The following is a 72089-nucleotide window of genomic DNA, read 5'->3' on the forward strand; positions in this document are numbered from 1 at the left end:
CATTAATGCGAGTCCAGTAATCACCTTTCTGGCAATACATACAGGTATAAGATAAACCTATGGCAGATTTTGGATCTCTCAGTTGTATTAATAGGGTGAGTATGCATGCACCTAATAATTATAAAAAACCTATTATAATTAAGTTACAGAAACGAAAATAGAATATACTTTCTTACCATAACACCTTGAACCCACAATCCATCAGCTGACTCCTGGTGAAATGCAGAATAGAGGTCGTCTCTCAATATGCAGCAAAAAAAACAAAAACAAAAACAAAAGGACAGCAGGTGAGGGTAGGAGGGGTAGGGATGTAAGCTAGCATAATGCCGCTGATGATATTAGCTAAAGCTGTTCAATGTCCAAAATCTCACTAACACCACGGTGCAGTAAATACACAATGTAACTGAAGAGTCAGTTGACAAATCTATTCACACAGAAAACCAAATTATGTTATGAGTGCCTCGTAATTAGGTTTAATGTGATATTACGGCTCTTGTGCCAAAGACAAATTCAAATGAAAAAGCGCCAATTCTTTGACAACAGATAAAACAGCAAATAAGCTAACGGCTCTTTTTTAGCATGTTACATGGCGACACTCTAGACGTTTAACTACATTTGGCTGAAATATGGTAAAAATTAATTCAAAAAATCAAGACATACCAAAAACGTAGAGTTGGCTGCTCGACTTGACTGAGATGGATGCCTTTTTTAAACCACGATCCAAAGCCCGCGAGATGAAATCACGCGTGGTTTCACGAGATTTAACGTTGCTATCTTATTAACTTACTTCACCTGAACATGATATGAACAATTTAATACACCCTTTCTGCATATCATGTAGTTTTTACACTATATAGTTACATTTAACTTTAAAACATGAGGCAATTGTGTTAAATACATGCAAGATGCTTACATAAATCCAAGAGATGGCCAGTCCCTTTTTTTCAGTGTACTTTCACAACAGAAGAGAAAGTGTTGCTGCGTTTCATATAAATGGTGTGAAGGGTGGTGAAGAACTATTCAGAACTGATACATGAATGTGTTCTTTATTTTAATGGTGATGTTGAATATTTACTGCTTTAATATACGTTTTATATTTCTTCTTCTAGTCTGTAGAGTTTGCGTAGGGCATACATTTTTGTTTTCGTTTTAAATGACATCACAGTGTATCTGCTGAATATATTTTGTATTCTAAAAAAAGTTTTCAAATAAACATAAAGGGTCTGAGCAATATACTGTAGATGATATTGGTGGAGGTTAACAATATAGATCTCACTTCATGAAGGAGAGCATCTCTCTCTCATTAGCGCAGAGCAACAAAACAGATTTTCTGCCTTATAATGAAACATTTTCTCTGAATATTTATCCTGTTATTTCAGAAAAAACAAACAAGATAAATCATTCTGTAAGTCTGAAATGAATGATGAAGCTGTCGGTGTACGGTCGTATGTTAATTCTGTTATGATGCACGTTGTTGTTTGTAGTCGCTCAGTGCTGAAAAGGTTTGACTCTGTTTTCTTATCTAGTTGATGCAGAGATCGTATCAATCGATGCTTTCATCAAGTCTCCACCCAAGAGAGGTCTGGTGGTGGGCATCACCTTCATTAAGGTATTGTAACTTTAAAATCAGAGTATGAACTGTGCCATGGTAGAAGCATACTGATTCATGGCTGATCTCCTCGCAGGACTCTGGGGACAAAGCCACTCCATTCCTAAATATCTACTGTGACTATGAACCTGGCTCAGAGTTCAACCTGGACTCTATTGCACGTGAGCGATGCATTGTCTGCGTATGTGTTGTGCTCTCGCTGACATGTCCTGATCATGTCGTGTTTCTCTGAACAGAGAGCTGCCTGAATCTGGAGCTGCAGTTCACGCCCTTCCAGCTTTACCACACAGAGTAAGTTTGCTGCTGTACAAAGATAGTTCTTGCTGACTATAGTCACCATGGTAACTAACCTTGCAGAATTAAAAGAGAAAACCGAGCTCTTCCTGATCTCCTGCTGCAGGTTATGACGATCTCCTTTGGGCTGTAGCGTCAATCAGAAATTACTAAGAAACAAACAGGCACAATACAGGTGGTGGCTGTAAGGGCTTCACACTGAAGCTGGATATGCAAAATGTGATTTTTGGCAGTTTAACGTGAAAGATGACTCATGTAAAAGATATTCGTGACGTCTTTGCTCATGCTGTTTTTGCTTACATAGTGAAAGAGTTCAGAGTTCTAATGGCCAAAACTCTGACAGTGTCTGAGTGTACGCGCTGCTGCAGCGTACTCCTACTAATCAAGCAGCATGAAATGACACGCTGATCAATATGATGCTGGCACCTGTGTTTGGGATTCCAGCAAGGAAGAAAATCCACTTCAGTTGAGGGAGCAGAAGCTTGTTTGTGTGCTTCCCCTGCTGTTATCATAGAAACAGACAGCAGAGGAATAACACACATACATCCTGGCTCACATTCAGGAGGTGAGCTGATGTCCTGCCCAAGTCTATTAGATTCATGTTGGACAGTTTAGCTTAAAAATAGCTCAGAAAATTGCTAAAAAATCACACATTTTGTAGACATTTTAAAACAAGAATACATGGAAAACAATTAAAAGTAAATAAAAAATACATGCACAATAATCATTCTGCAGAACTGTGGACCGTTTATATGATTATCAATCATTACAAAATACAGAAACACAACTCCAGGCTGGTAGCATTACAACTTTAGCTACTTGACAACTGAGATTTCAGTGCTGTTAAATATTTAATGTTTTTCTCAAGTACTGATAAATCTATTGTTACCACATTTTATATCCTATTGCTGTGCTGAATCATCGTGTTTCTGCAGGCTGACTCAGTTTCTCAGCTGGAGTCCATCATTTTTCATGAGCTGGTACAGGAATATTCATGAATGGGCTTTAGTGTCTTTATGGCTGTGCTCAGTCACTGAGCAGTTTAAGTACAGACTGTGTGTGTGTGTGTCTGGATAGTAAATGTAATGTTTTTCTCAGGTAGAGCAGGTCGTCTACCAGTCAGGGTGTCGGTAGCTTGACTCCTGGCTCCTTCTGTCTGTGTTAAAGTACCAGTACAAATAAAATGCTTAGGTATAGATAGAAGCTGTATGAATGTGTGATTGGGTGAGTGAGACTCGAAGTAGAAAGCATTTAGTGCTCAAATTAAGTAGAAATATATCGAAGTAGCAGTATAATGTATATAAGTACCAGTCCATTTACCATTTATCATGTGAGTGAGCTTGTCTCCCTCTGTCTGTCAGAGTGCAGTGTGCTGAAGGAGGGAGTGAGACGGTGTTTCTGCTAAGCGGTCATGACCAGAGGATCCACCTTTACAAGGAGGTCAGAGACAATACCAGATCAGTGCATTCTAATGACAACTTAAAATATTTGTCTCCTCATCTGTGTATCAATGTATTCTCTAGTAAGTCCCTTTATCCATTATGTGGAGTCACGGTAGCAGCAGACTAAGTAGGGGATTGCAGACATTAGAGTTGGGAATCACCTCTCATGTCTAACCATCAGAAAGTAAACGGTTGGATGGCTTCTCTTTGTGTTCCCAGTGGAAACTGTGGGGAAAAAATCTTCAAACATCTTTCTTTAAAAATATTGTTGAACATAAAGTAAAATCTGGCTTCAGCCTTTCAGAAGAGCCAAAAATAAAAATGTCTTCCACAGTGAGAGCCTGTTTACTGTGAAACCCACTCTATGTGTTGTCTAAGCTCCACTGCAGCTCAGCAGGGACACCATCCCTGGAAATTCCAGAGGGAGTGTTGGACCAAACAGCCATTGGATTTGTCTCAGTCATACTTCTGAAGCCTCATACTAGCAGAAAACAAGAACTGTGCTTTGTTCTTCCTCGTCACCTCCACTGGAAGCACATAATAAAGGGATTTTGTTATGGCTAGCATGAACAGGAGGAAAGATCACAGCAAGTAAACCCTGCTTTAGTGTTCACTTAGGAACCTGAATATAATCAGACAGGAAAAATCATTAAAAAAATTCTTTTTAAAAGAATTTTATGAAAAAAAGTCAGAATTCTGATTTTTGTTCCAAAACTGTGGAAAAAAAAAATCCTAATCGTCTTCCAAAATTTAAAATGAAACCATATAGATGCATGCAACAGAACTAATACTACAGGAAGCATTGGAGATAAAATATGATTGTAATCTGTTGTAACTTTGTATATCTGAAGATGTTTACTTTGATCATGCAAACATCAGCGTTGCATTCAGCCTGACTCTCTTGTGTCTAACAGAACGCCTCCTTGCATCAGTTTGAAGAGCAGCCAGTGGAGAGACTCTTCCCCGAGCTGCAGCAGCTTCCCAGCAAGTGAGTCCCTTCAGCTCTCATCTCTCTGGATGTGGCCGCTGGGCTGATTGGGTTTGATGAGGGATGAGCATTATGTGTTTCTCTGTTAATCAGATTCATGATTTCCCACATTATCCAGCTTACTGTTCTGATCACTGTTTGTACAGTTTGTTTGTACTCAGTTAGCAGGTCTATTACTATACACAAGAACGATAATGTCATTATAGTGTCATTTACTGAAGTTTGAGTAACGAAGGAAGCATGGAAATGTGGAAAGAATGTTTTAAGATACGAAGTTACGAAGAGGATGGTGCATATAATAACAGTCAGCAACACTGAGAGTTGAACAATGAGACCGAGACAAGTCCCACATGTTTCAGATCTATCATCCATTCTTTTTCCACTTATCCGATTAAGGGTCACGACGAGGCTTGAGGCAGCTCCCATAGGGCAAGATGCGGCTACACGCTAGACTGGTTGCCAACCTGCAGCAGGGCTAACACAGAGAGACAGACAAGCATTCACACCCTCAGTGTGGGGAAAGTCTTCAGTTTTTTGTCTTGTTCTTTGCTCAGTGCCTTTAAAAAATGTTGGATTTGTTGTGTAATACCTGCCGACACCTCCCAAACAATAATGATTTAACGAGAAACAAATAAATACAGATAATACTAAAACTCATAAAGTGATCATTGTTATACACCAGGCAACAAAATGAAATGAATAGATTTACTGTGAAAAAGAGCTCTAAAAGAAAAAGCAGCACATCATGTCAGGACCTAAAGAAACTCAGCAAGAGATGAAAAACAAAGTCACTGATATCTGTCAGTCTGGGAAGTGTAAAAAAGAAATTTCCAAAGATGTGGGACTTCAGCAAATCACAGTGAGAGCCATTATTAACAAATAGAAAAAACCTGCAATAGCAGGAACCTTCCTACCCAGCCAGCCTACCCAAATTACTCCGAGAGTGCCAGACGCTTTCCTTTCTTTCTCCGACAGGTCAGGTAGGCTTGAATAGTTTTTTTTCTTCATAAAATAAATTAAATTCATAATTTAAAAACTGAGTTTTGCATTTCCTCGGGTTATCTTTGAATATAAAAATTCCTTTGATGATTTGAAACATTTAAGTATGATAGATTTACGCAAAGCTAAGTAATCAGGAAGAGGCCAAATAATTATTCCCAGTACTGTAGCTCTTTGGGAATCACCTCGTTGGCACAAAAATATAATTTTATGCCCATCAAACTGTCAGGCACATCTCTGGAAATTTTCCAAAGATTAAACTAATGAACTGGGAGCAATTTGTATTTTTTGTGATGGGCCGCTAGTAACGAACTGTCTAATGATACAAGTTAAAATTAGTTTTTTACTAAGTTGTCTATTATGTGTAGAAAGCAAAGATTCGTCCCTTGAGTTAGGTGCCTTTTTTAATCAAGCTGTTGTTTATTTAGCATCATAATAATAACGGCTTAACAAACAAAAAGCATTTCTCTGAAAAAAGGGAAAAAGTAGCCAGTGTCCAAAGAAAAAGTTTGAATGACTTCCAGAAAGCCTGAACAAGTGTGTCTACTTTAACAATGACAAGAACGTTTGGCTTCTTGGAAGCAAACTATGATAGTTGGGTAAATACTTTCATTGTTATCGATACGAGAAAAAAACACACGTATCATCTGTAAACACGTTTTTGTTTCCTTCTCTCTGTGCAGTGTGTTATGGATGGATATACAGAGCATAGCTGGAGGCCGGCGGCTCTCGGTGTTTGGCTGTCAGAATGGCTGTGTTGGGCTAGCTGTGGTCAGCCAGACTGAGCTAGGTGAGGCGAGTGGAACGTACTTGAACGTTCCTCTTAGAGTCGCTCCATCACACGACTGTCTCATGATTCCTTAACCACCACTGACTTAGTCAAACTGAACTCCCGGCTTCTCTGCAGGAATGCTGAACATACAGTGCATCCGAAAAGTATTCACAACTTCACTTGTTACACATTTTGTTACATTACAGCCTTATTCCAAAAATAAATGAAATTCATTTTTCACCTCAAAATTGTGCACACAATGCTCCATAATCACAAGGTGAAAAACCAAAAATATGACATGGATGTACATGTAAGTATTCACAGCCTTTGTTCAGTACTTTGTTGAAGCACCTTTGGCAGCAATTGCAGTCTCAAGTCTTTTTCAGTATGAAGCTACAAGCTAGCACACCTATTTTTGAGAAGTTTCTCCCATTCTTCTTACAGAATCGCTCAAGCTCCAACAGGTTGGAGTGTCGGTTCACTTTCAAATCTCTCCATTCTCTTTCAATCGGATTAAAGTCTGGGCTCTGGCTGGGCCACTCACCCAAAGCTACTCCTTTGTTATGTAGGCTGTGTTTAGGGTTGTTGTCCTGCTGGAAGATGAATCTACTCCCACCCTGAGGTCCAGACCACTCTGGCTATCATCAGGAATGGCTCTGTATATTGATACATTCATCTTTCCCTCGACTGGTCTCCCAGTTCCTGCTGCATAGCGTGATGCAGCCACCACCATGCTTCACTGTAGCGATGGTATTGGCAAGGTGGTGAGAGGTGTCTGGTTTTCCCCAGACATGACACTTGGCATCAAGACCAGAGTGAGAGTTCTTGACTATAAATCTTTAAAATGTTAAATGAGATTCTTTCCCACACGTAGCATAACATAGGTTACATTCCACCATACAATGCTCTCTACAATAAAAAGTTGTCTAGTTCGATTAAAGATTTGTTGAAGTATGTTAAAAGAAGCCAAAGCCTAATTACGTCCATGCAATATTAAGTTTATAGGTGTGTCTATCCATCATTTTGGCTTTATCATTGATGTCCCCAAGTGTGTTTTCAGTATTGTGTCTGTGTGTGTTTATGTCAGAGGTTTTGCAGAGCTGGCGGGTCCAGTTTGACAGTCCAATCTCTACCGTGCTGCTGTTCCCTCTGAGCTTCCACACAGAGGCCGGTACGATACTCCTCTGTTACATCTGATCTCTGCTTCACTTTGTGAATCTGCAGCGCACTTCAAGATTGTCCATTTCTTCTTCTTTTCCAGGTGTGGAAATGGAAAGCTATAACCTACTAGTGGCCAGTACCATAGAGATGGCAGTTGTGTACAGGTCAGAGACAAATGAATGGTTTTGTGCAGTTTTGCTTTCTCTCTGAAGACGAAGAAATTGTAGGTTTTTTTGTTGCATGTCTTTTATTGCAGAGATGTCCAGAAGGACGGTTTGTCCCAGGCCACATGCCTCTTGGAAAGTGACCAATGGGACGCAGTAGTTTGTGCTCTGGTCATCGATCTGGATTTTGATGGGCAGAAGGAGGTGCTGTTGGGCACATATGGACAGGTAAGACCTTTACTAATGGATAGGCTGTATTTTATTTATTTATTTTACTTTACTTTAATAAAAGTCAATGTATTTATCCATCTCTTAATACTTAAACCCTTGGCCTGAAGCCCTTAGCTCCATGATTGATGGTTGCCATTGAACACAAATCTTTTTCACTGCTTGCCACTTAAGATAAAGGCTCAGTCATTTCATGGAAATGCTACTTATTGTAGGTCTTAACTGGGAAAAAAGGAGTGCATTTATTACTACTTGTAGCTGTAGAAAAATAATTTCTACTCTGGTGATTAGTTTCACCAGCAGGATGCTGTGGATGTGTGGGATTGACTCAAAACAAACTGCACTGTTTGTTCACAGCAAAGACGGAAGATATGAGCCGGTGCATTGTTGTGACTTCTTGATCTGTTTTTAATAGTTTTTGAATATAAATGGACCTCGCTGGCTCAGAGGAATAAATGAAACATAGGCACTGTATCGTTAGCAGGATACACTAACAGCTTTCTGTCTTCATGGGATTTTCTGATTGTAAGAATATAGAAGATCTGCTCATGAATAAAGTGGCAAAGTAGGTACGGAGGAAGTGAGTATGATTGAAAGGGAAAGATTATAGGTTTTGTTTTTTGATTTAAAATGATAGATTTATATATAAATCCTCTTTTTCTATAATGCAGGAATTGCTGTGTTATAAATTCCAGCCCATGGGAAGTGGACAAAATGGACAGTTTCAGCTGCAGTGGAGACGGAGCTTCAAAAGTCCTTTGCTGTCCCTCATATACTTGGATTTAACTGCAGATGGTTTGAGAGAGCTGGCTGTTCTCACACTGAAGGGACTGCACATCTTACAGGTTTGTAGCTGAAACCTGTGTGACAGTCATGGTACTGTGTAGCGTCCTCATGGTCACTGCCTGCTGAACTCAAGCTAAGAAGAAGTATTTGAGCTGACATCGAGTTGCCAGCTGCAAAACTTTAAACGGAAAATGATTTCATGTGGTTTTTAGCCCACGTTTATGACTTCATTAATGATTTTAGTTGGATTTCGCCTTCAGAATGAGCTTTTGTGATTCAAGTGCTATTCTTCATCACTGAGCAGCTGGAATGAGAAAGCATCCATATTAAGCTCCAAAGAAAAAGAATCACCATGATCTGCTTGTGGAAAAATAAATATCTTAATCCACACGTTAGCGTTGTCACCCCTGCAGACACTCATTATTTCACTCCCCTTTGTCTTTGCAGCACAGTCTCTCCAGCACCGCTGATTTGGTCCTTGAGCGGCTCACACAGAGGGAGTCAGCGCTAATGGCCAGCTCGGAGGTGGAGTCAGCGAGAGCACAACACACTGAAGACAATGAGGCTCCAGCTCAGAAACTGGAGTGTATAATGCAGACACCCTCAGATTAACAAATGTATTGCATTTTTCTCCCCACGTGTAAATCCTGGTGGTTCAGAATGAAATCTCTTAAAGGTGCAACGTGAAGATTTTTCTCAGGGGTTCATCTTCCTGGAGGCTGATGAGAGACACTGGTTTCAGAAGTCATATGTAACTGCTCAGGTCTGCTTCATGGTATAGTTGTAAAAAAGGCTGAATTGTGACATGATGACAGTGTACAGTTATTTGCAGGTAATAAAGGACATCATATTTATATCCTGTTTTTGTCTGATTTGATCTTTCCCTGTGTCAAGGAGGTTAGCTGATTGGTTTGTTTGTTTGTATGGCTTAGCAGATTCAGTAGAGTGATAAAGTTAAATATTTTCTGACATTTTATTTATAATAAAACACATTGTTACTTCTGTAACATGCCACAGGTTGCCATCTTAAGTATGCTGCTTACACTTAAAGCCTAGCTCAGTGCAGAACAGTCACCAAGCGTTCGCTCCTCCAGAAGGTGATTATTTTGATTAATAATGCTACAGCTTTACTGCTCATGACACTGGTTACTGTGGCTCCTCAAGATGAAAACAACAAATCACATCATTCAAAAATGCAGAAAATGTGCAAAGCTGGACAAAAAATGCTTTTCTACCAATATAGATGACCTGATCTGGCTTTCATTTGTTAAGCTTTGTATTCTTTTAGGCATAAGTAGTAATGGCTTCACTCTGACAAGATACCACTCTTTCAAAATTATTCTTTAACAATATAAACATTGCAAACTTATACCCCAGCAAACATGCTCCTTTGCAGCCCAAATGAGGACAAGGTGGGCAGACCCAGCCCACACAAACCAGAGCAGAATGTGGGCGGCAATACCAGTGTCCAAGGTGGAGCTCGAGGCCCAGATTAAGTGGCCAACCAGACCCCGTGGTTTGGGGCCCAGATATGCCCCAAATTTCACACTCATGGGACTGAGACCACCATGATGAATTACTGCCCGTGTGGAAACTGGACCAGAATGTTATAAGATACTTGCAGCCACTTTTTTATTCACAAAGGATTTTTACAGTTTTTATTCATTTATTGTTTTTTTAAACACACTGGATGCATTTGCTGACACAACCGAGAAGGCATTTATGTCACCTCCATAGCGCAAACCAGGGAGATTTTGCTTGAAAGTCACACGTAAAAAAAAAAAAAATCAAACTACAAAACTCTAGCACCACTTGGCCTCAAAGAGAAAATAAGAACTCAAATCCTATCAACAGCTTAGTCTCTTAGAAAATGGAATATGGCTACTTAGTTCAATTTTATTTATATAGCGCAACAACATCACAACAGTTGCCTCAAGGTACTTTATAATGCAAGGTAGAGACTCTTCAATAATACAGAGAAAACCCCAGAAATCAGATGAGCCCCTATGAGCAAGCGCCTTGGGAGAGTGGGAAGGAAAAACCCATTTTCAACAGGAAGAACCGGACAAGATGCTGAGAGTAAATAATGATTAAATGCAGAGTGGTGAAAAAGCTGAGTAAAGAACAAACAGTGCATCATGGGAATCCCTAGACCTATTGCAGTGTAACTAAGGGAGGATTCTGGATAACCTGATCCAACCTTTATACTTTTTAAAAAAGGAAAGTTTGAAGCCTAATCTTAAAAGTAGAGATAGTGTCTGTCACCTGAATCCAAACTGGAGCTGGTTCTACAGAAGTGGGGCCTGGAAGCTGAAGGCTCTGCCTCCCATTCTGCTTTTAAATACTCCAGGAACCACATTATTTATTTAAAAGCACCTTTCAAGACACCCAAGGACACTTAATATAGAATAAGACACATAATAGAACAATGATAATGAAGAACAATAAAAAAACAAAAAGCACAAGATAAAATAATTAGTTTACAGTGAATATGCAGATTTGAACAGATGGGTTTTGAGTTGGGATTTAAACTGAGGGAGAGAACCAATGTTTCTTATATCTGGGGGTAGAGAGCTCCACAGGCTGGGAGCAGAGCAGCTGAAGGCTCTGCTTCCCATGGTGAGGCCGAAAGAAGGCAGAGCAAGTTGGATAGAAGAAGATCGAAGTGAGCCGGCAGAAGAAGTAATGCTTAACAGATCAGAAAGGTAAGGAGGTGCTCCTCCTATTATGAAGACTAGAGGGCCTAAGACCGAGCCTTGGGGAACACCAGAAGTGACTGGGAATAGACGAGCGCACACATGTAAGTCAGCAGTCCTGCATATTCATTTAATATGCACACTGAAGGACATATTCTGGTCAAAAACGACTCCTAGATTCTTCAGTGTTACTGGAGGCCAATGTAATGCCATCCAGGTTAAAGAATCTGGTCAGAATTAGACAGTGTAATAAAACAATGGTTTCATCTTCTCCACAGTAGTCACCTGTTGTTATTCTCCATGGGCAGGGGAGTATGTATGAGCGTGGTTGTGGTGCTGGTCTCTTGATACTCTACAATGAGGGGAAAGTAGAAAAATATCTAAAACTATGCCTCATTTGAGTCCAGTGTTTTACAATAGACTCCCACTATACTTGATAAGTCTACCAAAGTTGAACAAGAACTTCTTAAGTGAATTTTCTGAGTTTGCTAATTCAGTCTGTTCCATGTCCTGAAATGTTTTTCTGCTGGGTGATTTTAATGTACGTATGGACTATCACTAATAATCTTACAGGGGATTTCACATCATCTCGATAGTTTTGGCCTGGAGCAATTAGATTTTTCCCATCCACTCTTAAGTTCATATTTTTAGCCTTATCTGCTGTTCTGTTATTCCTCAGAACTGAGTAACATCTGACCTCTATATCAGTCCATAAGCTGTTTTTTAATGTTATTATCTAAACAAACTCTTTTCACTCTATTTCATATTGCAACATTAAAAACATTGATACCACTGCCTTTTCCAATGGAATTGACAGCATGCATAATAGACCCAGTTTATCTATTTCTGATGAACAGGTATCCTTTAACAATAGACTACACAGTCTTCTGCTCCTTTGAAATTTTGAACTGTTTTTTACATCCAGTCCACTCCCTGCTTCACCCCGAAATTGCCTCAGCTTAAAGTTAAAGGCTGCCACTTGGAACACCTCCACACAAAGACCTGTCTCGTTGTTCTTAAGAATATGCTCTTTAAGGATGCTCTGTCTACAGCTAAATCTGAATATTATGCAACACTAATCAGGTGTGCTGAATACTAGGGCTCTTTCTGCTGCTGTAAAAACACCACTCTTTAACCACTTGAGCCCCTCTTTTCTTTCTAGCACCGAACTCCTGACTTTAGAGGAAATATCTGGATTTGTTAAGAAAATTAAACCTACCTCTCATTTTTACCCACTTCAATTCATGTGGTTAAATTCCATTTATCCTGTTCTTCTACTTTAATAATTGTCATTATATTGTCTTTCCTAATCCACATCTCAAAACAGCTGGGATAATTCCACTTCTTAAGAAACCCATTGCAAACCAAAATAGTTATTGTCCAGTTACAAATATACTTTTTTTTTTACGCTCACCTCACTAACAATCGTCTGAACAATTTCAGTCTGATAAAAACAAAAGCTATAAATCCAAGCAGGAATCATATAAGCAACATGCAGGATGGGAAACAACAGTATGACACAACAAAGACCTGAGGAAAACTGTGCTTAAATATACATAAGAGGCGGTCAGGGAGAGACAACAGAGCTGGGGAAAACAAGGAGCAGGTGAACTGAATAAAACTAATGAGACATGGTAAGTAACACTAAATACAAGGTACAAGGCTGACACTGGGCTTTTAACCATATTCTTGCAATAATTCTGTCTCTATATGCTGACAATTCTCTAATCTCTTGAGTAGCCCTCATCTTTGAAACTCACTCCTGCACTGTTCATGGGATTTATTTCTCCCTTCCTTTCTTGTATATTTGTCACACTTATTTGTTTCAGATCATCAGATAAATTTTAATGTTAGACAAAAATTAACCTAAGTGAATATAAAATGCAGTTTTTTAAATTGTTACATTTATTACAGGAAAAAAGCTATCCAAACATGGATGTACGTGGAAATGATGTAATAATAAATTAACTGTGATTAACCACATTTAGTGGCCAAGCCAAGCTGACTAGCATCACCAAAGCCTGATTACTGTCAAACCTGTTGAAATGAGAAAACACATAAATAAAATCTTGTCTGACAAAGTGAAATAGGCCAAAACATCCCAAAAAGCAACACATGATGTGTCATGTATGTCCTAAACCACAGGTGTCGAACTCCAGGCCTCGAGGGCTGGTGTCCTGCAGGTTTTAGATGTGTCCTTGATCCAACACAGCTGATTTAAATCGCTAAATGACCTCCTCAACATGTCTTGAAGTTCTCCAGAGGCCTGGTAACGAACTAATCATTTGTTTCAGGTGTGTTGACCCAGGGTTAGATTTAAAACCTGCAGGACACCGGCCCTCGAGGCCTGGAGTTTGACACCCCTGTTCTAAACAAACTCATGAACAGCTGAGAAACAACATCATTGACGTCCTTTAGTGTAAGAATGGTTACAAAGCCATTTCTAAGACTGTGACACTCTTTAACCACAATGAAAAAAAAGACTATAATACTTATTCAGGAACATTGTACATATATTGAAGCTGATATGTTTTAAATGGATATCGCTGTAATGTTTCAGTATTGTACAAAACAAAGTAAAATAATGAAATAATAAATAGTAAAATAATGTGATATTTAGAACTGCCACATATTATTGACCATATGCCAATAGATTGTCAGTAGAAACAATGGTAGTAGTTTTAAATAGCTTTATGTGGTGTGGATATGTTGAAAATACACACCACACACAAGAATCCTAGTTTCTATGTTATAAAGTCAATTTTCAACCAACAAATCATTAGGTTGACCTGGAAGACCTTGGTGTGTGTGTGTCTGTGTGCATGCGTGTTCCAGTTCTTGCTATCTTGGTGGGGACCAAAATCTGAAATTTACTATACTGGTGGGGACCAAAATCCAGGTCCCCACGGGGTTGAAGGCATTTTTCACACTCAAAATGTGGTTTTAGTTTCAGGATTACAGTTGGGTTATGGTTAGGTTTAGGGTAAGGGTTAGGCATTCATTTTTGATGGTTAGGGTTAGGGGAAAAGGCTAGGAAAAGCATTATGTCAATGAGATGTCCCCACTAGGATAGCAACACCTGATGTGTGTGTGTGTGTGTGTGTGTGTGTGTGTAAAGCTGTAGTATAGTAACAGGGGTATATGAGTTTCTTGATTTTTGTAGAACTTAAATGTTTTCTGTTCCACGGGAACACATCTTTCCCAATGATGTATCCATTATAAACTTTTTTTGAAATGTCCAATTTAAAGGACCTTCTTAGCAATTGTGCCGTGAAGAGAATACTAGAAGTGAGTGGAGCTCACAAACTGAGTGAGGAAAGATTTGCTGCAGCTTTCCTTGTGGTAGTGGAGATGAATCAGTCTCTTAGAGGAAGTTTTCTGCTGCTTGTCCAGTAAGTGACACAGAGGGTGGTTAGAAGTACCCAATATCCACAACAGTTTGTTCAGTCACTTCTGTCTAACATAGCTTTAAAAGTCTCCAGTTTGTCACAGAGCCTGTCGTCCTCATCAGTTTAGTTAGTCTGTTGGTGTCACCAGCTCTGATGCTGCACATGTTTGCCACAGCAGACTAGAATAGTGTTTTGAAGAATTAGAACCTGCTCACTCTCTTTTTGTATACAGCGTCTGTGTTGGTCTTCCACTTTAGTCTGCTGTCAGCGTAGACGCTGAAGTACTTCCTTCACCACATTAAACATCCTGTCCCAGAACACACAGGGAAGAGCCCTTTATCTATAATAAAGTGCTCAGAAATGAAACCCACTAACGTTCTCTGCACCAAGAGGTTGGGCAAAATTCTGTACTGATAAAGAGTAGTGATACATATCATATTTAAATAGGATAGAGATCAATTAAATCAATTAAATCTTGATCCAGCAGCAAGAATATTTGTAATGTAGCCACAAAGAACTAATTAAATAAAGATATTCAAATTTGTATTTCTAAAACTAACATTTTCAGTCTTGTTTCATCTGCTTTGATTATCTTTATCTGACACTAAAAGCCAAAATTGATGGATACAATATTCTGCCAACAATGATGTAAAACAGAGCAAAGCAGTATTTAAAAATGGGATTTTAAATTTATGACAAAAGCTGCCAATCAATTTGTCTGGGGGCTAAATATTAAGCCCAAAACGGTCCTTCCCTCTATAACCACTTAACAGTGGCTCCAACAGTCAGTCAAAATGACAGAGTCCTGTGTTAAAGAGCCAATTCTAGAGCGGAAAAGAAAAAGTGCCATATATTCAGCCTAGTACAATTTGGTCTTTATGAGTTTCTCTTTACATGATTTTGGGGATTATTTATTTCTAAATGAAGCTTATACATAAGTTCAATAAGGAATATCTGTAATCATTCATCTGCCGGCTTTTCTGGGTTTTTGCTTCCTGTTCTTTACATGACTACCACTTTCCCGCACTGTAAATATCAATAGTGTCATTACTGCTTTAGTCCAATCATCTTCTTACCCGTCTCCTGTGAGCCAATCAGCCTCCACGTTGTATGGTTTAAATCTGTGCTCTCCTGCCTTTCAGACTCTCATTTGTGGAACCCACCTCCTCCTCATCTCCACCTCAAAGACACCTCAGTCAGAGCTCCAGCCGTGCCTCAGTTTTCATCTTCACCACCCCCAGCATCTGGACTCCGGGGGTCCTGTCCTAAATCCTATCACCGATGGGATTCCATTTTGCCGTGATGGATCATCACAGTCTAATTGCCAAATACATTAAATCCTATATCTCAATAAACAATGATCACCTTTTCCAAGTGACCTCCCCTTATTGAACTGGACACTGGAGTCAGAGGTGTCACTGTTTTGAGTGACAGATGTCCTAAACATAGTTTGTTAGCCAGGCCTCAACTCAGCCAGCTGGAGTCAGTGTTGGTTCCTTTTGGAGCATTTCTGATGGAATTTCTTCCACATGTCGTTTATTTCGTCTTTCTCCCTTCACAGCAGATGGCCGTCCCTCCCTGAGCTGGTTTGAAACCTGAGAGGTTTCTTCCTGTTAAAAGGAAGTTTTTCCTTCCCACTGTCGCCAAAGTGCTTGCTCATATGGGGTCATATAATTGTTGGGGTTTTCTCTGTATGTGTTATTGTAGGGTCTACCTTTTATATGAAGAGCCTTGAGGCGACTGCTGTTGTAATTTGGCGCTGTATAAAAAACACTGAATTGAATTGGAATTACCTTTAGAGTGATACTATGTGATAGAGAGGTTTTTGATCAGATTAGTAGGAAAAAGATTTTATAAGTCAGCTTATTATGCAAATATTTGGGTTTTATGGTCGTAGCTTGTTAACTAAACTTTAGTTAAGCATTAGGCTTAACTTAGCATATCCACCCTCTCACCCAAATATGGCCACTTTTGGCTACAGAACTGAGGAAGTCTGTCCTCAGTGAAAATCATTATAACTTGTTTAATTTAAAAAGAATGAACAAAATCAAACAAAAATGGTTTAGCGTATTTCATTCTGATATGTTTACCTTTTTTTCCCCCATGAACTCTTTCATTTAAAACATCCTGGAAACAATTCTTTCAAAAGTTACCTTCATTTCCATGTTTTTTTCCCCCCCCCCTTTTTTTTTTCTTTTTTTTTAAATGTTTCACTTTGTATGAATGTCTTATTGCAAAGATAGATTTCCAAATCGGCTTAAGCTTCACTCAAAAGAAAACCAACCAACCAAACAAACCAAAAACAAAACCGGCAAACTGACCATAAGAAACCTGGACTAAATAAATAACTTCAGTGTTCACACAGATGGTGAAAGAAAAAAAAAAAGGAATGCAGCAAATTCACATCAGTCTTAGCTGATCTGGTCCCGTGTCTTTTGGCCGGTCTGTGGCACTGTAGTCCTCTCTGGAGCCCTCAAACTATATTTCTCCCCTCTTGCACTACAAAGGCAACAATAACAACAGCTGCACTCATCGCACTGGACTTAAAACAGAAGTATGGCGTTAAGAGAAGTTAAGAAAGACGTTTTCCACCTCTGCGAAGCTGTTGCACTTGTCTTCTCTCGGAGTGTGGGGTTGCTTTTTTTATTTTAAGGCGCGGGTTGTTTTGCGCGTCAACAATAAGGAGCATGCTGTTGGAGCGACGGAGAGCGCATTAAAAGAGCGCATTTCACTCAATGGAATTCTTATATTTAGCTCCGTGAGGGACCAGCCAGACGAGCAGAGGAAAGAGGAAACCCTGATCCTGGTGTTTATCGTTTTGAGACCGCTTCGAGCCCTCCAAACTTGTCGTTCATATCACGGTGCACGGCTATGTGGTGATGAGGGCGCTGTGAGTGTGTGAGAAAGACGGGGGAATAGCGCAATTTTATCTACAGCTCCGGAGAGGAAAGATGATGATGGCCGGTGGTGGTGGTGGCGGAGCAGCCGTTGACCACAACGGGATATTCACAAATCCAAATCTCCACAGCCTGCAGCAGACCCATATGGACGCCGATAACCCAGACTCCCGCAAACGGCCGCTGGAAACTCCGGCTGAGGAGGCCGGCTGTACCAAACGCACCAACACTGGAGGTAAGAGAAAAGCAATAACCAGCAGCCCATCCACCTCTTCTTCTCCACATTAACTCTGAGCCTTTGTTGTGCGCAACGGCAAAGCACAGCCTTCAGTGTGATACCGAAGCCCCATATGAGCAGTTCTGGGCGGCATGTTGGCTTTAACATGCAGCACCTGTGCACTTGGCACTTTGAGATACTGAGTGTGTTTATGGCTGTTACTTCATACGCTGCATGCTCGAGCAGCCCGACTGAGTGAGCGGCCTCCTCATCTTAGGTCAGCTCAGAATTTGAACTCGGCAACCTTTCTACTCCACATCTGGAGCTTTTGCTGGCAAGTTGTCATTCAGTAGACAGCTGATGATTTGTGTGCACCTTATTTAACATAAAAGTTCTCCGAAGTCTCTGTTCATCAGAGTTTGTGTCTGTTGGAACATTAGGCACGGGTTTCCTGCAGAGGCTATAGACAAATCTGAGGAGGAGTGACAGAAATGTCATCACAGTCTTCAAACGTTACCCTGAATGTGAATCAGTACTGATGCCTGGGCCCTGAGTCATAGGATCTGCAAAGCACTCACCTTTACCTTTGACCAGTACAAATATGACAAGTATGTGAGCCAAACTTTTAGCAGCGCACTGGAAAGGAAGCTGCTCTTTGATCTTGGACACTTTAGTGTTGATTTGTGAGCCTTTTAAAACAAGTGGAGAAACAACAGAGCCTATTATTGTGTTGGTGATTTGTGAGATTGGAGCATCATAATCCTGATTTATGCTGAGTTGGAGTTTTCTGATTTTTTTATTTTCTTTTTTGTGCTTTTAAGGTGAAATGAGCAAAAAAGCCAACAGATGAAACTCATACCACCCTGTAGGGTTTGTGCTCATCAGCACTTGCAGGCCCAATTCCTAGTAAACCCAGGTTATTTATAGGGTGTGCGCTGAGCCAGAACTCAGCATCTGTTTGGAATTGTTTTAGCCTCATGATGTCTGACATACCACCTTCTAGCTTGCCTCTGTATAATGATAAAAGAACAACTGTAAAACACTAGAACACTAATTGAAAGCATGTAAGTGCTTGAGAAGCAGAGCTGGGTGCTGTAGTCCAGAATCGTGCATGAGAATCTATGCATTAAATTGAAGGCAAACGTCATTTTAAATGGGGGAATGGTGAGGTGCAGGAGAAGGGTACTACAGAAATACTGCAGTGCTATTTGAACAAATTGATCCTGATTTGTTTTTGTGGAGGAGTGTGGAGCGCTCATGCTTTATTATTTGTCAGTAAGATGCTGGAGTGCAGCAGTGAGGATGGTTGATTCCAGCTCCTGTACATCTTATTCCAGCTCGTGATTGTTCTGGTCTGCAACTCACAGGGACCACTTATTCGAGAACTTGTTGTTAATTAGACGTCTGCAGAGAACGAGCAGTTTCTTCGCCATATGTCACTGAAATTCTTTTTGTCTTTGTGTCCCTGACAGCCCAGCACTCAGTGATGGCAGCATTATATCCCATTTCCAACAGTACAAGTGCATCTTTGCTGCACTTCACTGAACCCCAGAAATGTAATTTCAGCAAGATACGCAAGGACCATCGAGCTACCAGACAGTATTTTAGAACACATCCAACCACCATATGTCATCCATTAGCACCCCTAAAACCACTGTAGAAAAGAGAAGTCACGCAGCGTTCCTGCTTCTAGGAGAGTTTTCACCATTTAGCTGCGGCACAGAGACATTGCCGCATTGTTCCCATCCTGGTGGTGTGAATTGAAATTTTGAACATTTGGGTAGATTCTAAAAAAAATATATATAAATCACTACACCGACAGCTCAGGTTTTTTAGTGCTGGGTTTTGTATGATGGCATCAGACAGCGTTTTACCAGCCCCACTCTGTGTTCATTTCTGCATCACGCCTCCATCGTATTTTCAGAAAACGCAGCCGCACAATTAATCGTGTGCTGATGAACGTCTAACTCTGAAGAGGCTGTCTTGTTGTCTCAGGGGTGATTCAGATGACTTCCTGAAAGAGATTGTATCAGTGTGGAGAATACCTGATTGCTTTATCAAGGAAAACAAAGTGAAAATCCCATTTGTAATCATTAGCGTCTCATCCCCAAACCTCCTCTTATTTTGAAAAAAACGGTGGACAGATAATTCACATAGCAAATTATAATGAGTGTGCATAAATAAATGTGAAGATTGAAGAACTTTATGAGCTTACTGTAGCATGTCCAGCTTTGAAGAAAAGATGTATGTTTGGTCTGTGGTCAGCGATGAAATGGTGTTTCCCTTTAAAATCTAAAGGATGCGCTGCTATGCATGCTAAAAAGCCCCTGGCAACTTAAGGCTAATTCAATTTACAACCAGTGTAGTAACATTTGCAGTTTAGTTAGCTAACCTGAGTATAGTCAAGCAGCACCTCTATATGGCCGCCTTGCAGCATATACTGCCTTTATACTGAAATCCCAGCAAACGTGTGAACTGCGTTTTCTAATAATAAAAGCATCCAAAGCAATAAGGCAGAGTTTAACAGTTTCACTGAAACATAGTCGCGTATCCTTGCTTACCTGAAATGCACATTCAGATGTTTGTAACGGCCTATACAAAACAGCTGTTTCATAAATATCCCCCCTCTGCTTTATGTAACATTTTTTGATGTCACCTCCTGTTTCATCTCATATGATCTGCATGCATCGCATGTAACAATGCAAACCCCCAGCCTTTCTGTTAGCAGTAGGGCTAGACAGCCTGATAATCTTCAATCATGCTTGTAATCACCAAGCCCTTGACTACGTCTGATATTGATCATGCTATTCCTACCGAACCGATCATTAACATGACTGGCAGTTACAACAAAGAGAAGGAAGCCGTGCTCTTTCAAAGCCGATCCCCTGGTTGTGCATTAAGAGTTGTGGACACTGAATGAGGAAAAACACTGCTCCTCTTTTATCAGCGTTGCTCTTCTGTCCTTAAAGTGAACATCTTTTATTCGTTCCTCTTTCTAATTACCCACACTCTGAGCCCATGTTGCTGCCAAGCATGTGCCTTCCAAAAAGGTTGTGTGGCTCAGGGATTAGGTATGATCTCGTAATGTTGCTAATGGAAAGGTTGGCAGTGGAATGTGAGCTATTTTTCTTTTTTTAATTTTTTGGTGGGAAGGACACAGGTGCCCTTGCAGAGCGATGTGACGTGAGCGGACTGTGAATTTGCCAGGTGGCAGTTAAAGAGAGAATGAGAGAGCGATAGAAATGAAGACAGAGAAAAGCAGAGAGAGATAGACCATTAGGAGGGAGTGGAGTCTACAGGGGAACTGTGTCTATATACCAGAGCATCTCTCAGTGAATGAGACTGCTAGAATTTTCTGGAAGGCATTCCCTCCAAAGCCAAATGGGCCACGATGCTCAGGTTTGATTTGTGGATGAAAGTCATCAGAAAGCCAGGAAAAAGGCTGCTTTTTTAACAGTTTCCCTGGAAATCACCATAAAATGAACCTGCCACCCTCAGGTCCACACACAGACACTGACATGCTCACGCTGCAGTTTTTACACACATTTACGCTCGCTTGAGATACCTCTCGGTGTAAGATTTATAGTCGTAGTGATTGGCTTCATCACCCCCCTCCACCATTCTGCGGCACTGCCATTTGCAATGGTTGATGAGCCCCTCCGCCCTCTCAAACATGGCCGTCTAAGGGATTGGGGGTGGGGAAAAGGAGAGGAGGAGGGTGGGTGGCGTAAGGCACGCCGTCTCAGATCACTCCTCCTCCACCTCCTTCATCATCTGCTTATGTTCTCCATACACCTCTTCAGCCACTATTGAAGGTCACTCCGCATGCTTCTGTGCTCAGCGCTGAAACCCGCTCCCTCCGCCACTTCACCTTTGTCACTTTCCACTAAAAAAAGTGAGTGAATGGACTGCCATACTTTATAGTGCTGCGTCAAAAGAGGCGGAGTAGGGGAGAAAATTCAATTTTTTGGGACCGGCATCAGGGGGTGGGGATATGACGTGCTGGAGGAAGCAGGCTACCCATTGGCCGAGCGAGGCGTCAGTCCTGCGTGCTGCTGCAGACAGACAGGCCACTCGATGAATATGGATGAGAGCAGTGAAAAGGGTGATGCGGCAGGGAAGACCCCCCCCTTCAAACCGATGCAGGCTTGAACAATGCGTGCCGTCTTTCACTGAAAACACCGAGAGCCTGCATTAGCATTTTCTTGGACAATTGAGGCTCTGGCCAGCTGCAAGCATGGCTCGGATGCTGCGGTGAAATCTCTTTTTCTGCACCCACTGATGAATTAGACCTCGGTGAAAAAGGTCGACTGGCCGCATTCCTCAACACTACCATTGCACCTATGCCTAGGCTAATGTTAAGATCCCATTTAGAGATTGTGTCCCGGCATTGATGGCGATCTGACAGAGGACTTGAGAAGCAGCAGATCTCAGAATGGGTAAGCCTCAAACTCTTTTTGTCTGACTTGTTGAATTGATCCATCGTGCTAGACTACATGCAATTTTACACACCGAGAGCTCGTTTGTTCATTATTGCTCATTTGAGTTCCGTCGTCCTTGCTGGCTGTCAGGAGCAGGTTAGTCCATTGAAATGCAGAATGGGTACTTGGAGGGGTAGTGAGAAGGAGGGAGTACGGTCACAAGGCATTTCCTTCTGACCCACCCCCCTCCAGTGACTTAACTAAACACATTTGGCTCAAAGTCCACGTCTCCAAGCCATCCTTCCAGTACTGGAAGCAGGGGTCTGAACTAACACCCCACTGGCTCAGCTTCCCAATGTGCCCCACTGCTCCCGTTCCCTGGCGGATTGCAGCAACAGATTGCCATGTTTACTCTACCACATGACGCCATTAAAACCTGTTACTGTGATCTCAGACACTAGGACAGAATTAATTATTGACTAATGACAGCAAACGTGGCTGTAAGGGCGATGGAGGGAATCTTAGTGGCTTCCTCCCCTGCTGGGTTTACTCTGGCTGAAGATGAGCAGAAAGTTACGCAGTGGGTTTGGGCTTGTCTGTCAACAACAGGTCGTTGGATGTTTAGATCCTGCAATCAGCATCACTCAAATGAATTTCTTTGTGTGGCTACGGTAGCCAATATTCGTGATAGGGTGATGGAGGGCTGAAAAGCTTTACAGCGACCATGTCAGTCATGAATCACGCTTATTTGTTCTCCAAGGTCATTTTATTGTTGCTCATTGTGAGAGAAGCAGGGGTGATTAGAGTGAGTTTTGCAAATCGTCCTTTTGTTCTGAGAAGACCAACGTATTGACCAGCACCACGAGCTGTTCATCACGTTCATATGTGTCATTTCATATTAATGTAGCAGTCCTGTGAATTTGGACAGCTCACACGAGTATGGACAATTAGGTGAAATTAACCATCATGGCATGGCAATCATGTGCATTTGTCAGAGCTGTTGGTTTTGGGTGATGTGCACCACAACAAGCCTGTGTCTGAATGAAACATGAGGGGCATATTAATGCAATAAGAAGAAGTAACGTGTAGGCTGTGAAATCCCTTCATGTCACAGTGCCATGTTCATTCACATCTGATTCTAATGAGGGCATGACTGAGGCAACAGGTTGGTCCACCTCAATCCATCCATCCACCGTGCCGGTCAAGCTCCAACATTCGATACCCTCGGCTTGACACGGGACGCAGCGATGTGGTGACAGACGCCGTGGCTTTGCCGTCAAAAAGCGATCTTGTCTCTGTGCTTGAAAATGCATCAGAAATTTCTTCAGACAAACGTGGACAGTGCCTTTTTACATCTCTGCCCGCTCCAGTGACGTCACCCTTGAGGCAGCTGAAAAAGGATCGAACATGACGTCATTGCATCCAGATCAGCGTGCAAGGCAGATTATGTATCAGTGCTTTGGTATACTAAGTACGCACCTGTATCAAGTGTTTACTATGACGTCATTGGTATAATATCAGTAATTCAGTGGGTAAACCCAGCTGCCACGCATCTATAAATACAGCATATTTGATGCATTGTTGGCAGGTTCTTTTATTACATTTGGGCTCAATATGTGGCTGATTTGCTTTTTACTAGATTACACACTCAATATGATCGGGGCTTTCTTGGAAGGACACTTTACCCACTTTGGGGTTGATTAATTCTTAATTGCCACCGTAGTAAAATGAAGTTCCCAAGCTAAAAGGCAAACGCGGGTTTGAAATTCTTCGAACTGACGTTCTGTCACTCACTGACTGCTACAAGCAAATGTAAGCCACAGAAGCCCCTTCCAAAATGGAGGAGATTTAGACCATCTTGGCAGTATACCCTTTGAGCAAATCTGTGGGATTGGTTCCCATATGTTCTCCACGCGTCTTCTAATTACAAAGGCTCACTCTGTACTGGCATCCATGAACTGTATGGATAATGAGTTTGTGTTTTTTACAAGATACATTTTCAGATTCAGACTGAACTGCTCCTTCTACTTTCCTGTTGTTCACGTGTGAGAAATGATTAGTAACACTGGGTTTGGCTTTGAATTCAGTCAGAGGTTGCAAAAACTCCTTGAAAATAGATAAATTTAGACCTCTGCAAACTGGAAAGGAGGTCATCATTTACTCTACAAGAAATCTGGGACAGGACACAGAACATGATCTCTGATAGAATGTGAATGTACTGAAAGCTACAAAGACTCAAAAGACAAAATCTACTTCTAGATCTTTCCAGAGTAATACAGGAACTTGGTTATAATTTTTATGTGAAAGCTATTTTTTCTTACTCTAGTCTTTTTTTTATGGTAACAGTTTGGTGTATACAAAAATTGCAGAGATGCTTTATAAGATGTGACCCTTTCCCGTTTTGTGTCTCTCTCCCCAGAGGAGGGTGAGTACTTCCTGAAGGTGCTGATCCCCAGCTATGCAGCCGGCTCTATAATTGGCAAGGGCGGCCAGACCATCGTACAACTGCAGAAAGAGACGGGTGCCACCATTAAGCTGTCCAAATCCAAAGACTTCTACCCAGGTAAGAATGAGCACTCTGTAATTAAGATTGATGATCACAAAGGCTCATATACACGAGTCGTCTGACTCATCACCCGGCCAAAGGAGCGACGTCGTAGTGGAAGACTGATTTTGATATTTCCTCTTCATTTGGCTTTGCAGGAATAATTGCACTACATTTTAATCACGCAGTAATCATGAACTCTTTGAACTTATTATCCTTTTGTCCTTGAGAGACTAAACATGCATGGAGATGTTACAGTGGCAGACAATTCCAGACTTTCTTTGAATTTATAAAATTACTTTTTCACATTTTCCTGCTGACAGCGATGTTGGAAATAAAAACAAGAAATGTGTGCTGGCAGTGACGGGGCTATGACACAGGGCTGAGCGATACGGGGGAAAAAATACATCTCGTTATCTTTAGGACTGAATGGCGATACATGATATGCGTTTGATATATGGTACAAGTGCAAATATGCGTGCTCTGTTAACAACAACAAAAAAGAAATTGTAAAAGTCATTTTTAATACTTTTGTTTTTCCACCAATGCTGCTGCAATTTTTAAGAAACCGTTTTGTAAAATCATTTTCCATATTTCTTCTTGATATTCAAAATCTACCAGGTCACCAGCAGCTCATATGATTAGGGTTTGTTGAATGCTGACTCCTTTCTATAGATAATCTGCTTATTTGAACACCCAAGAGGAAAAAGATTTTAACAAACAACCCGCAGTGCCAAAATGATTTTATAAGACTTTGTTAACGTCTGCAAATATTGGAATATTTGCTTATTTAGCATGTGGCAAAAACACAAATCAAACATAACCCTAGCTTGATTGCAGGTGACTTAATGGATGTTTAGAGGATATATTTTTAATTGTCTAAACTGTTTTCACTCAGTCAGGCACGGCTCTGTTTCTTTTAAGTGGGGCTGTATGAGATTCTGGTGCACAGTCAGTGTGTCGATGGCAGGGGCATGGACTCGAACAGGAGCTAAACCTTTGCTACAGATACTGCTTTAGTCTATTAATAGAATCAATAACAGTTTCAGTGTATGTCTAGAAAAGCTTCACAGTTTTACCTACTGTCAGCTGCTTTCCATGAAGAGGTTAAGGTTAGATGCATAAAACATGGGAGTTGATTGTTTGCTGTTGTCTCACCTTGTGTGACTTCGGTGTTTTAAATGGTTCGTTTGTATCCAAATGCATGAAAAACACAAGTCACACCAGCAGCCCCTGTTTTCTGTGAGGTAAGAATAGTTATTTATTCTTCAGCGATGTCCACTGGCTACTAGCTTCTTGTTTTTGTTCACATTAACCCACGGCATCAAACTTTGAGTTATTTCTTATGGTCGGAGCGGCGCTGTGTGTGTGTCCCTGATTGCTACAGGAGAACTTTGTCAGTGAAGTTAAAGCAAAGAGATACTGAAGAGGGCAGTGAGACGAGAGCTTTACTGTAGAAAACGTTTTATGTAATGTAACATAAAATCTCTAATATTGTCCCATACAGGCAGATTTTAAAAGTCTCGGGTGTCCCCAGAATAAAATTCAAATATCAGCCCAACATACTACACAGATGGTCGTTTTTTTTTTTTGTCTTTTTTTTTAAAATAGCTGTTTCAGTTTCTGTAGACTCAAATTGTACTGGAACAGCTGCTGCACCTGTCCGTTTCAGGAAGATGTCTGTGAATGACAGAGAGGAGCAGACAATAGGAGCAGTGCAGTCGGTTAGTAGACGACATGGCTGCCGATACAATCCTGAATAAAAACTGTCCACGGCTTCTTTCTCTCTGAACGATAACTTAACATGTAAATAGAGCCACATTCTTAGCGCAGTCTTTTTCTTGTATGTGAATAAGTAGCTTGTCAGATAGTGTTACAGTTACAAAAATCCAGATTTTAGCAGTGCAGAGCAGCACGTCTGTGTCTTGAGTGTGTTAGGTTCCGGGCCACATTTGATTCAATATTTCATAGTAGTTAAGAAAAAAAATGTGGCCATGAAAGTAGACTTTGAAAGTAGACTGACGCACATAAAGTACCATCACAGATAGTAACACACACTCACTAGTTCACTATTTGTTGTAAATTGTTCCTTAAACTTTGTACAGGTCAGGGTCTTCCTTCATCATTTCATTTTCCCTAGAGCGCTAACCTGTGTGCATACAGTCAAAGCTAATAATTACATTAAACACGCAAGCCACATTAGACCCATGAATCAACAACGGGATTGTCGTGGTCCACTGGAGACAGGTGTTCAGGTGATGGGAAAACATGAAAGTGTCTACTTATTGGCTATTTTAATTTTCATTACTTTATTTGCTGTCACAGATCCTCAAATCTGGGGGTCAAGCCCCAGATGCCACACATGACTCTGTGGCTTATCTCATGCTATACTTAAAAATGTATCAGAAATCTTTTCATATAAACACGGACAGTATTGCATGTAGGGCCTTTGGGTTTGTGCTACGTAAGTAGAATTTTGCTTTCAGCAGCATCTGGTTGCTTTAACCAGCTAGAATGGCTTCAGGTCCTGGTATAACAAAAACACAAGCCCCCAAAACACTGTAAGTACACCCTACAGTTAAACTGATAGTGATCTTTGTTGATAAAAATTTGCTTTGTTGCATATCTAGCCAATCCCTGTTAGCAGCAGGCTATGATCCTCCACTTTCACTGACCTCAGAAAAAGTAAAGAGTGAGTGGGCAGGACTATGAACGAATTTTAGCTCAGCTGCTATTGGTTACTTAATCTCTTTATAGAAAAAAAGAGAAGATTCTTATTGGCTTGTAACACTGGAAGGTGGTTTGTTGCCAGGGTCCCAGACGAATGCTGACATTAGATGATTTTAAACTTCAGAAATCTTATAACACCATAAAAACTCATTCTCATGACATTTAACCTTTTTAAAATATCGATATCTCGCCCAGCTCTATTATTGCAGGGAACAAAAGTCCCGTTGCTGGGAGGTGAACCAGGTTCAAGAAATGCCAAGCTTTCTCGTATTCAGCGCGGTTACATAGCTAGCAGGTTGCGCATTTATTTGTTATATGTATTTATATCATTGCAATACATCAACTGTCTCACACTTCTGGAAAAATTATGCAGGGCTGCCATCTTGTTCGCCTCCTCTGAAATGCAAGTGCAAATGCTGTGCTGCAGAGGAGATGCATCCAAAGCATTAGCTGTGTTGGAGGGTGTCACTCAGACCAGGAGACGGATGTCCGTGCAGCTCACTGACCCCTATCATACGGAGGTCAAAGCTGAACCATCTTATCCTCCAAACACAAAACGCCTGAGTTGTAGAGGAGTCTGGCTGTTTGTCCTTCATACCTCAGAGGACACTTCAACCTGCTGAAAAATAACAGGTGCTTAGCGTCTTGCTGCTCATTAGGTCCAGATGTTTTCTGTGATATCTGATGCAAGCAAATAATCCCTGTGTAGGAGTGTACTTTTAGTTTAGATGTATTGAAGAGCAAATTACCTCTTTTGATGGGAAATGTAGGTGTGTAGATTTGTGAGAAAGTCTCCAGATGTGTTCACATTGGACTTACAGACAGTTCTCAAATTGCTTTTAGCAGCTGCTACATGCTATCCTCAAATTTTTTTTTGGAAGTTTTGAACACTGAACACTTTGTATTAGGTTATTTGCTTGGTGACAGCAGGATCATCCCAAGGTTCCTTTAATTTAACTACACGGTATCGTTTGAATGTGGCCTGTTCCTTTGGGACCTGGATGTGATATACAGACCCTGTGCACGAGAAAATGCTAACTTCCTGGTTTGAGACCGGATGTGGGGTTGTACATTTCCGGTAGCTTTACTTTGCGGTCAATCGCTACTGCGAAGATATACTCCAAAATCATGTCCAAAACTCGGAAACGGAAAGATCGCGTTAAGTTACAAAGAGCAGAAGGTGGGAACACTCACCACTGTTGTGTCATAAAAAAATCTAATGATCAATTTTGACATTTAAAGAGTTTAGATCGATCAGTTGTTTACATCACTCAACACAAGCAGAACTGCATTACTGCAGCAGAAGACACATCGTCCACATTCAGAAGCACATCTCTGTATAGTGACTGGTCTTATGATTTAAACAGGCAAATGTTCAGCATTCAAACTACAGGTGAAGAATAGTCAAACCAGATGTTTCCCCGTTATGTCGATATCAGCTAGTCAAGTACACACCTACACAGCATGTTAACAAACCGTGAAAAAAAGCCACACAAAAAATGAACGAATGCTGGTAACGGTTTCTATACATTAGTATGTACGAAGGGTATGTTGTGATTTGCCTTCAAAATTACAGTGGTCCCTCGCTATAACGCGGTTCACCTTTCACCTCGCTGTTTCGCGGATTTTTTAGTGCAAGTTTGCATGCTTATTTTCACGTCACATTGTGTCCTGCGTCCTGATCGCTGCAGACGATCTCCTCCGTGACGTCTCTCCTGTACAGTACAGAATCGCTGCATCAATCGTTAGCAGTGTGACTCTGAAGTGCAGTACTGTATGTCCACGATGTCCACGAAACGTTTTGCACCGTCAAAAAATAAAGTTGTCTACTTGATTTCACCTATCGCTGGTTATTTTTAGAACACAACACCCGCGATAAACGAGGGACCGCTGTTTACAGATACTGAGAAATATAACATTTGAATCCATTTTCTCTTTTGCTCTGGGGCGCGGGGGAAAAAAATATCGACAAGTCGATGAACATCATCTACAGATATATTGGGTAAATGCCCAAGACATCTATAGAAATGTAAATCGCCGCTTGATTTATTCATTTGCTTAACTTGTTTTGGACCGTAAACAAGGCGCGAATAGGACACCGGAAACAAAGCTCCCCACAGGAGTTTCCGCACCGGAAGTAGCATATGCTAACGTGCACATAGTCTATTGGATGTACTGGACTGCGGCAAAGAATTACTGAACGCTGGGGGAGAGGAGAATGAGGATGTGTTGGGAAATATTTTTCCACCGTGTTTCTGTTAACCACGGTGAGAGGATACATGTTTGGAGGGCATGGCTTGAAATTCTCAACAAAGGAGGCCAGCCATTTTGAGGGAATGGATTACAGCTACTACTCAAGCACTGGAACAAATGAAAGGAGTGATATGTATATCCTTATTTCCCGCTTGGTCTCTGGATGTGCTCATAGGCCACCACCTGCTCTGCCCATCCCCCTACTCATCATCGTGTTGAGTGAGAAGAAGAGTTCAGGGAGAGGGAGCTGGCAAGAATTTGATTGGGTGGTTGTTCTGGCCCACACAAGTCAAATTAGGACTGCTACTGTACAACAGTTGAGAGCGCTGCTTTATGAAGTAGCCTGTGGAGACTAAACGATGCTGATTTAATTCTTCTGGATTCCTAAACTTACGTGCCACATCTGTGTGACCTTCAGTGATGAATCTGCTGCATTTTGGGTTAGCGTAGCATGCTAATGCCATTGCACACAGTTCACACCATCGTTGCTCACCCACCAGCAGACTGAGCTCGCTCACAACGCTCAAAATTGCATCCTAAAGAAACCAGTGCAGCCATTTTCTTTTGCAGTTTTCTCTGTAGTGGTTCTCACCCTCCCCACATCACCCACCCATCAGTGGACAGCTTCAAACTGTGAATTCAGTAGTCTTGGAGGGGATCTGTACAACCGGGCCCTGCTGCGGCCGACTGTGATGGATGACCGGAGATAGTGAAGGGTGTGGATGATGCATGATTGTATGTGAGCGTGGGGACAGCAGGGCAGGCCCAGAAATAGCCTATTTCAATCTCTCTCTGTGGACTTGACCCCTCCCAGCTGCACCCGAGCTTCTCCAGCACGCGCCAAGTTTCCCCTTCCCTCCTCTCCACACACTGTTTTGTTCAGATTTGGTTCCTGGTAGTCAGGAGAGTTCGGGCCAGATACCATGACATAATTCTTTAGCTAAACTTTAGTTTGCGTGCTCACTTTTTAACACATGAATGCTGACTCTTTAATGACCTGCCAGCCTCATCTGAGATGTTCCTTGATTGTATTACTGAAGCCTGTATAAATGCTGTACACTATGCATTAAGCACATATACATCTCTGCTTGCACCTTCTTTTACACACACACACACACACACACACACACACACACACACACACACACACACACACACACACACACACACACACACACAAGCAGCTGCAAAGAGACCCGTGGGAGTTTGGGATTTGAACATAAACTTAGAGCCAGATTTCAACCCTTTACTTTGTGCAGTTGGCCTTCAGCCAGCATCTTAATTTGTACAGCACAGAACAGATGAGGTTGTCGTGACGTCGCTGAAGTATGTTTTTCATTGTCTAATCATAAAGAAATCATGACATCATGCTGGAAACCACCACTATTCCACAGAGTATAAGATGAGGTCTTTTCTTCAAAGAAGAGCAGACAAAGAAACTGTGTTAAAGTAAACTTTCTGTTTTACTATCTATGTGCATCACATACTCATGCACCCATATGGACAGTGTCACTATAGGTGAGGATTTCAAACTGATTAAAACTGGAACTTTTCCCAGGTTTATGGCTGTGCCTCCAGTGACTCATAATTGTGTGCTATTGTGTCTGTGCTGTTCTACTTTCTGGTGCTAATATGATGCAGAGAGCAAGATGACCTGAGCTGCACGTACAATACAGGATGTATCATTGCATTAAAAAAAACAACACAATCACTGCTGTTCTTGGTGATTGACAAAGGTCAGCTGATTAAAAGGACACCAGTTATACACTCAGAGGTCAGTTTACTACAGACCCCCACCCCCCTGTTGGGTTTTGTCGAGGGAAAAAGAGCTGTGTGTAAATTTGCACACATGGCTTAATAAACCGTGAATAGAAATTTCCATGCACAGAGTTGCAGTCTGCACACAGATTTACAAATGACGTTGTCCTTCACAGGACTTCTGTGCAAGCCTCAAACTGAAAGGTTGGTTTTGGAATGAAGAGTAAAGTAAATATAATGTTACACCATGAAAGCTGTGAAATGCCCCGTGCAAAACTAATACTAAATGTTATAACTTAGTATTAAACCCAACGAAATAGACATTTTTAATCAATGTCAGTCAGTGCAGCGCTGGTTCCAAACTGGTTCTGTCTTTTGAGTAACACCCTACATTACAGCAGTGGTTTAACAATTAAAAATTATGTAGCACTACAAGCAGCAGTTAAGGTAATGGATGCATACAATCTGCCTCTCTATGTCAACCACTGCAGAATTTATTTTTTGTTGTAGCCCCTCCCATACCCACTAGTCACTGGTTCGAAGCTTGGGCCCTCCAGGTTTTTTGGCACCAGTCTTTTTTTTTTCCTGGGTGGAAGTATGTGGAACTGGCCGTGGATTGGAGACTGGTACAACTGAAGGATCTTGTTATATTGTAAGGTCAGGTATTGCTAGACCTCGACTTGGCTGTAACACACTACCTTTTGTGCTACATTAGCAGTTGGTCTAGTCACTTGTTAGTGACCTTATTTATTTGACAGTACGCTGAAAGGTAATTTCTTTTTGAACCTCCATCTGAGGTTCTGCTACCTGCAAATACTTTATTTCTTAACTTTTGTACTTTTATTTTTTGAGTCATAAATGTCATGTAGCATAAAACTATTATTCTCATTTTCAGCTTGGATTCTATTAGAATAATTTGCATAATGTACAGTTTGAACAAAAAACATGAAAACATTAAACTCTCCCTTTAAGGTAGTGGTTCATAAACAGTGTGGGCACCACTGGTTTGGTGGGGAACTGCTGGAGATATGCAGTAAAACTAAGGCAAATGAATGTGATCTGTTTAGGGAACAAGAGTTTTCTGTTGTTATCTACTAACCTCAATTTCAGTAAAAGACAACTTGATCCTTTTTAAATAATTGAGAAGACATTTTCAGTGTTAGGTGTTTAAAAAAAATGCCACTGCTTTAAGCCAGCTTCCTCCTGATTAGCTTTCCATTGCAAACAAAAGGGTGGGGCAGCAGGTGTGTGGGGTTCCTGTTCTCACAGCTAGTGTTGATATGACCATATTTGGAATAGCTGCTCTTCATGAAATCAGACAGAATCTTTTTCTTACAGAAATCCCATTAGTGCCGACAGTGAGAAAGAGGGACTACTTGTCTCATAGTGTCCTAGAACCCAGTGCATTGGTGTCTAATTTAGTGGCTTATTTTGTTGTGCTGGATGTGTTTACTGTGTTTTTTAAAAGATTGACAGTGGGATTGGCTGAAACTTTTGGTCAGGCAAAAATGGAATATTTGTGGATATCAATGGCGGATTACAAAAAGATCCCCGCATTTAAAATCAGTGTTTACATTTTGGAGAGGCATGCCATGTTGCAACAACATGGCATGAATATATTCAGAATGGAGCTTTCCAACAAAGAATTTTCGGCTCAATTTGTAGTGTGAATAATTACTTGGAAAATCTGCTGATGTGATGACAGTAATTATGGGTGATATTTTTTGTGTGGCAGGCAAAGAGTCTAAATAAATCAGGCAAACGATTTGGACCGGCTAATGCAGATGTGTATTTTCTGTCAACTAGAGAGAAACTTTGAAACTTTCTTACTTTAGGATGGAGATAGAAGACCTAAGTCACTGGTCTCGTGGGGAAAGCTGAAGACTGAGATGTTTGATCTCAGGGGCACTGACACATTTCTCTCTGTTGCTGCCGGTCTTACTCTGTGACTCGAGTGGAGCTTTTCTTACAACACTGTCATCTGATGCACACAATCGAGGATGTGAAAAGGGTGGGGGGGAAAATTCAGACAGTTTCACATCCTCTGTATAGTGACTCATTAGTGACAAAAGTTATAGTAACACATCATGAGATGTGCTCTTAGCAAAAACAACCGTATTGATACGGGAGCAGAATTGTCAGTCTGTGAAAACCTTTGCAGAAGCAGAGACGTTTAACTGATAACTACTGTAGCAAGCAAAGCAGAAGGACCTCTTCAGCATTTAATGCAGAAACAACAAAGACTCGGGGCAACGTATCTTCTAAGGATGCGTTACATCACTTAAGATGGCCTAGTTTATGGGGCTTTTTCAAGGAATGAGGTTGCTCAGTCTAAAAAATTATAGTAAGTCAGGCTAAGGTGAATTTATTGAAGTCGCAGTTCTGTGTGGGTGTGATTCAATTTTGCAAACAGACTGGTTCCTGGGATTTTGTCCTTGTTGTTCGTATCCTGACTGCATATTAAAGTTCAATTCATACACAAGAATTAATCTTTTTACCATTTCCTCCAGCATACTTGCTATTAATAAACGTGATAGAGAAATGGAAGCAATTAGGCTTAATAGGGAATAACACCCACTGTTCAGTCACAGATTCATTTTCTAATGGCTGGGCTTTTCCCCCAATGCAGCATATATCTAGAAAGTATTGTGTGTTTTATATAATGAATGATATCCATTATCATTATGAAATATTGCTAATAGTGTTCTGTGATACATGTGCTGACATAAGAGTCTGCAGCCAGTGAAGCACTTGCACGCCCAAGCTGCAGTCTGTCACTTTGTTATTTCATGAAGGACAGGCAGGTGCAGCAAAACACTAAGAGATGCCAAATGAGCTTTTGTTGCCACTGGTGCTAATATACTATAACTGTGTGAAAAAGTATGGTGGGAGTTAAAAGAGTAAGAGTACAATGATTGTGAAATTTAGCTTATTCCTGTTTTTGTGTGTGGAGAACAAAAACAACAAAAATCTTCATTAGACATAAGTAGGGCTGCAGGGTGCAATTTATGTGACGAGTGTGTGCGTTACCGCTAGGTTAACACTGTACTTATTAGCATCTTGAGCTTAATTCTTGCTGTTTTAAACAGAAAGTGTAACATATTCTGATTTTTCTCCACTTACATGAGTGAGCAGGCTTGTTTTAGGTTTAGCTGCTGTTGCTGACAGATGCAGATGGCAGTGAAGTTGTAAAAAGCATCTGCTTGTTATAAAACTTTTATTCAACCCAAAATGTTTAAATATACTAGTTCTGATATGTTCAGAATGGAAGCTTAAAGCTTGGAAGATTACATTTGGTGGGATATGATAAATGGAGTTGTACTTGCATAGTGCTTTTCTACTCCAATTGAGCCCTCATATTTTTCTTTACCACTTTTCCCTCCAGTGACACAGTACCTTTATTCTATGCTTAAGTGCTTTGCCTAACTGTCAAACACACATTCATGATCTGTTAGACGTGTCGGGGGAAACTCGGAGTTCAACATGTTGCCCAAGTGTACTTTGACGTGCAGACTGGAGGATCCAAGGATCAAATCACCAATCTTCTGATTAGCAGACAACCTGCTCTACCTTCTGAGCAACAGTCGCCTCATTTGACAGACATGGTAACTTAATGTTTTTAGATATGACTTGTTGGTTGATGAGCTGTGATATGGAAACTGCTGCACACTTTATCTGCCTTTTGGACTTCTGTCAAAATCCAGACACACCTGTGATTTCATTGACATGGTGTCAGTTAGTTTGGAGCTGACTCAAGAGTAGAATTTCAGTCAATCTCTGGATGGGTTAAGTGATTGCCTTTCTCCTGATGAGAATAACACTGTCAACTGTCTGACCAATAAGAATTTAGTTGGATGAGATGATATCAACAATCCAGTCGATTCTGAGACGTAAATTAACTCTGATGTGACGTGGGCTGATATAGGTGGTTGATCGATGTATACACACCTAATAAAATGTAAAAGGACCAGTCTCCAGCCGTTTCATTTATTGTTCTGCTTACATGATGCAATACTGAATGTCTGTTATCAGGAACCCAAAAGAAACAAAGGAAATAAAGTCTAGTGCAGTACATGTGAACTTTTGTCCAATTAGATTTTCTTGATATGCTTGGACTGACCTATTGACTGTCTAAATACATTATTTGACATGTCTGTGGCATGAAGCTGATAACATGTGACATATTTTCACTAAGTATTTCCTAAATTGCTGGAGGACAGATGCAGATATATGTATAAAATATTGAAATTTAATTAAAGATGGAAATGCCAACAATGAGGCTCTTTAGCTGTTCTTATCATTGGTCATGTTGCTTTCATTGTTTACTCAAATGTAATCCGTGTGTCACGCCGGCAAAGGAAATCGAGAGACATTTCAATTTCAGCCAGAAAACAGAAAAGCAGAGCAGGAAGCTTGATACAAAAGGAAGAGTGTTTTAAAAATCGTGCAAGCGAGTATAAAGGACTCACTGTTGCATCACCTGTTTCCATGGCTCAGCCCCTTTACCATGGCAACAGAATGCCGGTTGGGTCATCAATGTGGGTGTAGAAAAAAGTCCAGAGGAAGGACAACTGTGTGTTTAGTCTATTAGAGCTGCAAGGCAAGGACAAGCTGAGTGTTACAGCACTGAAAGTATTACATCATTCAAGAGGAATCCTTCTCCCCCCCCATGGCTTGCTAACCAAGCATGGCTCAGTCTTTCAGCTGTTTCTCTATTGATTGGATAAATGGAGGAAGCGAGCAATAGCTTAGTAATTGGGTGTCTTTGTGATATGTCAAAGAGCAGTCTTCATTGCCAAGACATCTTAACATAAATGTAGATTTTAGTTCAGTCCAAATCCCTTAAATCTGCTTGCCAAGTACCCGCTCAGAGCACGTTAGAGTAACCATTCTGCTGTGTTTGTCCTATCCTGCTCTCTCGTAACAGGAACAACAGAACGAGTCTGTCTGATACAGGGTACGGTCGAAGCCCTCAATGGTGTCCACAACTTCATTGCGGAGAAAGTTCGCGAGATGCCCCAGAGCGCCCAGAAACCAGAACCAGTCAGCATACTGCAGCCACAGACCACAGTCAACCCTGACCGAGTCAAACAGGTGAGATCCTAGGCAGTTAGTGGGGTCATCAGGGTGTGCATTCACTGTGTGATAGTAACACTTCATTTCCACAACACCTCGTTTATTAGTTGTGAGTAATAGTTGTGCTCTGGGCCATGACCCACAGTCTGGTAGGGTCAGGAAAATGTGAGGGTATATGGTTATTTTTACCTCCAGTTTTTCATAGCTAGACAGAGCCGTGTGGCAGCTGCAGCTTAAACCCCTGGGATTAACAAATCGCTGAGTAAAGCGGGGGCTGGTATAGTACTCTGACTCACTGAGAGACATCCCTCTTTCTGTCAGCCATTTGAGGCATGGTATATTCCTCATGTTATCTTTTATTGCTACCAAAGTGTTTCTGTTTCTCTACAGGCTAAATTGATTGTGCCCAATAGCACAGCTGGGCTGATCATTGGCAAGGGTGGAGCCACAGTGAAAGCGGTGATGGAGCAGTCAGGGGCTTGGGTGCAGCTCTCACAGAAACCAGAAGGCATCAACCTGCAGGAGCGAGTAGTAACCATCAGCGGGGAGCCCGAACAGAACCGAAAGGCCGTGGAAATCATAGTGCAGAAAATTCAGGAGGACCCTCAGAGCAGCAGCTGCCTCAACATAAGTTACTCCAATGTTTCAGGCCCAGTTGCCAATTCCAACCCCACTGGCTCCCCCTATGCTAATACAGGCGAAGTGCTGCCCAATGCAGCTGCAGCGGCTGCTACTGCCTCTAGCCTTCTGGGTCAGGCCGGATTGACAGGAATGGGCGCCTTCCCTGCCGCCATGTCCAGCTTATCCGGTAATGATCTGCTGGCCATCACCTCAGCTCTCAACACACTGGCCAGCTACGGCTACAACACTAACACCCTCGGCCTGGGCCTCAACCCAGCAGCTGCTTCAGGGGTCCTTGCTGCAGTAGCAGCTAGTGCTAACCCGGCTGCTGCTGCTGCAGCTAACCTTCTGGCCTCCTATGCTAGCGATGCCTCCAGCAGTGCGGGCCACCCTGCTACAGGTCTCGGTGGGTTTTCCTTGGGGTCTCTAGCAGCTGCTACTGGGGCTTCCAACGGTTACCTAAATGCTTCATCCCCACTGATGGCCTCCTCCCTATTGGCAACAGAGAAGCTGGCAGATGGTGCCAAGGACGTGGTTGAGATTGCTGTGCCCGAGAATCTGGTGGGTGCCATCTTAGGGAAAGGAGGGAAAACGCTGGTAGAGTACCAGGAGCTAACGGGAGCCCGCATCCAGATCTCCAAAAAAGGAGAGTTCATTCCTGGTACTCGGAACCGTAAAGTTACCATAACAGGGTCGCCAGCCGCTACGCAAGCAGCACAGTATCTGATCAGCCAGCGGATCACCTACGAGCAGGGCGTGCGCGCTACCAACCCACAAAAAGTGGGCTAAAAGGAAAAAGAAGAGGAAAGAAGGAAAGGATGAAGACAGAGATAGAAGGGAATTGAGAGAGAGTCATAATGGATAAGGAAGAAAAGAAACGTCCAAATATCTGTTCAATATTTCAGTATCAAATGAGAGAATCACAAAGGAGGAGGTGGGGGAGACAACCAAGATAAGTGTGTGTGATATGTGAATGTGTTTTTAGGACTGACGTCCTGATGTTTTTTAAAAGTTTGTGTCGAGTCCTTTTGATGATGGTGATCAGAGTAAGCTGAACTGGTCCACTGCCAAGCTGCAGATTCAAGGGTGAGGCCAAAGGGTTTCACCCTCCTCCAAAACCTCATAGCTTTTATTTTATTTCTTGTGTTTGGTTTTGTTGGTTTTAATTTCATTGCAAACCTCGGCTCCCGGTGAGTTGAGTGTGTCAGATGAAGTTCCAGCCAGCTAATAGAGCTGTTTTACAAACCTTGCTTGTTGTATACAATGCAGAAGGCATTGTGAACAGGGGTGTGGTTTTATGACACGCACCTGAGGTCATCTCAGTTTATGGGGAAGCAATCTGAGAATAATTTCTAAAAAAAAAAACAAAAAAAACATCTTTGTTGACATATGTTCAATTCTGGCTCATATCATAATTGAAGTTTCTAAATCTGGGTATTTTATATTTTCATCCTTTATTTATTGACATGGTCTCATTCAAACACAAATAGATTATTTAAACCTGTGACTGCAGGTTGATCTGAATGTAAAAACATTATTAGACTATTGCTATTTTTTATTTACAGGGATCAAATATTGTGTTGCAGTGAAAGAAATGTATAACTCAAACCCAGTCTGAACTTCACTGTTGCTGTTCGCAAGTATAGTTCAGGGGTTAAATAATCAATGTGAGAGGATAGAGGAGACACACAGGAATGTATAAATATATTTTACACGAACACACATAGACGATGCTCCCACAAACGCACAAACACTGAAACATAGTTGCATATTCAGTCACAAAACATGCAGAAATATGTCATTTAACCCATTTTTGGTGCTATAGAATTAAGTTGATATCTCCTTTACCATGGAATCAGAATCTCTCTGTGGCGACTAACCTTGCGACTTATTTTAAAAAGAGCTGCTGTCTCGTCCAGCCATTAGTAGCCCATTGGATCTGACGCAGCCTCTCACGTAATGACAAACGATCGATTTCAGGATCAAAGATGAAGAAAGCAATCCAGTCTTAATAATTAAATCCATTCAATGCAAATCTTTTGTTCTACCTTAGACATTTGTAACTCCCTAGATTTAACTGAAAGCTCAGACTACCTTCAAGCAGTGTGTCTAACCAGTTCAGTTCGCAAAAGGAACAAAGCACTACAAAAGCATTTTGATAAGTAAAGCTGTATGAACCAATGTCTGTGAACAAAGAAACTATTGCCTTTACATTAAGGGTACCAAATAGTCAAGAGACATACACTAATGAAAGGGAAGTAAAACGACACTTGAAATAAAAAAAAAAAAAGAGGCTTGGATTCACTTTTTGTGTGAGCCGTCCTTGCCAATTTGCATTAAGACAAAAAAGGGAAAAAAGGATGATTCTGCAGTTCATCCAGGCAGCCTTTTATTGTTCCCAAAACATGTTAACGCTCACTAACCTCAAGTGAAGCACATATTACAACATAAAATGTTTTGGCATTGTTGTCTTTTATGGGCAATTGTTTGTCTGAGGCAGGCAGGCTAATTGTCTTGAGTATTTCCAAGCACTCGAAGATTACCTTGGCTTCCTTCTGTGCTGCTATCCATAGTGTTCATCCTGAGTACACTGGGTCTCTGAAGACTGCACTGTGAGACATTAAGAACACAATGTAAGGTGTGTCTATCCCTGCTTGGGACATAAGTATATTTTAATGTGCACATGTATGTCACATACACAAAAACTACCAATACTGACAGAAGGGATATTGCCACAAGAGCATTTATACTCAAGCATCTTGTGACGTTTCTGTTTACCAATGCACTGCACTTAAATTAGCAGACATTTTTTCCCAACGACAAATTATTCCCATCGCATTTTCTTGCACAGTCCTGTTATGTCCACACCCCCCCACCACCCAGCTCTAAAGGCATCTTTCAATTGTTGTCCCCATCAACCCAAGCTCTATGATCAGCTTTCTGAATACACAGCTGTGAGGGTTGGTGCTGAGTTATGTCCAAGAAAACCAGAACCACACCCATGTTTTGGAAAAATTTAATGAAGAGCCTTTTCATTATCACGAATCATGTTTGAAAGTCAAATGGCTATGAAAGCATTCGAAATAACTCTTTGTGTCTGAACATTGTGCGTGACAACTGCAACAGCTGTGAGCCTTCTTAAATCTTTCCTTTCACTATGTGTCTGGAGGGCTTCGCAGTCATCCATTAATCCAATCTGGCCACCAGTGAATTCACAGCATAGGCTAACCTTTTACTGCCCAAAATTTTAGCATGTAATAAGATACAAGCACAAAACAAGGATATGTTCTATCAATGCAACTGGACTGCTTGACTGCAGAGAGCTGTCCTTCGACGGCTCTCTGATCGATACATCGTGCCAAACGCTATTTCTCTCTGCCCCTCATTAACTTTCCTCTTTCTCTCAACATTTTATTCCCCTGCATGCTGTCGTTTCTCACTGTTCTGAGATTCCTCCTGTGTCCTACTCCCTGTCCGTGCTTCTTCCTATACTGTGCTCTCCCCCTCTTTCTCCTTCCTCCTGTCTTGTCTTCTCATGGGTGGTGTGTTGGATGTGCTGCTGGTGGGCAAGTTATGCACTGTAGGTCATGAGGGTATGAAAATATTTCTGCGGGCCGCAAAGTTCACAAGGCTAACATGCATAGAAAACACCTGCCTCCAAAAACTGTGACACCCACCAAGACCAACCAGCAGCGTCAGCTCAAAGTATCAGATTTCCTCTCTAAGAAGAACAAGCAGACAGGTTTAGATAGTGAACTATGGCCTTTCAAGGGAAGAGGAAGCGTTGTTTTTTTCCCAAAAGAAAGCGAGTCAAGGTCGAATAAATATTCATACACTGGCTGAGCTCAAGTTACAGCCTCCAAAAGAAAGCATAGTACGGACAGAGCGCATAGGTTAGCGAGAATAAGGTGGGAACTCGTTTGTGACCTCAAGCCGAAACAATGACATCCTTTATGCATATCCTCTTATCTGAAAATGACTAGACTTCATTTCTGTGGAATACAATATGTCATGTCATATGATCTATATGTACTTTATTGTAGCTATTCTAGTTTGTAGTCCAAATGCAGTCCAGCGTTGTCGATACAATGTGAAACTATGTTATATTTGTGTGGATGATGAGAGTGCCAACTAAGCCTGATTAAGATTAGCTTCGCGATTTGTTTGTGCATTACGATGACTCATCATCGACCGGTGGTGTCCATATTTCTGTCATTGATGATTTAGTTTGACAGTAAGAAAATGTAAAGAATATTGGAAGCAATATAGTAGCATGTTGTCCTGTTTTGTGTTTTATGTCTGTTGTATGAACCTTTGAAATTACTAAGATTTTGAATGAATAGGTTTACATGTACTTTTTGTAAGTTATGAAAATGCTGCTATTTGATAAGTAAACTATACAAAATATTTTAGTTGAAAAGATGTCTGGTCTGTTGATTAGAAACATGCTCTAAAAGGCTGGAGCATAAAACGAGGTGTATAGAATACTATACAGTATTGGTAAGATAGCAAAAGTAATAATAGACTCCATAGTACAACCTGTGCCAAACTAGACCTCTGCAGCTTCTGAAATTGTAGATGTGCGATCAAATGTTAGATATCAATAACTTGTTTAGAAGTGCTGATCAAGTGCCAATCAAACACTGTCTTTTAAGTTAAGAAAAGATAATCAAATACATGACTTAAGAAAACAAAGGACAAAGAACTTTTTGTGCGTTGTTTTATCCCATAGGTACATAGAGTAAGAGTTAAAGATTGTGATTTTTATGGATCCATGTTGTTTTACACTCCATGCATCCCTTGTGTGTTTGTTTGACCTGTGGCTTAAGTACTGCTGTTTTCTCACAAATGTCTCTATAGGCCAGCATGGACTAAGCATAACATGTTATAAGCATTCATAACATAGCCATTAACAATCAAAAATGTGTTTGTGGAGTTAGGTGTTATCTTTTTGCACGTCTTCTATTGCATGGTATCAAAGTAAATTATGGAGGAAAAAAAAACGTACAAAAGTTTGCGAGGTGTCTCGCAAACGTTCAAAGACATAACGCTGCATGCAGTCAAATGTAAAGCACTTCAGTTTTACTCGCCTCATGTTTAGAAAACAAAAAAAAGAAAGTTGTTTTTTTTTATTTTATGTTGTGAGTTGGGAGGGAGCTCATTATTGTCATGTTGGCCCGAAAAAAACAAAACAAAAAAAACCCACACACACGAAAACACATCTGAGATCAAAATTCCTCGTCAGTCGTCTTTGAACGCATCGTTAGATTTTTAGGTACAGTGAGGAGTATTACAAATGTGAAACAAGCAAACGTGAAAATGTTACTCAGTGCATTGGCTCCTTGTGTTTATAGGATATCAGGCATTCGTTTCTTTTACAAACAGGTTGAACCTCACGTCCCATAATCTCTTTATGTCACAGCTTGAAAGCCCAGATCTAATCTATGAATGTAACCATTTCCTGTTTCTTTTATTTTACGTTCTGTCAAATGGTCTTTAATGTAAATTCAGGGCAGGAATGTCAAATACATGTAGAGAATATCTATGTCAATAACAGATTTCAGCTACAGTCAGGTAGGCCTAACATGGCCACAGTCATGAATCAGATATGTTTTAACACAACTTCCGATTCGCTGTCAACATTATCTTGTTTGTTTGGTGTTGCATAAATGCACTTTACTGATCAGTGGGTCATACTGGGTGTGAAATGAAGCAAACCAGTTTAGTCGATTTGATTTGGTTTCCATTCTTTGCTGTTGCTATGATGTGACTTTATTTATTCCCTGATCCTGTCGGGTCTCATGAATGATGGAAAGGGCTGGAGTCTCAGACGAAATCGAAAAGTAGCATCTGTTTCCTCACGCGAAGGCTTCTCCTTCACATTTCCTTCAGCAGAGGTCTGTGTCAATCACTGTGTGCATTGTTTGGCACTAGAATGTGAAACCACAAAGGATCTGTATGCCTTTTTATCCCTCTTTTGCTTTGAAATTCCAAAATTTGAAAGCGGTTTTAACGCATCCAGCACACTGGCATCGAAACACTGGACTGAAGGATGCAAGCTCGAGGTCCGGCTGACACAAAGGCCGGGTCTGAGAGACTTAATCGGCACCAGCAAACACGAAGATTGCCTCTGCCACCTCAACGTAATGAAAATCAGAGGAAACGTTCGAACGGTTAAGGTCTAGTTACGCGAGTGATGTTCCTGTCTCATTCTGTGTTGCAAATCCCCTGTTGTTGCATTGACTGCTTCCCATCCGAGCGCTATCCGAGCTGCGGTATCATTCCAAAAGCTGTGATGTTTGTTTTTGATTTTCAGTCCAAATGTATTCGGGACATCCATCCAGCCCCACGGAGCCCTTTCACAAAGAAGGCTAGGACTGGTTTTAAATGTTACAAACTGGCTAAGGCTGGTCGCTCCTCTCTTTAAACCTCTTCTACTTGAGTCTCACACTCTCACCCAACACAATATCACAATTTGTTTCATTACACGGAGCACCTGCTACCGTGTCCACCCTTTAAATGGTTTTTAGGTATTTCTGAGCCCTTTCGTCTGAGGAAAATACAGGATTCTTTGCCAACCACACATGAGGCCATTATTGTGTTTGACCCTCTGAACCTCCCATGAACTTTGTTGACCTTTTCCATCCTCGAGAACTCGTATATATGTGTTGGATATTTTACGCCACTTTAACTGTCAAACTCTGCCAGACTGTTCTTTCATTTCCAGTTATTTGGACTACTCTGCGGGGTTGACTGCTTGCTTAAGTGTAAAGCATGCCGTACCTTGCAAACATTTTCATGCCATTGTAAATTTTCTTTCTGGGGTTCGGTTTTAATGTTGTTTAACCTCTGTTCTTTACATCTCAGAAGAAAAAAAATGGACTGACAGCATAAGATCAAATATTCCAACCTAAGCAAAGTGATGTTTTGTTGATTGGGTTCTCTTTGATATTAGCGACGACAGTTCTGTCTTTCATCTGTGACGAGCGCGGAGAATCTGTGAAAGTCCACAGTGTTACCTACTTAAAGGGCTTTCTAGGACAGCATTTAAAGTCCTCTGAATATATTCAGAAAGGAAAATGCCTTCTTGTGCCATTTTAGAAAAAGTGCGAAAGCTTTTTATGGCAAATGTTTGTCAGCAAGAGTGCCAAATAATTCCATACTGAGCCAAAAGGCCGCCAGCCTACATTCTAAATGTGAGATCACTGGAATGGTTCCGTCCCATTTCCACTCCCCTTGAAAAACATCACCCTAATTGTACAATGTTTGAGCTCATGTACCATTATTGTTATGCTGCCAGTCTGTTTTCTGCTTTTGTTAAAGGAACATCTCAGAAGCAGTATATTTTCTAAATGATACACCGTTAATAAAAAGAAAACAGCTACTATGGTGAGGGAATGAGAGGATTTTAAAAGTGTCATTGATTTTATTATTTAGTTAATTTGAACATTATTCATTAATAGATTTAACGGTAATGACTATTTAATGTAACTGTAGTACTGTGTTTGTAAAAGAAAATTCAGTGAGTTGTGTTTTATGACTCGTGGACTACCAGTGAAGTCAGCATTTCAGTGTTAATAATTGAATTGTTTTTTAAAGATTATTTTTGCGACGGCAACAAAGAGTCATTATAAATGTTCATTTTAACATCACTTGTCTTCCGTTGCTTTTATTCTCCACCCCGTCCCTCTGCTCTGTCTCACTTGAGTGAAAGGTTGAGTGTTTACATAATTGCAACCAACACGTTCTATGAATAGATCGATTTCTGAAGAGCCGAATCTGAGCACGCACTAAACGTGAACAGCGAGTATGTTTACATAGACGCAGTGCTCACACGAGGAATCGGACTGGTTACATGAGGGAAAGCGGCATCAATTTCACACCATGGATTTATCTAATAGCTGGGTTTATTTACTGAAGACAGAGTTTTAGACAGTCGATACTATATTTACATCATTATGTTGCTCGGCGTGTTGTGTTGCCTTGCATTGAGTGACTTTGATCAGACCTCACATACAAATATAAACATTTTATTTCATTTAGTTAAGCATTCAAGGGAAACATTGAAATGTTTGACTTTTCTGTGATCACAGTCAAAACGGGGGATTTTATAGGTGGAGGCCAGTCCACAGTTTTTACCCTGGTATTTTTCTTTTACCCTACTGGGTTGATTAAAATGGGTGAATTTATGCTACGATGACCTGATCAATAACTATACTCACTGACCTGTCAGGATGACACACTATACAAAAAATAACTGCAGTGAAAACACTTTGGTAAGTGAATGTAAGCGTGACACAGTGTGAAGATAGACATCCTGCGCTAGTTTTACTAATTTTAATCAAAATGTGCTCAGTAATCACTGGTGAGGGAGGGCGGGTGCACTGTGAAAGTCCTCGATCCTGATGGTGCTTTCCTGAATAAGGTGTAATTTGAATATGGAATGTCCCCTCAACTTGGATTTTTCACTTGGAAAATTGGAGCAGCTCCTGCAACCGCAAGCTAACAATCCAAGATAGTGGCACTAAACATAAACTGTAGTAAAACTGTAAGCATTTTAATCTACTGCCACTGTTTTGTGTATTTGTGAGTCAGTAATTACGCTCTCACCAGGCTCTATCCATGAATGTAAGTGACTCTGACTTGGCAAATGATTTGTCGATCACAAACCGTTAGACAGTGAACATGCCACACATAACCCCACTTTTTAAAATGCAGCATGACCAATATTTACACAACAGACTTAAGCTTTTATTTAGCGTGACACAAAATGCACCCTGGGGCAATAAACCCATCAGGAACATGTTTATTAAGATCAGGTCAGAAAGTCATTTTCCCATAGACTTCTTTAGGACCAGAAATCTTTTTGTAATCACAGTTTTTGCCATCTGGTGGCCTTCAGATAAAACGATGGATTCATTTCTCAGAATCAGAATTTACACCAGTGTTTTATAATGTCTGTGGTTTTTATATTATCATTTGCCAAATAAAAAATCATTAGCAGCTACTAACTGTCTGGCTAGATAGTTAATGGTGTTTGGAACAGAGTACCTGGGCTAACAATGGTTCTCAGATATTTTATTTAGCTTGTTCACGTCATGCTATAGCTGGAAAAAGTTTAGCTTCTACACTTTATAATTTCTTATTGGACATTAACAAATTAAACAACAACAGGCTTGGTCTCACCTTCTCCACCTTGTTTATGGTGTTGCTCCCTTTTTTAGAGGTACCATGTGGCAAACGCTAGCTTGCTGTTGATGCAGCCTTTCCAAGAAGGTGTGATTCTGTTTTGGTGAGTACAATGCTAGTATTTTATTAGCATGTAACCTAGGACTGTTTAGTATGTTTGTTTATCTGATGAACATGTACAGCTTTCTAAAAATGTTTGCTACTGTTGGCTGATTACTCAGCATGTCAACCTCTTATTAAAATTTAACGACTTTGGCTTGATGAACTGGCATGAATGCCAAAATAAAATGCTAAATCTTAAAAATGCAGTCTTAAACTAATAAATGACATCATTGTCACTGCTACACTGCTCAACAAAATTAAATGAACACTTTAAAAACATATCAGATCTCAATGGGAAAGAAAATCATGTGGGGTATCTATATACTGACAAGGACCGGGTAATCTGTTAGGAAAGAAAAGACAAAAAAAAAGAAAATGATCAACCTACAGAGCACTGAATTCCAAAATACTCAGAAAATCAAAGTGAACAAAAAATGATGTGGCAGACTATTTTACTGAAATGTTATTGTAGTAACTCAAAATGGTATCAGTAGTTTGTATGGCCCCCAAGTGCTTTCAGGCATGCCTGACAACGTCCGGGCATGCTCATAATGAGACGACATCATTTCCTGGGGGATCTCATCCTAGACCTAGAGAAAAGGCATCACTGAGCTCATGGACATTCTAAGGTGCAGCCTGGTGGTGTTGGATGGACAAAAACATAATGTCCCAGAGGTGTTCTATTGGATTTGGGTCAGGTGATTTTGGGGGCCAGTGTTTAATTTAATTTAATTTATTTAGGACAGTACATGTTAATGAACATAAATGTAAAAAAATTACATGAATGTAAACATACCAGATTATAGCCAAGGGCTAATTTCCATCTGTTGTCCTTAAACATAAAAAAAATAGACAAAATAATTTATAAAAATTCATCGATCATTCATAATAAAAACTCCATCACCAAACTTACACATACACACCATTCTGTTCCCAAATAAAACATTAAAACTATACAACTTATACATGATCACACACTTGATTTGTGTGATTTGTTATCAATTACTTCATCCTCTAGGAAGAGGAAGTCAGGTCCTCATTGCACAAAGGAGCAAATACCATTCCTGCTAAAGGTTAAGGACCTTCTACGGCCTTGTCCAGCTCTCCGACAGTAACTGGCTGTTTCCTGGAATCTCTTCCATGCAAGGGGCAATGATATGCCATCATGGAGGAGTTGGACAACCTGTGCAACCTCTGTAGAATCCAGGTATTGCCTCATGCTAGTAAAAGCACAAAGTTATACCAAGACTGGCTCAATAGTGGACTGGCCTTATCAAACTAGTGACAAAGCAGTCAAAAAAGATGAGGAAGGAAAACATTGTCAGTGGCCTCCACTTGTAAAACCATGATTATTTAAGGGTTGTCTCATTGTTTCCCTCTTGTGCACCTGTTGCTTATTTAATTAACACCAAAGCAGCTGAAACTGATTAACTCTGCTACTTAGCTAGCCGGATCATAATCTCAGAAGTTAAATTGATTTGATGCTATACTCTGATTAACAAGTGTTCCTTTTATTTATTTTTTGAGCACTGTATAATGTTTATGTTTACGCCTTACTATTTTTAACTAAAGTAATCTATTATTAGTCAAACAATCATGTAGGGTACTGTGCAAAAGTCCTGATCTAGCCCTTGCTTCTTTATATATTATTAGGAAAATGGAAAATAGGTGCAACAATACTGTACATGGAAATACAGTATATAAGGTGCTAACAGAGTTTATACAATTACAAGTGCTTTAAAAGCGTGGCGGTCCAGGCTCTGTGGAGGCCATGTTTGTGTTCCATTCTGTGTTCACCTGTCTACGTATACTTTTACTATATTGGTGTGTTTGGAATTGTCACACTGAAAACTTAAACTGTTGCCAATCAAGTGCTTTCTAGATGATTTTGCATCATAATCACACCAACTTTGACAAGCTTCCCAACAGCACTGGTTTAAATGCAGCCCCAAACCACGATAAGCTCCACTGTGTTTTACAGATAGCCACTCACTGTTGCGCCTCTCTCCTCCTGAACTCCTCCATACATATTGAGAATTTGAACCAGAGGGTTAAGATTTTGACTCATCACTCCATTTTAACTGTTGCCACTAATTTACTGTCTAGTTCTATCGTCTTTATTAAAAATGCCTTCTTGGTAGCCACCCTTCCACTCTAGTGGTGAGGCTTCAGTAAACTGAAAGACCAGCTAAAGGACATGACTGTCAGATACTGTCCATCTGCTATAGAGTTTTTTTTAGGCTTGCCACTTCTTCTTTTTCCCTCTACCCTCCCAGTTTCCTTAAGTTATTTAAAAACACATTAGACTCATTTTTCAGCTAGTTATCTCAGTTATGTGAGTTAGCTTCATGCTTGAATAATTCATAGGCCAGTGTTAAGTTTTTTTTCTTTTCTTTTTTAACAAACAAACAACCAAAAAACATTCCTCTGAAAATGGTCTGGTATAAAAACTCAACTCAAAATGAGTGAAAGAGCAGCCAGTGTCCAAAGGAAACTTTGAAAGTTTGAAAGACCTTTAAAAAGCCCAGAGAACTATTTTAAGTCTGGAAGCAAAATATAAAGAAACAAGGGATGGCTCCATACTTTTGCACAGCACTGCAGCTACTTGCATTATATGTTCTTCAGTTATTTTCAGGAATTTCAAACGCCATAAATAAATAATAAGCAATCTTCAAGCATGCCTTTTCATCAGCTCTTGAAAGTCATTCACCTCACATCAGTTTGTGCAGCGATAGGTTAAAAAATACACTTGTAAGTAATTCATTTTTTTCTAAAACTGGAAAGGGATTCTGTGGTAAGATATTGTATATCTGTCATATCAACCAATAGTCATATAAATCCAGTCCTGCTAAAAATGTGCATTTTATCTCTTTTCTCATGTGATAAAAATGATAAATGTTTATTGCTAATTTGATTTAGATGCCTTTGGGAAATCTTCCTGAATGCTTGTGGAATTCTGTGAAAAAGAAACAACAGCAGATGGGCTCTCCTTGTGAAAAGCTCTCGTGGAGCTTACATAAGAAATATCAGAATTACTGACTTGTGAATATGGCCTGACAGTTACGCATGAATAAGTCAAGTGAAATGCTAAACATCATGAGGTCACTTGTATTTTGGGAAATTACATGTTGCCACTTTGAACTGATGAACTCATCTGTCCAATCCCCCTGTAGTTATCATAGTGCCACGTATAGCACGTACCCCAAAAGCTTAAAATATTTCATGTGGTATTTCTTGGAGAACAAAATCATTTCAAGTCCTTATAACCTTACCTTCTGCTGTCTGCCTTACCTGCTTTCTGTTAAGCCCTATAGAATAAACCATCTTTCAAATCCTGTAAATTTAAGAAATGGCAAATCTGATATTGCACATGGTGCAGTGATGGAGTGAAATCATAATTCTGCACATCTTAACCCATTTAATATTTCATTTCTACCTTGAATTGAGGTGTAAAACCCTGCAGCACTATACGTTTAAGGCACATTTGATTCCTGCTGTAAGAGAAGGTAGCAATGGGCTTGAATGATAAAATTGCGTTGTCAAGGTAACAGGTTGTTCTGAAGACTGCAAATATGTCGTACTGGGGATGCTCCCATACAATATTTCATCCTGCAGCCTGTGTAGCACTGAACTACACAAGCTATGCGTTTCCCTCCCTCAGAGTCAAGCAGGTTAACTGCAGATGTAATATGCCTCGCATTCATAATTCAGAGACATTTAATAGTCAGTTTATCTTCATCAATATTATTGAGATTAGTCACTGCAAATCCCATTTGCAAAACCAAATTGTAACTGTCAGAAACCTTGAGGTGGCACAATGATTTCTTTCAAATGATGAATGAGAGAAAAAGGTGGAATTTGTGCAGAGATACACTCAGCACCCTATAACATGGCTCCTGAAGTAACCATGGATACCTCTATTTCATGGATGGAGTAATTTTAGCTGGAGTGGGATCTGAAGGATACATAACACTGTTCCTGCACTAAATATCAGATATTATCACATCGTAAATAGAAAGTTAAAGAGCATATATGCTGAAGGTCACGCAATCAGAAAGTCCTGGAAATGTGTATGCTTTGTACTCTTGCATACTCCATAGAAAACTACTGACATATGGGATGTGTTGTTTGCGGCATTAAAAGTATATTCACAATATGCAGGCAGGTGTTACTGATGCAATATGTGACGGCACTCTATTTATTTTATTGAACTATAGTAAACAGCAGGTGTCATAGCCAAGCTTACAGATGATATTCCAGCAAGAGAAAAAAATTACAGAGTTGATTTCAGGAAGAAAAAAATAATAATAATGACATCATCGATACTAACAAATCATTTTTGTACTACATGAGTTTGTGAGGAACACAAACAGGAGGGATATTGTATGTTACTGCTGGTAGCAGCAGTTATTAACACTTCTGAAACACTTTTTCATGGACACGTTGCTGTTTCTTTGTGCTGTGGGAATAGACGATAGTAGAGCTGAGACAAAGTAGCTGCAGAGAACGTGAGTGAACTGTCTCCACTGTCAAGGCAACCATGATAGCGCTGGGCATGAGGGATTAAGAGGAGATGTAGCCATGATAAAAACACAGCATTCAGAGACAAACTCGGTTTCTTGAAGTAAAGACGCAGTGTCAACATGTCATGGAGCTATAACACTTATCTAGGATAAATGCATGAAAAATACATTAAAATGTTTTCTTTGTCCACAGTTCTTTCATTTAACAATGAAGGAAACATAAAATGTGACGATTACAAAGAAGTATTAAGTCAGGAAGTAAAGAAGTAGCGTTAGCATTGTACCAGGAAAGCTGATTGTTTTTTCTTATTTCATTTCAAGAAATCCATCACAAACCTTGTAGCTATAAAAAGGTAATTATGCCCCAAAGCTCTATATTTTATACAAAGCTTTACCAGCCTAGTTGATAAGTAGCAATGGAAACTGAGAGATAAACAATAGTGAAAGAAAACTGTGATCTCAGCCATGAAAAAGTGTCCATATTTAGATGATTAATGGCTGAGCTACATTTGGGTAAATGGCTCATACCTGGATGCAAAAATACAGTTGTGTGTTCGTTGTCATCCACCTCATTCAAATGCTCTTTGACTCCACTTAGTGGTTTTATTCTGCATTTACAGGCACACACACACTGTCATATTAGTCCTCACACAAAAAGGCTCTACAGTTATAACGTGACGGGTTGATACTTTGCAGGTGGTAGATAAACATAAACTGGTATCCCATGTGGAGCTAATTGAACCTAAGGAGGATGCAGCTTGGCCTGTGTACAGCCGTGACAGGAAACGCCTAATTAAAGCCAGTGATGATCTTTGATCTTTGTACCCTTATTCAAATTATTTATGTTTAACCTTTCCATAAGTAATTTATATAAGTACCAGGTGTATTTTATTTGGCTTCATGGTCAGCATCTCCAGGCCAGTGGAGGAATAGTAGCTTCTAACTTGGCAGCTGTAGCTATGATTGCTTGCAGAAATTATACATAGTTGTTCCCAGACAACAACAAAAATGGTATAATTTATTACGAGTAAAGAGTAATCACTGCTTATACAATCCAATTATCAGAGAATAGGATTTTGTTAAAATAAACGAAGACACAATTTTCTCTCCACTATCATTAAGCTCTGTTTAATGATTCAATGTGGTGTGCTGCCATTTTCAAACACGCCTGAAGTCCATTGGCAAATCTTCAGAGGAATTGTTAAGAGCTTTAAACAGTGCTCCAGTTCCTCTTTGAAACTGTCATAAATTTCTATAAAATCATTTATTTATACATATAACAAAGTGAAGTGAAAGGATTTATGGCAAGGAATATCTGTCCTTCTATCCATCTATACACCATTAAGTGCACTGCAGAGCTTAATCATTAAACATTGCTTATTAATTCTTTGTCTATTAAATGACCAAATGTGAATGCTTAAAGATGCACCAACATGAATCTTATGAATACGGAATAGGATAATGTAACCTAAGCAATAACAGTCTGAGTAGTTTTTAAGCCCAACAGTTAACTGTACATGACCATGAAGGCCTGTTCATGTTCATGGACAGATTCGAATGTTGATTCGCCACAAAACAAAAGGCACAGGAGAGAAATAGCACACCATGAATAACAGGAAATAATAGATGACAACAGAAGCCTTTGATTGGCTTAATACCTTTAGTTCTGACAAATATCATTACCTAGACTTGTCGTACATATACTAAAGAATATCAGTTTGTTGTTATCTGGTGGTATAAGTCACTATAGCAATTGACATCCACAATTAATTGACTAACAATTAGTTTGCCCAAGAAATACTACATTTAGTTAATTATTACAAAATATTATAATGGATAATAATATAGATAGAATTAAATGCTAATAGATTATAATATAATGGGAAAGGCTACATCTTGTGAAACTAAAAATCTTGCAGTATTTTAATCTTGAACATGAAGAAATGGCTATATGTAGGCTATACAGTCCTGTTACTATAATTAGACAATAGTTTGTGTTTCTCCTTGAACATGGTTCAAGCAGCGCACCATTATGCATTTCATCTCAATTTTAAAATAATTGCTACACTTTTTCTATATTGTTAGGCACAGTTCTTGAATGGCAGTTGTCAAAGCAATATGTGATATCTGTCACAACAACCCGGTTAGCACTTGTAAATATTTGAGCACATTAGGGCAAATGAGAAGGCAAACATGCTTACTGATACTGTTCTGAATGTAATTCTGTGAAGGTAATTTTTGATTTTATCCAGTGTAGTTGCTATAACTGCCACTAGGAGTGATCACTGATTATGAATGAGAGAGGGACTGGTGCAGGTAAGCATGGTGCAAAAAGCTTTTGGGTCAGGCACATCAAGATTCAAATGTTGTTCAAAATACAGCTATGAATAAAACTCAGATCATCTGATCTATGTTACATTGATCTGAATCTGAATAGTACAATATCTAATACTGACACCCATCTAATTCAATATTATAACTTTTCTGAAAGTGTCTTTAACCTCTAAAGACCTGAACTCTTCCAGGGCATGCATTTTTAATTTCTCTTTGATATTTGGGCTGTTTGGGACCTGATGAATGTAAAAACAAAGAATTACCAGATTTTTTTTTCCACCTAATTTTTGTTTCTAAGAAAAAAGAGAGCCACATATTCGTCAAAAAATTCGATAGAACAGTAGCAGTATAATGTCTTGTATATCAGGCCCTTGTAGAGCAAAATTGAGTGTTTTGGTCTAAATAGCCCAAAATGTGATGTCCAAATATGTGGATGCCAGGTCCTAGGAGGTGAAAGGAAAGATGTTTCCAGTGTCCCAAAACACACCCACATCATGCCTGCTCCTTTTTGACCTGCTCATTTACAATGAACAGAAATATCAGCCACCTATGACAACTGAAATTTTTAAAGTACATATTTTAATTTGCACACAGAAACAAAATTTTTTCAGAAAAAACAAAAACTACAAGGTTCAAAATTATGATCCCTTTTGTCACGGTTTGCCGGGGCAAGCCGTGTGGAGGTGGAGAAAGGACCCAAAAGGCGGCAGCTCTGGTGCAGGTGAGTGTTTATTTACAGCAGTGGGTACAAACAGCAACGGGGTGTGAACATGAAACCGAAAACCTAAACTGGGTAAACTAACAACGCAAACCAGGGGCCCGTTCTTCGTACCTCGCTAAGTAAGTTAGCCGGATTTGACTGTTGACGATTTCGCGTGATCCTGGATCGTTCGGTTCTTCGAAGCCCATCCGGGACTTGCTGTCATAGCAACAGAGCCGTAAGCGTAAACCTGCTCGGGAGCAGGGGCCCGTTCTTCGTACCTCGCTAAGTAAGTTAGCCGGATTAGATTGTTGACGATTTCGCGTGATCTTGGATCGTTCGGTTCCCCGAAGCTCATCCGGGACTTGCTGTCATAGCAACAGAGCCGTAAGCGTAAACCTGCTCGGGAGCAGGTTTACTTTATGTAAACAGGATTAGATCGCGGCCACGCAGGTATGTCCGCTTCATTTATACGAAAGCAACAGCGATAAATAAATAACATCAATGTAACTGAAGATAATGCAGCACTTGATCCTTTTATTGATGTCACACAGATACATACAGGTCATTCCCTAAAAAAGGGAAATGTACTATTAACATTCTATTACATGTATGTGATTATTACAGATGTAATTCATATTTCAGAGTAGTAATTGCAATTTACTTCGTGTAATCAAGATGAGAGACCACGGCTATAAAAGCGAAGGTGGATTTGGGAAGCCTGTTGCAGCCATGTCCTGTCCGTATACGCGACCAACCCATTGCGGAAGGTGCAAGATTGATAAGGAGAGTCCTCAGAATCCAGCGTATATTGCGGGACAGACAGGATCCTTTAGCTCAGCGCGACAGTGTGCTCATAGAGAGATATCGATTTTCCCGTGAGGGTATTATTCACTTAACCAACTTGTTGACGAGGGGGTGCAGGACCACCACCTGTCTTTTTTTGCGCTGCCTCTTTTCTTGGTTGCTGTTATAAACAAACAAACAGATTATTTCAGGGTCTCTGTCCAAGAGACGAAAAGCAATATAAGTGATAAATATTACCATTCTGTAGAATATTCTTATATTTCACTTTTACTTGTTCCCATGTTCTAGTGGGTCCTGTTGTGGCTCTAATGTGAAAGGGGATATAATATAACATAATGTAATATAATATAATGTAATATAATATTGGATAATATAGTGTGATATGATAAATCTACCCTACCACCTACTGGTGTTGGCCAGAGGGGCCAATGGCGCGATATGGCAGCCTGGCTTCTGTCAGTCTGTCCCAGGGCAGCTGTGACAGCTACCAGTGTGTGAATGTGAGAGTGACTGAATAGTGGCATTGTAAAGCGCTTTGGGTGCCTTGAAAAGCGCTATATAAATCCACTCCATTATTATTGTTATTATTGAATTACTTACGAGTTTAATTTGTCAGCAACTTTCTGCCAGCCCTCTCTCCTTGCTTTTGCAGCCTTTGCAGTGTTCCCTTGCGTTTTAATTAGACTCTGAAACTCCTAAAATCCCTCACTCAAGAGTTCTTGCTCCTTCGACATTTTCGCCGACCAATCAAAGGGTTGCCAATCAATGTTTCTACTATCGATGCGTAGCCCCTGTTGGGCCACCCAGTGATCTCACATTACTTCATCCAGCTATACTAATCGTCAACAACAGGTGTGTTCGGGGAACCGGAATAGCGAGCTCAGAGTTAGCGCGATGATTTGATCTTGGATGTGTCATTTGATCTTGGATGTAGTAAGCGACGTACGAAGAACGGGCCCCAGGAATGACGGTGCAGGGAGATCCGGGGAAATACACATGAAGAGACGCAGGGAGACCGAGAGGAAACAACACAGACGAACCAGCAACTACTATGACAGAAGACACAACTTAAATACACTCAGAGAACACAGGGGGATTACATACAGGTGGGAACACAGCTGGGAGTAATTAACATGACGAGACTAGGGAGGCAAACTGAAAACACTCACATAAGACACAGACCTTCACAATAAAACAGGAACTTACACATGAAAGGACACAAACTAAGAAACGCGGACTAGATACAGGAACACACGGGCAGAACAGAGTAAACACTAACCAGAGGAAGAACAGAACCAAAATCACGAAGAGAAAACACAAAACGCTGGGTCAAAAGGACCCAGGATCATGACACCTTTATGCTAAAAGTCAATTGTGTATCCCTTTGCTGGATATCAGCCTGTTGTTGTTTGTTATTTTCAACAAATCTCACACATATGTCCTGACAATCTCAGCTCATTCTTCTTTGGTCGATCTCTCAAACTCAAACAAGATTTGAAGAATGAGATCACGGATATAAGAAGTGGAAATGAGCTTCCTCTTAAGGGTGGCTGACGTCTCCCATAGAGATGGGGTGAGGAGCTCACCCATCTGGGAGGGACTTAGACTAGAGCTGCTACTCCTCCACATTTTTTATATAGCCCAAAATCACAATATCAGTTGCCTCAAGGTGCTTGATTTTGTAAGGTGAAGACCCTACAACATAGGTGTCAAACTCTGGCCCGCGGGCCAGATTTGACCCGCAGCCTAATTACATTTGGCCCGCGAAGCCATACCAAATTATTATTAGAGCTGGCCTACTGGTATTATACAGCTAATATATATATTGTTTAGTATTAAGCTTTGCTTGTTCCATAATCAGTTTTTCAGCAAAACTTGTTTGAGTCCACAAGAAAAGATTCATTCTTAAATCTGGAGGAAGAATTTTTTTCTCCATAAATATTAATGCTAGCCCGCGACCTTGTTCCAGTTTTGAATTTTGGCCCACTGTGTATTTGAGGTAAAATAATTTCTTTCTCATCACACAAAAAGAAAGAAGAAAACAAAAAGAAAACAAAAATATTCACTAGAAGAAGCCTACGCGTGCGACCAAGATCAGGAAACATTGAACAAAATACGCAAGACAAAACTAGAATTAAATGAAACTATTAATAAAAAAAACACAATTCCTTATACAAAGACTTCGCTTGCAGAATTTTGAACACAGTAACAAATCAGGTCGATTTCTAGCTAACCAGTTAAAAATAAATAAAGAAAAAGCAACTATATGTGCTGCTAAAGATTTATCGGGGAACACAATATATGACCCTGGAAGAATAAACAACATTTTTAGGGATTTCTATGAAACTTTATATTCACCACAAATAAACCCATCTAAAAATGAAATTGATCTGTTTCTTGACAACGTAACTCTTCCAAAATTACTAGACAGTCAAGCAATGGAACTGGATTCGCCACTGACGCCAAGTGAACTCCAGGAAGCCCTGATAAGTATGCCCAATAATAAGGCTCCAGGTCCAGACGGCTTCCCTGCAGAATTCTACAAAGAATTCTGGATAATTTTGGCACCAGTATTCCATGGAATGTTGCAGGAAATCGAGGAAAATGGCAGACTACCACCAAATATGAATTCTGCCAACATTAGTCTCCTACTAAAACCAGGCAAAGACCCTTTATTTCCCTCAAGCTATCGTCCAATTTCTCTTTTAAATGTAGACCTTAAAATAATCTGCAAAGCTCTCTCAAAGAGATTAGAGAAAATAACCCCCCTCTTAATTCATCCTGACCAAACTGGTTTCATAAAAGGTCGGCACTCATCAACAAATACACGTAGATTACTTAATTTGATAGACTACTCATACGATAAAAACATCGAAACCATAATATTATCTCTAGATGCAGAAAAAGCATTTGACAGAGTTAACTGGAAATTTTTATTCGCAACTTTACAAAAATTTGGTTTTGGAAACTCTTTCATAAACTGGATAAGAATATTATACAACTCCCCAACAGCTCGTATCAGAACAAATGACCAGACATCCTCCAGCTTCTGTCTCCTGAGGGGCACCAGACAGGGATGCCCACTCTCCCCTTCACTTTTTGCAATTTTTATCGAACCTCTAGCAGCAGCAATTAGACAGGCTACAACAATTAAGGGCATAAAATGTAAGAACATAGAACATAAAATCAGTCTCTATGCGGATGATGTGTTGCTTTTTCTGCAAAACACACAAACCAACCTCTCTGAGGTAATTACTCTAATAAACTGGTTTTCAAGAGTTTCAGATTATTCAATTAACTGGCCAAAATCTACAGTTCTCCCCATTAACTGCTCCTTCCATAATTCTTCCTCTGCCCCACTGCAATCCGGAAATATTAAATATTTAGGTATTAATGTCTCTCCTAAGCTTTCAGACTTAACTAAATTAAACCACATCCCACTTCTAAAGAAAGTAGAAGGCGATCTGACTAGATGGAAATCTTTACCCATATCACTCATGGGAAGGGTCACCACTATAAAAATGATGATCTTGCCAAAAATAAATTACTTATTTTTGATGATCCCTAACAAACCATCACAAGATTGGTTCAGATCTCTGGATTCATATATTTCCAAATTCCTTTGGAAAGATAAACCCCCGCGTATCAGCTTAAAAACGCTACAAAGAACCAAGGATAGAGGAGGATTAGATCTGCCTAATTTTCACCAATACTTCTTAGCCAACAGGCTTCAGTTCATCTCAGAATGGTTAAAACATACCTTCTTAGATGAGCCCTGGCTAGATGTTGAACAGGCACTATGTAAGGATCTAGAGATTTCAGACCTACCATTTATCAGCTCAAACATCAAGAGACATGAATACTTTAAAAGTATCAACATCAGCTTCTCTCTGACAGCATGGTGGGAGTTTCTAAAAATAACGGAGTCTTCATTAATCCCATGCAAACGTACACCTATCTGGAATAACCCTGACATATTACAAAACAATAATATGATTAATTTCCCAGAATGGAGTTGTAAAGGAATTAAATACTTAGTACATATATTAGAGGGAACAGAATTTATTCCATTTGACAGACTAGTTGCACAATATGGGATCAACAAGAAAAGATTTTTAGAATATCAACAAATTAAATCCATAGTAAAAAAGAAATTTAACCTCAGTCAAGTTGAATTACAAACACCACCAAGTGCGGCACATTTCCTTACTCTTAAATCCCCCAAATTATTATCTAAAATATACAGAACACTTTCTAAATTAGATGAATCAATATCCCTTCCTATTGCAAAGTGGGAAGCAGATTTATCAGTCAGCTTAGACCAAAACTTCTGGTCTCAGGTATGCTTAAAAACCTTTAAATTGATTAAAAATCGCGATGCGCGTATCGAGGCTTGCTTCATTTACGGGAGGAGCTGAAAATGATGACGTCCGAAGCCTCGCTGCCCGGCTGTACCACGTCACTGGTTCATGAAGTGGTTCGAACTTTGCCGCGAGATATGACAGCGATATAAACCCCTCAGACTTCAATCAAAAATGTGGGTGTTTGATGGAGAGTTGCGGTTAGTGAGAGTTTGGAGACCGTTTGGAGGTTTATGAGAGTGAGGAGAGAAAGTCAGGAGAGAATGGAGGCAGCTAAGAAGAGGAGGATGTCCTCCCCTGTGTGGGAACATTTTGATCTTATTCCTCCCAACAAGGTATGTAAATTTCTACAGAAGATGTATTTTCATAATACTGATGGTGCAATACAATTTATGTTACGCGGCTTTACTTTTGTACAAGGTGAAGTGTTTGCTATGTGCCAGGGAGCTGGGATATAACAACAACACCTCATCCATGCTTAGGCACTACAGAGCTTTGCATGAGAATAAGGGGAACACCGATTGTGGAGCAAGACCAGGTGAGCCATCAAATGCCATGATAATATAGCATGCTGTAATGTTACTAAATGATATAACAATATTATACAGCTGTTATAAGTTATGTGTGTGATATTTATATTTTTGCTTTGTCTTTATTGTCTTTCCTCAGGAGAACAATCTCAAATAGATGAAGACCTGGTTAGCATGGTGATTGAGGACTCCCAGCCATTTAGCATTGTGGAGGACAAAGGATTTAAAAGATTTGTTAAATCATTAAATCCTAGCTATGTTCTCCCCACTAAAAAGGCCATAAAAGCAGTGAAAATTTAGTTTTTACAGAATAAAATGTGAACAGGCAGGACTGAGGCTCAAAGCCTCAGTCTGTAGCTGTCCATACCTCAACGTTACAAAAGCACAACCACTGTCCACACCCCAACCACACCTCACCTCACAGTAAATGATCATTTCCATTTTAAGTATTTCCAAATAATCATTTTCCATACTGCCAGTATAAATATACACAGTATACTGCATCACTACAATATAGATGTTTTACACACTCCTTTTGTTGTTGACATTTACAGGCTGTGTGCAAAAGGCCACACTCTTCAAATTCATGCCAACTAATATTTTTACGTCCAGTAGATGTCCTACTACAGCAAATGAAGCTTCAAGAAGCTTTGCACTGGAGTGAACCAATTGGATGAAAAGCTTCAGTGCTTCATGAAGCTTCATCTGCCCATCACTAAGGTGACTCCAGCAACTGCAGCACAAGAGAGTCTTGTTAACAAGCGAAATCACAGCATGTTACCAACACGTGTTGATGACAAACTGGCAGAGAATGAACATCAACTTGTGGCTTAAATTCCTCTGACTTGATGGCTCCAGGCTTGCACGAGCTGGAGGAGTTGGCCCTGCCCAGGGGCGGATCCCAGGTAAGTTCAGGAGCCTTACGGAAATTCCAGCCACCCACCACAGACCATGACAATTGTTACTATTGCTCACTCATAAAAATCAAGCTTTAAGTATTTTTTAAGTACTAAGTACTGTGCACTCACAATTAACAGGTTGTCTTGTCTTTGGCATCTTGTCCTAGATCATTCCCTTTGCCTTTTCCGATTAAATGTTTCAGATCAATAAAAAATGCATTTTGTATTTACTACGATTGTCTAATATGTGTTTGCATAATTTATGTAATACTTATCTGTTCACCGCAACCATTTCCATCCTATCTGACAATCTCCCGACCTCCACAACACTATTCCCATACTCTTTCTTCATTATTTCCCAACTCCATTTTCCTTCCAATGTACACCATGGCAGATCATTTTGAATCTAGCTCCTATATGGCCTTGCTTCCCTTTCACCCGGTGTTCTGCACAAACAATAGATCTACCTTTGTTTTGTCCATCATATCAACCAGCTCGCTCGCTTTTCCAGTCATGGGTTTTAGATTTAGTCTCTCCCTGCCATAGCTGGGTTTGAAATAAAACAAAAATAACAAAATACAGAATTATCTCTTCACTTGAAATGAAAGTAGCACAAAGAAAAAACTTACTCAATGGCCCCAACCCTACTGTATATCTGATTCAGTCCTGGTGCCTAAACCAACCATTTATCTATTCTGAGTCATGGGTCAACATACCCCCCCAAACACAATCCAGTGAGGGGCACTGTAGGTCCAGCCATAACCTTGTAGAAATCCCGTAGTCTTTTCAAAGTAAATGCCATCCAGATTGTCAGATAATTATTTGTGCCAAGTTTTACTGTTTTGTTTTTAAAAGAATCAATACAATTACAAGGGCCCAGACCTCAAAAGCTGCCTTTCCTCACTGCCTCACCAGTTCCCTTACCTGTTAAAGTAGGTGAGCATGACATGGGTGCTTCTATTACTGTGTTTTCACAGTACACACCTTTTTTAGGTGTACAATATGTGCCATGTTATGACTCAGAATAGGAAGTGGATTACTACATTAGCAACCACTACAACCAAGTAAGTGTTCCAGTTTCATGAGCAGGAGCTCTAGGTGTATGGGTTTAGAAGGTCACTGGCAAATACCAGTCCTCCAAACTGCAGTTTGGGAACCACATACAACAATAATTACAACAATCTGTTGGAAGTCTTTAGACCTTATAAAAAAAAAAATACTTCATCAAACCTTTTTCGATTCCCGCCCCACCCACTTCACAAATGAGAAGCGGCAATGTTGATCATGTGATTTTACAGTTAGAGCTTTGCAGGGGGAAAAAAATCCTGGCATTAATGTATCATAGTTTATCTGTCTTAGCGTTGATGCTCAGTGTCTTGAATTATTTTTGACTGAGATCTAAATTCCATCAACAAGAGTATACAAACAGAGCTAATTTATGGAAAAATGTGTTTCTTTGTAAATACAAGTAGCTAATACAAGGGAAGTGGTATTTTCATGCTTATGATATTATGCGTGTCTGATAACAAACACAAGGTAACGATTTGAAGGTACGTCATAAAACGCTGTTAGTATCACCGAGTAGTATAAAGACAGAAATCATTTGTATTCCATCATACTGAATTTGGTAAAGATAGGAGCCCGGAGCACAGGCGGAAATAAACCACCAGCCCTCCTCCTTCCTCCGATGTGTGGTCGTCAGTTGGGGCGTGTTGAAGAGCTCCTCCTACCAGCTGAGTTAGTGGAAGTCACGCAAGCCTCCCCAAATATCCTGCGGTCAACTTTACAAAGCTTGCTGCGTTACAGGTAAATATACATTAAACGTAGCGATTTCATAGAACAAATGAAAACAGTTCGGGTTTAGTTAAGTGTCAAGTTTTACTGAATATGACGGCTATGTTTACTCGTGTAGCTGAATTAGCTCAGAGCTAAGATAGCAAGTGTAAATCAGCTGCTTTCCAGTATATCGTTAGTTTAAGTGCGTGCTGCGACGTTACGAGTTTTTCGTTTTCATACGGTATTTTAACGCCACTGAGCAGCTGCAGGGCGAATAACAAGCTGACCTGAAACAGTGCTAGTTTTGAAGCATAACGCTACATAGCATGCGGATATATATTCAGTTTGCGTCGTTACCTAACCACACAATCTAGCAGTGCTGTTTAGAGGGGGACGTTTTACTGACTAGACCCCCTCATATATGTTCAGAGATGTCATTATCGATTTGCGAAGAACAAAGATAACTTTTCAAATCTCATCCCGTTTCAGTCTGGGTGCGTCATGGATTTTCTTCCATATCAGGAAACATTTTAACAGGGTCTTTTGGGTGTGTCGTTAATTAATGAGTCTATGAAGAAAACAAACAGTGTGTTTAAAAACTACAGTGTTTGTGCGTCTTGATGCATGCTCAATCATTCAGGTAATTCAATCTCCAAAAGTTGATTCTGTTCATCTGGACGGGGCGTTTTCAGTGGGAGAAACGTTTCCTCACTCATCCAAATGACTTTTTCAGTCTCAGCTGACTGCAGGTTTCCCCAATCTTATAAACACTACATTTGCATAATGACTGAAACCAGCCCACTGAAGGAACAATGGGCTGGGAGGTCAGTTCCTTCATCATAATTATGCAAATTCTCATAATCATTGATCAACAACCACTGATCAAGAGTGTGATACGTGTGATTCAGTGTTTGTGAAGGGTGTCACGCATTTTACCGTGTGTTTATATATTTATTCAAGAAAAAACAAATAAATATTTGCATTTTGCATTCACAGTTGACAGAAGATGAATTTTGTCAAAGCGATTATTGGAGGCATCATTGATGCTGCTGGGTGAGATTCTGAAATAAGTACCAAGTACCAGGTAGGCAAAAATTTGGTTGGTCTGTTGGTCTAACATCTGCTTTTGATCTCTGCTCCTGCCTTTGTAGCAACATCGACCCAAACCAGTTTGTGCCTTCTCAACCCGTGAGTTTACATCGTTTCATCACTGCCCATCACTTCTAATTTCTAGATTGGTGATTGCATTTCTAATATTTTCTCGGGCATCTGTCCCACAGCCTCCACCACGCATGCCAGTTACGTATGCAGCACAAAATGAGAGTGAAGAAGAAAAGCAGTTCCGCAGAGTTTTCCAACAGATTGCTGGAGATGTAAGTGCAATGCCTAGTTATGCTTCTCTTTAAATCTGTTGCTTTTTTTTTTTTTGCTTTTTTTTTGCAGTGATCTGTTTCATTTTTAATGTGAAAACATACAATTGTAATTTAGTGCTAAGAGGTATGGCCAAGCGATTGTATTATGGTGTTTTGGTTTGGTTTTTCTAACTTCTGGGATTCCCTGTTTGCTTTTTGTTGACATTAATATTAATGTGTCCAGCAGAACTGTCAAATGCAGCTTAAAAAACTCAGTTTGAACTTAGACTATTCCATTTTTCACACCTGTTTTATTTATTTTTCATTGACTGAATAATTACCTTTTCCTCTTCTGACGGGTGTACTATGAAGCTAAGTTTATGGCTTCGCAAACTGAGTTGAGCTTAAAGAGTTTTCTGTGTCCTAAAAGCGGCTCTCTTGTTATCTGGATAATTCACTGTAGTAACTCATGCCAAACACGTAACCTGGCCCACCGTGCATTTTATTGCCACAGGAATGTAAATATATTACTCTGATGCAGAAAAATATATCAATGTTTTTATATGTGACTCTAATCTGCTGCTAAGGACACAAACCAAGAATACTGGTTTAGTTAGAAAAAATGATTTCACTTTGATCTACTGACATAATAAAGCTAAAAAATATAACTCTTTAGGTCACTATCCAATAGGCTAATTAAACTGGATACATTTAAACATTTTTAAGTTGCAGCGCTCTAATGGGCAGCTGGCACTGCAGGCCTTAAAGCTGAAGGCTCTCCCTCCCATTCTACTTTTAAACTCTAGGAACCACAAGTAGTCTGAGAGTGAAGTGCTCTGTTGGGACAGTATGATACTACAATCTCTTTAAGATATGATGGGGCGAGATTATCCAAGACTTTGTATGTGAGGAGACAACTTTAAATTTAATTAAATTCAATCCCCAGCTGGAGTTTTAGGTTTTGCTGGGCCAGCTAAGGCAAAAAAAAAAAAAAAAAAAAAGCCTGACTGTGTTCACAATAAACCCGTCTGTCATTGTGGAGGAGCTGCTTGAGCTCCACCCACAATGCCTGTTAACCTGTTAACTGTTAAACAGTCATGGGTTGTTTTGGAACATCTGTTATACTGTTGCTGAATGTGGCCCCCGAGCCCTTCCCAGTGGTTAAAAGAGTATACCATGTTATGCTTCTTTTGAAAAACTCATCTCATTAAAATAAATAAAATCAAACCTATACATCAGGTGTATGACCCAGCAGTAATATGGATATTGTTTTGATCATTTAGCTAAACCACACAGCTGTGTCTCTGCAGGTTTCTTCATGTTTTTTAATGATGTTCCATATTTTTCATGTAGGATATGGAAGTGAGCCCAAACGAGCTGATGAACATCCTGAACAGAATCATTGCAAAGCGTAAGATGTGTCTGCATTTGTCATACTTATTTTCATTATGCTTATGATTCAATTCTTCAGAATACATATACATTTTAGGGTTTCTTTTCTTTCTTTCTCTTTTTTACTAATAGATTTTTTTGTTATGTTTTAGATCATGATCTGAAGACAGATGGTTTCAGCATTGAGTCTTGCAGGAGCATGGTGGCAGTCATGGATGTATCTTTTCCTTCATTAGTACTCTGTGTGTTTTATATAACCTGGGTGACAGTATTGAACTGTCACTGACAGCAAAAGTTTAAAAAATGATGCAGAACAAATAGAAACAGACAACTAAAGTGGGGATATGTTGGCCCATTCATACCTGTGGCTTACTAAAACCTTAAAGCTGCAGTGGACTGAAATCCAGAGAAAACCAAAAACAACTGAAGTCTTCATACACATTTTCTTTTACCCTCTCTGTTCTAGGCTCCTCCCATCACACAGTTCATATCTGGGTAAAAGTAAAAAATGACACTAAGCAATTATATAATTTAGAACGGCGACTTTACAAAATGCAGAAATGGATGTTGCTTTGAACATGTCTAAATATGTCTTTTGAAAACGACTTGAGCACTGTTAAATTGTATATACAGAAGTGTGTTAGTTAAAATCTGAATGGCCTATTGAAAGGCAACGAAACGATTCATTTTAGTTCATTTTTAACAGTTCAAGGTGGTCTGGTAATATAGCACCGTACGTAGCACTATGGGTGACACACTTATAGGCACGTTATAGTTCACTGGGTTGTTGTAGTATGTATATCATCTCTGCTGTCCGCAGTTGGCTGTTTGACAGGGGTATATATTCTGTAATTCTGTTCATTGTCCTAATTGAACAATAACAAAACGCTTTAGCTAGCCCTTCATGTGTTGCTAAGCTGTGGATTTAGAAAACATCTGATGGACTCAAACTTAAAGACTTTTTTTCTCCTGAGCCAACATAATATTGTAGCAGTGGATGGGGAGGATTAATCACATTAAAATGTTTGGGAAGTTGAACACTGAGAGGACCACAAAGTTTCAGCTGACAGTCTTATTTGCATGTTTATGAAAAGAAAAGTTAAATGAGAAATTTGTAATATGTGGTGGATTCCCTACTGAAAAGGCATGTGAAACCCATTGTGCAAACACTGTGCAAGTAACTTCGCAACTGTTTGCTTAACTAGAGAAGTTGTTGTCTTTTGGCCTTAACGCTTTTTCAGTCTGACAGCACTGGAAAACTTGGCTTTCATGAATTCAAACACCTCTGGGACAATATAAAAAGATGGCAGGCAAGTACAGTTTCATTTTATTTATCCTGCACATCTGTTTCTCTGTTGCATAGTCTAAGGCATTACTGTGGTCAGGCTTAACCATTTACAGCGGGGGGGGGGGTCACAGAAGTGGCTTAAAGATTTTACAGCATCAGCTGCTTAGGCGGGCTGATTTGAATACACACTGTGCCAAACTTCTCCCTAATTTGGTTAGCCGCCATGTTTTTACAACATAGAAATGTGATCTGTATAATTTTTTTTATTTTTATTTTTTGGCTGAAGGAGATACAAGTTGTAACTTGTATATGGTGGTGATTGAATTTAAACCTTTATGGCTTGGGAGTTGTGAAAGCAGCTCTTTTTCCTTTTTTCCTTTTACCCTTTTTAGGTTGTCAGTGATCTTACCAGGAAACCTGGGTTGCCACAAATGTTTTAAATGTTTCTATTGTTCTTACTTAGGGAGTGTACAAGGCCCACGACTCCGATCACTCCGGTGTCATTGGAGCAAATGAGCTGCCTGAGGCTTTCAGAGCTGCTGGTGAGAATTTTTTTGTTCTTCTGCATTGTTCAAATGGTTCCACAGCACTTCACAAGAATGAAGGGAAAAGATTTACTTAATCCTCTAAGAAGAGACACTGGAAAAACAATACCTATACATACAATAACTGTTGTATGTACATGATGTTAAGGTTCGTGTTTAGTTTAATAAGCCAGAAAAAATTTGAGGCTTGGTTTAATAATTAGTCATTTACAACCCCAGGTCTGAAAAATTTAGGACACTGTATGAAATGTAATGAAAAACAGAAAACGGCATGTTCACAATAGAAGATTGAAAATGTCAGTGGAATGGATACAGTATGTAGACACATTGTTTCACTTGCAATGCAAACTCAGCAGCCTGCAACAAGTGCTTTAAGGTGATACTGTGCAAAGGAGGTAACTCCTAGAATCTGATGAAACACCTGGCGACGCATAGCGGGTTTATTTTTAAAGCCGAGAAATGCACCGTACCTACTGCGGGTGTGGTGCTTGTTATCGGACCCGGAGTTAGCAACATCCCCCAAGAACCCGAAGAGGAGAGTCCTGGCCCCTAGCCCTGCCAGTGTAGCAGAAATGATGACGGATGATGACGGCAGCAGCAGCCGTTCTTCTCTGCATGAGTAGCTCAATGTTGTTCGTGTGTAATTTACGTTGAGTAGGCTAACCACGTTATTACATCAATGCATGTAAGGTGAACTAGCAAACACCGTCGTAGTTACATGCAGCTGTCTTCTTGTTTGATGGCAGATACTCCCTTCACCCTGGCCAAAAAGGCTAAAATGACCAAAGAAAAATTGGAAAACCGTTAAACATGAGAGGTTTAGGACAAAGTTTGTGTTCTTGATTCTTTAAGCACCGGCACCGTTTCAAAAGTACAGGTTTGGCACCGGTATCGGATAAAACCTAAACGATACCCATCCCTAGATATAAGCAGCACAGCCTTATCCAGACATAATGCACATGTACCTGTTGTTGTACTGCTTAATTGTAACACACAGTTGTGCGTCTCTTCGTTAGGCTTCCCTCTCAGTGGTCAGCTGTACCAGATGATCATTCGCAGATACAGCGATGAAAGTGGAAACATGGATTTTGACAACTACATTGGCTGTCTCGTAAGGCTGGATGCAATGTGCCGTAAGTTTCATTTTAAAGACCAATCACTAAATTAATTCTTTATAGTTTAGTGTGATAGGAATGATTGACTCGGAAGTTTAATACCTGTTCTGAATCAGGTGCCTTCAAAACCTTGGATAAGGATAACAACGGGACCATCAAAGTTAATGTTCAAGAGGTAAAGTAATCTTTGTTGTTTGTATCAGTGGGTTTTGACTTCAGTTCAGACCGTTTTAAAGTATTTGACTGGTTGTTTTGTTCTTTGCTTTTCTTTGTGTCTTTTCAGTGGCTCCAGCTCACCATGTACTCTTAAGTCCAGATCATGTTTCTCCGGCTTGTTTCATGGAACCACTTTGTTTATATACACAATTCGAGATATTTTAATCATCATCCCAATAACTTCCTGTGTTAGCAAATCCCTTGTGTGTGCAGGCTTATTTTCACAATTGCATGTTAATGGAAACATGTGGTATTCTTCACAGCTCTTAAAACTTACACGAAAGATTGGAAAACACTGTTAACAAAGCTGCATGCAGAATGCTGCCGTAGCTGACGATGATCAAAGGTGAATGCTAATAAACGCTTTGGACAGCTGTGAAATCACATAGTTGTGTAAAAGTGATAGTATGTTGAATTGCTGCCATTTTTTGGCATTTTCTTTTGATCTTCCTCACACCCCAAATTTCTAAATGGCACAAGAAGATCCTGCTTCTGCCGCCCTGGGATTTGTAATTTAAAATCTAATGTGAAAACAGTATTGCTCTTTGTCTGGGGCTGATTTGACAATCACCATGTCTTAGAGAATTGGTAGAAACATGTTTTTGCTCATTGGTTGTTTTTATCCTAAAACCTGATTGTCAGCTGGCTTTTTTTTTTCTTCTTTTTCTGCCTTTTAACTCCAAACTTTGCTGGGAATGCACCTGTGCGCTGCACAAGTGTTGTAAAAGACACACAAACCTCCTTCAGGTGTCACTTTATTAAAGATGTGACTTCTATTCTCTGAGCACAGGTCAGCTGTGATGTGGTAGACTAGGCATCGCACACCTCTTTCCACCCGTTCTACTAGCTTAGATCTTTCTAGGAATTGTGTGGGTGTGTGAGCGCTGATTGCTGTGTTGACAACTCTTTGTGGCTGCTATTAGTTCTATTACACCTGTTGGGGCAGGTAGCCTATTTCATCAGTAAACATGTAGGTCCTTAGAATTTCATAAATTCTCAGTAGTTCCACCCAGTTTCATCCTGAGCAGAGGACAAAGCATAGTTGCAGCAAAAAAACCCCAAAGGCAGCTCACACCTAACTGAATGATGTGTCACTCTGAATATTCCTTCCAGAAGAAATTATGTAGAGACATTATTATTATTAACAAATAAACACATTTCCATTGACCTCCTCTTATCATGGCTGTCACTCATGCAGTGATACCAAGAGCTGTTTTCAGGTGTTGTGGCTGAAGAGTGAGCCCATACAGTGTAACATGTGGCCACATCTCTTGCAGTTCTAAATGTTATGGGTGTGTCTAAGCAAGCATGAGCAACAGGATAAACAGGCTGTCAGTCTGTGCACACCCATGCAGCTCAGAGGAAGAGGTTTCATTTTATAAAACAGGTATGAGCACCGTATCCTTGCTGAGACTCTGCCATGGAAGAGACCGCTGATGTTAAACTTTTCAACCCTATATTCAGCGTTTGTGAAACCAGCCCCAGCTCCTCTGACTGTAGATTTGTGCTCACTGAGACTGTACTGGCTCACAGATTTGTGTTTGCTGGTGAGTTACAGCACTGTAGGAACACACAGCATGAATTATTGATTTCTACACTCCATTCTTTTACATCATAGACTGTTATTGCATCTTATCACTATCAGAATGCCTTTTACGGCCACTAGATGGCTACTTGGTTTTTAAACATATATATCCTGTACTTTCTGGGTCCTGCACTTAATGGTAAGTTGATGCAACGACCCAACATAGCTGACTTTATCTTCCATCTATAGTAGTAATGTACATTAAAGTGTGAAAGGTGTGAGCTTTGCTCGAAAGGCTAATGTGCCATGTTTTCTGTTTGAAGTGAAAGTCTGCCATAGTTTTGTGTGTCTCAGCTTTCTGATCACTTATGCCTCCATTAGATGATGCCAGCATAGTGTGTGAGCTGATGCTGTATGCCACTAATGCATGAAGCCCAAAGTGAAATGCCATAATTAAGGGGTTTTAATCCTGTAACTCTTTATGCCACAGCCATTAAACTGTTATTGGATTTGCTTGATAAATGACCTGTACTGCATTTGGAATAAAAACATCATGTTAAATATGTCAGTCTTATTATTGGTGTACTGCTGACAAATACTCTGCGTGGGTTATTAAAGAGTGACGCCTTGGTCAGTTTAAAGCAGAAGATGATCAGTGATGGATGTTTTGTAAACGGCTTCAATATGATCATAGACTCTGAAAGTTGAAACAAAGTTCTGTAAAAACATCCTTCGGTATACTGTGCGTGGCACATCATCTTCTGGTTTTCATGTGCATCTTATCACTTTTAAACAAAGACGCTTCTTGTTTGGAAAAGTGTTTAAAATGCATTTACTCTAAGGCAGAGCTGTCAGACTCACTCACTTTGATCTTAATGTCTCAGTTTCCTATATGATGAATGCGTAAAATTGCAGAAAACATTCTGGTAAGTTATTGCCCAAACCTTTCCGTAGTTTTTATTGCTTAATGAAAATATCAATTTCTAGTAGATGGTGAAAAAACAGGAACTTTTCTGTCATTTCATTGATTATCTAATAATACTTTGGTATTTTTGAATGGCTATGTGGGAGGTCTTTATCAGCCCAAAAACTTGCACGACTTCTACAGATACAGTTGAAAGTCCAAAAATTGATGTGCTAGTTATTTTCCAAAGCCTTCTATTTGGCTGGATTGAAGTCTTTGCCGGGCTATTTCCGGCCCCTGTGCCTTACGTTTGACACTCCTACTAATACACACACACAAACAGATTTGTCAGACCCATCCTAAATTGATCTTTTTTTTACATTTAAGTAATTAACATGCCACTGAATAAAACATACAAGGGGAATTTGAAAGCTGTTTTGTGTGAATCCACAATATGTGGTCAAAGGAGCTCTTTATGCAGATGAGAGAGGCCATTCCTTAAGCTGCAAAATCAAAACTGTTTAATCAGAGAGAGCATGAGTATTTGGAGTGGTCACATCAGTGGTTTAGGATGTTCTGGGAAGACCAACAATGGTTTTTGGCAATATAAAACAAAACGCTGATATCTTCAAAGACAAGTGTGGTGGGTAATTGCAGGATCGTTTAGTAAATCGGCCCCTTAACATCATTCACTTTCTTCAAGGCTGCCATAAAGACAAAAGACTAACAAGCTGCACACCATCCATCTGCATTTAAAAGAAAAAAGAAGATGAATTAGAATGAAGTAAAAAAAAAAAAAAGACAAACCTGTTCTGGAACTGTATTTTTTTGAACACATGAAGATAAAATATATCTGCACGAGAGTTGATACAGAGTAATCCATGAACATGGATGACTTCATTAGCACTTCTCGATAATGTGACAGAGGACAGAAGCAGTTGAAGGAATTCTAAAGCGTATACTTATGCTATTTACTCATATTCAGTCTCTATTACTGGCTTGGGCCACCTTTTGCCTTTATTCTTAATGGTGCTGAGAATATTTCTGAGAGATTTGACTTGACAGCATCACACATCCCACCACATCCCAAATTGGTTTGAGATCCGGTGTCTGCAGAGGCAGTTAGAAAACAGTGAACTCAATGTCATGTTAAAGCATGGACCAGTATCCTGCTGACAGTGATCAGAAGATGAGCACATCGTGGTCATTTAAGGAACACGAGGCAGGATGGATCTATGCAGTCATTTATGCCAAATTCTGACCCTCGTAATTGAGACTCATTAGATCTGACAACGTCTGACAATGGCTGTGTGGAAAAATCTCTGTAGTTAAGAAGTTTCTAAAATACTCAGACCAGCCTGTTTGGCACCAACATTGACAGTCACTTACGTCACCTTTCTTCCACAGTCTGATGTTTGGTTTGGATACAGACCACAAGGATGAAATGTTAGCATGGCAAAAATCTTCTTTATGTAGCTCCTTTTA

General features: G+C 40.1%; 3 protein-coding genes across 4 annotated transcripts in view; all 3 read left to right on the forward strand.

Annotated features, from left to right (window-relative positions):
- kptn (kaptin (actin binding protein)) overlaps positions 1 to 9297 on the forward strand; it is a 17743-nt gene extending 8446 nt beyond the window's left edge. Inside the window, exons 2-12 of the mRNA XM_026182516.1 lie at positions 1527 to 1609; positions 1686 to 1770; positions 1846 to 1900; positions 3265 to 3343; positions 4260 to 4333; positions 6016 to 6122; positions 7192 to 7275; positions 7366 to 7429; positions 7522 to 7657; positions 8329 to 8502; positions 8891 to 9297. Of these exons, the coding sequence (XP_026038301.1) occupies positions 1527 to 1609; positions 1686 to 1770; positions 1846 to 1900; positions 3265 to 3343; positions 4260 to 4333; positions 6016 to 6122; positions 7192 to 7275; positions 7366 to 7429; positions 7522 to 7657; positions 8329 to 8502; positions 8891 to 9055 (1106 nt within the window). The 3' untranslated portion in view covers positions 9056 to 9297. The remainder of the gene's footprint in view (positions 1 to 1526; positions 1610 to 1685; positions 1771 to 1845; positions 1901 to 3264; positions 3344 to 4259; positions 4334 to 6015; positions 6123 to 7191; positions 7276 to 7365; positions 7430 to 7521; positions 7658 to 8328; positions 8503 to 8890) is intronic.
- Positions 9298 to 16915: 7618 nt separating this feature from the next.
- On the forward strand, positions 16916 to 44698 carry nova1 (NOVA alternative splicing regulator 1). 2 transcript variants are annotated; one of them, XM_026181982.1, is made up of 4 exons: positions 16916 to 17660; positions 24483 to 24626; positions 36277 to 36443; positions 36816 to 44698. In XM_026181982.1, the coding sequence occupies exons 1-4, from the start codon at positions 17480 to 17482 to the stop codon at positions 37833 to 37835; spliced, it is 1512 nt and encodes a 503-aa protein (XP_026037767.1). In that variant the 5' UTR covers positions 16916 to 17479; the 3' UTR covers positions 37836 to 44698. The 2 variants fall into 2 exon arrangements, with proteins under 2 accessions (XP_026037767.1, XP_026037768.1); XM_026181983.1 differs by lacking the exon at positions 16916 to 17660 and adding an exon at positions 21383 to 22081.
- Positions 44699 to 62141: 17443 nt separating this feature from the next.
- capns1a (calpain, small subunit 1 a) lies at positions 62142 to 70263 on the forward strand. Its single transcript, XM_026182423.1, has 11 exons — positions 62142 to 62297; positions 63264 to 63320; positions 63419 to 63455; positions 63548 to 63640; positions 64973 to 65030; positions 65164 to 65228; positions 66253 to 66321; positions 66763 to 66841; positions 67861 to 67977; positions 68076 to 68134; positions 68243 to 70263. The coding sequence occupies exons 2-11, from the start codon at positions 63274 to 63276 to the stop codon at positions 68267 to 68269; spliced, it is 651 nt and encodes a 216-aa protein (XP_026038208.1). The 5' UTR covers positions 62142 to 62297; positions 63264 to 63273; the 3' UTR covers positions 68270 to 70263.
- Positions 70264 to 72089: the final 1826 nt, after the last annotated feature.

The sequence above is a fragment of the Astatotilapia calliptera genome, chromosome 10 (genome assembly GCF_900246225.1).
Source record: "Astatotilapia calliptera chromosome 10, fAstCal1.2, whole genome shotgun sequence".
Classification (NCBI taxonomy): Eukaryota; Metazoa; Chordata; class Actinopteri; order Cichliformes; family Cichlidae; genus Astatotilapia; species Astatotilapia calliptera.

What these genes read in the sequence shown, in the direction of transcription:
- nova1 (XM_026181982.1), top strand. Translation starts at nt 17,480, where the DNA reads ATGATGATGGCCGGTGGTGGTGGTGGCGGAGCAGCCGTTGACCACAAC. An exon ending in ATCCAAAGACTTCTACCCAG is followed by an intron (nt 24,627 to 36,276) that starts GTAAGAATGAGC and finishes CTCTCGTAACAG; the next exon opens with GAACAACAGAACGAGTCTGT. An exon ending in ACCCTGACCGAGTCAAACAG is followed by an intron (nt 36,444 to 36,815) that starts GTGAGATCCTAG and finishes GTTTCTCTACAG; the next exon opens with GCTAAATTGATTGTGCCCAA.
- capns1a (XM_026182423.1), top strand. Translation starts at nt 63,274, where the DNA reads ATGAATTTTGTCAAAGCGATTATTGGAGGCATCATTGATGCTGCTGG. An exon ending in GAACAGAATCATTGCAAAGC is followed by an intron (nt 65,031 to 65,163) that starts GTAAGATGTGTC and finishes GTTATGTTTTAG; the next exon opens with ATCATGATCTGAAGACAGAT. An exon ending in GCATGGTGGCAGTCATGGAT is followed by an intron (nt 65,229 to 66,252) that starts GTATCTTTTCCT and finishes ACGCTTTTTCAG; the next exon opens with TCTGACAGCACTGGAAAACT.